The sequence below is a fragment of the Hydra vulgaris genome, chromosome 03, assembly GCF_038396675.1.
Source record: "Hydra vulgaris chromosome 03, alternate assembly HydraT2T_AEP".
Classification (NCBI taxonomy): domain Eukaryota; kingdom Metazoa; phylum Cnidaria; class Hydrozoa; order Anthoathecata; family Hydridae; genus Hydra; species Hydra vulgaris.
In genome coordinates, this window is record NC_088922.1 from 68,024,690 (window position 1) to 68,096,778 (window position 72,089).

At 26.9% G+C, this 72,089-nt stretch overlaps 4 protein-coding genes and 2 long non-coding RNA genes across 9 annotated transcripts in view; 1 reads left to right on the plus strand and 5 right to left on the minus strand.

Moving 5' to 3' along the window:
* Window positions 1-4,655: 4,655 nt before the first annotated feature.
* On the minus strand, window positions 4,656-5,408 carry LOC136078867 (jerky protein homolog-like). Its single transcript, XM_065794683.1, has one exon. It carries the CDS (start codon window positions 5,406-5,408, stop codon window positions 4,656-4,658), a length of 753 nt encoding a protein of 250 aa, XP_065650755.1.
* A 4,938-nt stretch (window positions 5,409-10,346) lies between these two features.
* LOC100202553 (uncharacterized) lies at window positions 10,347-27,296 on the minus strand. The gene is made up of 2 exons (XM_065794068.1): window positions 26,804-27,296; window positions 10,347-10,921 (listed from the first exon to the last, which is right to left on the minus strand). The coding sequence occupies exons 1-2, from the start codon at window positions 27,269-27,271 to the stop codon at window positions 10,751-10,753; spliced, it is 639 nt and encodes a 212-aa protein (XP_065650140.1). The 5' UTR covers window positions 27,272-27,296; the 3' UTR covers window positions 10,347-10,750.
* A 7,398-nt stretch (window positions 27,297-34,694) lies between these two features.
* LOC136078362 (uncharacterized) lies at window positions 34,695-35,903 on the minus strand. The gene is made up of 3 exons (XR_010637764.1): window positions 35,715-35,903; window positions 35,226-35,516; window positions 34,695-35,082 (listed from the first exon to the last, which is right to left on the minus strand). It is a non-coding gene; the product is annotated as an uncharacterized LOC136078362 (long non-coding RNA).
* A 188-nt stretch (window positions 35,904-36,091) lies between these two features.
* LOC136078361 (uncharacterized) lies at window positions 36,092-37,702 on the minus strand. 2 transcript variants are annotated; one of them, XR_010637763.1, is made up of 3 exons: window positions 37,602-37,702; window positions 37,322-37,386; window positions 36,092-37,158 (listed from the first exon to the last, which is right to left on the minus strand). XR_010637763.1 is itself a non-coding variant. In XM_065794069.1 (3 exons), exons 1-3 carry the CDS (start codon window positions 37,665-37,667, stop codon window positions 36,998-37,000), a joined length of 321 nt encoding a protein of 106 aa, XP_065650141.1. In that variant the 5' UTR covers window positions 37,668-37,702; the 3' UTR covers window positions 36,853-36,997. The 2 variants fall into 2 exon arrangements, 1 of the variants encoding a protein (XP_065650141.1); XM_065794069.1 differs by having other exon boundaries at window positions 36,853-37,158; window positions 37,322-37,415.
* A 12,915-nt stretch (window positions 37,703-50,617) lies between these two features.
* Window positions 50,618-56,308, minus strand: LOC136077816 (uncharacterized). The gene is made up of 3 exons (XR_010637304.1): window positions 56,209-56,308; window positions 55,777-55,854; window positions 50,618-50,811 (listed from the first exon to the last, which is right to left on the minus strand). It is a non-coding gene; the product is annotated as an uncharacterized LOC136077816 (long non-coding RNA).
* A 4,224-nt stretch (window positions 56,309-60,532) lies between these two features.
* LOC100205702 (cyclin-dependent kinase 8) overlaps window positions 60,533-72,089 on the plus strand; it is a 27,525-nt gene continuing 15,968 nt past the window's right edge. The window contains exons 1-3 of one of the 3 annotated variants that reach the window (XM_065794073.1): window positions 60,533-60,645; window positions 65,929-66,059; window positions 66,216-66,291. In XM_065794073.1, coding sequence (XP_065650145.1) covers window positions 65,932-66,059; window positions 66,216-66,291 — 204 coding nt within the window. In that variant the 5' untranslated portion in view covers window positions 60,533-60,645; window positions 65,929-65,931. The remainder of the gene's footprint in view (window positions 60,646-65,928; window positions 66,060-66,215; window positions 66,292-72,089) is intronic. The other 2 variants (XM_065794071.1, XM_065794074.1) reach the window with 2 other exon arrangements.

Here is a 72,089-nt window from a genome sequence, read left to right on the forward strand (position 1 = left end):
TAATTCTTCATAATCTTATAATAGCTGTCATAGTACAATACCTTATGCAATTGTACTGCACATCTTGTTCTCAATTGTTACAGCTTCCACTTATTATTATAAGCAGTAGTATTAGTTAATTTTATATTATAATACTAACTGTTGTTATAGTATTATAAATAATCTGCACTGTACCATTTTTTTAACTAAATAATAAAAATTAAGCAATTATTGAAAGCAAATAAAACCAAAAAAATAATTTATACATTTTTAGAGCAAAAACTTATACAAAACTAAAAATATTTTCAAAACAATCTTGATAAAATCATGATATCGTTATCTTCATCACCAATCAATCATTATCAATTTCATATGTATTTTTATCGCCTTCTGTCATCAGACTCATTTTGATTTAATGCACATTTTCCACGATCCAATCAATATTGTGCAAACTTCAGTCTAAATTATATCTTTGTGAATTGTATCTTTTTATTTTAGAACAACGGGTAACTGCATCTAAATATAAATATCTTTAAAGTAAGGTACATTTGTACATTTCACAAGTATTATTATACTTCATATTGTTCACAAGCGAATGTGAACATTAAGTGATCAATAGTGGGAAAACAACTCATTACTGATCCGTGCCTAATTTACTTCATTATTGACCAAAATTTCAACCTTTTTAGATAAAGACAGATCAACATCATACATCAACGCATATACACACACATAACACAAACCTTGGAGGCAGTTATACATCGCTTAAGTCAAATATTCATTTAGCCGATCTTTCCTTGGTCCCCTGGAGGGTCAAGATATCTGTAATTAACTGTATTTGTATATATATATACATGTATATAATTATATACATATATGTATATATATGTATATATACATACATATACATATATTTTCGGCTAGGTTTTGTGATGTAAATAAAATACTTCTGCAATTTGTTTTTGTTGATTAATGTTCAATGACCGTCTTAGATTTTAATAAAATAGTAAATAAAACACATTTTAGTAAAACGTTTTACAATGAAAGCCAAAAGAATCGAAGTTTAAAATTTGATTCACGCGGGTTTGTCTGCACGAGAAGTGATTCGTGTTTCTGGAGTATCTAAAACTGCACTTTACAAAGTTGTTAAACGTGGCAGTGCTAGAAGAGCCAAAATGCCTTCTCCAGTGAATAAAAAAGTTGATGAAAAGTTCATAGAAAAGCTTAAAAAGCATGTTGAAAAGAATCCTACTGTATCTATCAGAAAGACAGCAAAATTGTTCAATATTTATGAAAGGACAGTCAGAAAAACTCTTAAAACACTTGAAAAAGTCAGTGTGGCCAACCTTCATGTCAACTTTTAACAGAAAGACTAAAAACTTTACGATTGGAACGATCAAAGAAGCTTCTAAAATCAGCTAAAAAGCCATGCTTCATCAACAGTTTAAGTTTTCTCAGATGAAAAACATTTTAGTGTTGACTGTGTGATAAATAGGCGAAATGACAGATTCATTGTGCAGAAGGAATATATATATATATATATATATATATATATATATATATATATATATATATATATATATATATTGGTGGGAGCAGCACAAAGAAAGATAATATACATACCAATAACACCTTGTAAATATTTGAAATCAATTCTCTTTTGTTTATTTTGTTTTAGATCTGGTGAAGTTAAACTTTGTTTTTTATTTATTTGCCATTAACCAGTGAAATCAAAATAAATTTAATCAAAAAACAAAAAGGCAGTAAAAATGCAATCAAATCACAAATAAATTAATTTTTTTTAATTTTTTATTTATTTGAATTTTCATGCTTTAATTTTCTATACAATGTTCTTATATTCGAAGATATTGTTGGCTTCGCATAAGAACAGCCACAAATACTCATTAAGACTAATCCAAAGTAGCGTCCGTTATTGACCAACATTTTTGCGTACCGAAGTCTACTCAAGCGCTGTAGCAGGGTTTGAACTCGTATTGCTCAATAGTCTGGGTTTTAACTTTTTGTTTGACGCTCTAACCAACTGAGCTATCCCACCATTAATGAAATACTCAAATCACAAATTAACAAAAAATAATGAAATCATGCCAAAAAAATAAATAATGGTAATAAATAAAATCTTAATTAAGATCTGAAAAACCAGACCTCTATACAACAGAGAGGTTAGAGCTAGTAGACAAACCGATCTAGACTAGTCTATATAAATGTGAATTGATACTCAATGGATATATTGAAATATTAAAAAAAAGAAGAAAGAAAGTTAGGGAAAAAGCTGTTTATAATTCTTGCTTTTTTATATGTTTTTTGCTGTTTTGAAGTCTGTTTATACAGACTTCAAAACAGCAAAATACAGATATCTTAGCTCTAAATTGAGCATGCTGTTAGCAACTTTTAATAACTTTTTTATTTTTATAAATACTAAATTTTTATAAATACAAACTATTTATGAAATAAGAAATTTATTTAACAATTTGTCATCTTGATGAGCTTAAGATTATATTATGTGTAAAAAAAATTATTAGCAGAAAATTGTCATAAATGGTATAATCTTGACATATCCAAGACAATTATATATGATGGCAGAGTAATAAAAGTTAATTTAAAAAGTCATAATTTACATTCTTTGTTACTTTCATAAAGTTTATATAATGACATATGCATTTTATAACCAGAATGTGTTTTATCTATTTATTTTAATTTAAACGCCATTACAGTTGAACAGCCCGACATCAACAATATATTAAAAAAAAAAAATCTTTTTGTTCTTTAGAGATCTTCTTTGACTCTGGTTGAGCATTATATACGCATGACAAAACTCCTCTCTCTGGTTGAACATTATATGCACATGACAAAATAAAAAGAATATTTTAAAAATGACTTTATTGTATACTTTAGCTCCAATATTATCAAAGCTTACATTAACTAGTCTATTTTTTGCTTTTTTGACTAAAGTTTTTATTTTCGTTCTGTTCTATTTTGCATCTTTATTTTATTTTAATAATGCAGCAAAATATTAAAAGTAAAAAAAACGGTAAAACGAAAATGTCAACCTACTTTGGAGTTATGTTAATGCCTGCAATCCAGTTTATATATGTTCTTACTTTACCTGATGTTATTATACCAATCCCTAACAGAAAGAATACAATAAATACTTTACAAAAAATTTGCTAAAGATTTTAATAAAGTCTTTAATACTACTCTAAAATAATAACAAATCTAAGTATAGATATATTATAATCATTTATATATAATAGGTTATAGTACCTGTAGTTTTATCACATTTTAGTTTAAACTTTACCAACCAACTGTTATGTTATACTTTAGTTTTTTACTGAAAATTTCACATTTCGATTCGGAAAATGGACAAAACCATTCTTTATTCAACTTGATGAATTTTCATTTACTCAAACAAGATTGCCTTTTGACCAACCAAAACTATTAAAAAACTATACATATTTTCATAGCATAAAATCTTTTAATGTTTTTTTAAATTTACATGAAATATTAGGTTTTATTTCAATACCTTAACGTTAATTTTAAAATTTCAACGTTAATACAACGTTTATTTTCAACGTTTATTTTTAGTTAAAGATAAACGTTAAATTAACGTTGAAATTTCCAACGTTATTTTTTAACGTTGAACTAACATTGAAATAACGATGAAATTTAGATCGATATTTTTCAACCGTATATCAACCATTTCGCAACGTTGAAATAACGTTGAAATAACGTTATATGCTTGCTGGGCTTACACTCATTTATTGATTAAATAGTAATGCCAATTTGTTTAAAAAGAATTTGAGAGTTTAATCTACTTATCATTATAGAAATGAAGGATGGTCCACCGAATTACCAATTAACCATTAGAGCTAATATAGTTTTTTCAAGAGAAGTTGAGTCGTCGATTGCTTTTCCAAATACCACCATGGTATAACAACATTTTTTTAACATAAACCTCGTCATGCAATAAAAAACAAAGTTTCTGATTTTCTTCAACAGATTGAAAAATATAAGTCAAAAAATGCTTCTCATTTAATTTAGAAACTTTTGAAGTTATTCTTGTCAAAGTTCTTACAGAAGACAATTAGTAATATGTTCGCAACTGATTATACAAACTTCTGAATGTAGCAAATAACTGAAAATATCAAGTAAAAACTTTCTTTGGATAAATCTTACTACCAACATTCTGTGTATCCATAGAGCTCAGTGTTCCTGAATTACAATACCTTTTCTTCCAGGAATTAATCAAAGCATACTAATGGAACACCTAAATCTTATTCATTATTTAAAAATTCTTTCTTGTCATTACTTTCATTGGGATAACCACTTCTACCGACTTCAATGTCTTCTAATTAAACAAAGATTCAACATGCTTTAAAGCTATTTTTGATTTTTTGCCTTTAATTTGTTGGTTTTTGGATTTTTTCTGCTTTGATGTTTGTCTGTAATCAATATCATCTATTATGATCAATTTTCCTGGTGCAATTTTTTTCCCTCTTTTTCTATTGGTTTTTCCTACTGCATCATTGCCACAATACTTCGTGAGAATATCTATTACACCCTCATTTAATATTTTTTTTATGGCAAATAAATATTAAATGAGGGCTTATTTCTCTTGACAAAGTTGCAAAACACTCTCAGAGTATTTTGCGACTTTGTCAAGAGCGCTGGAAATGGTTTTTTGCAATTGAACTCTTGATTCGTGATTCTTTTCTCCACGTTTGTAAAATCTTCTTCCACTCAACTTTCAAGGATCTGAAAACAGCAATATCAAGCGGTTGTAGCAGATGTGGGGCATTTGGGATTAAACATGTAAACCGGATATTATTTTCCAAGCATGCTTTGATGATATCAGATGAGAAATGTGAAGTTAAATTATCCCTAATAACAACTTTAGTTCCTGTAAGAGATGCTGTTTCAGAAATAAAAATTTCCCTGAACCAATGTTCAAATGTTCTATAGTCGAACCAACCAGATTTTGAACTGTCGAATATAGATCCAGTTGAATCACCATTTTTCCATTCTATGTAGCAGTTTGCAGCTTTATAAACAACCATGGGAGAAAGAAACTGACCAGCTACACTCCCACAGTACATAATACTAATAGCTCCTTTAGAATGCTGCATTTTTCTTTCTATGCGTTTAAGGCCACGTTTACAAACTACCGTTTTAGAGCTTGGATTATCGCTCACATTTGTCTCATCATAGTTGAATATATTGGTTTTAGGAAAATCTTGAAGCGTAATGGATAACTCATCAAAATATGAACATACTGAATTTCGATCAATTTCAGCTCTTGCTGGTTTTATGTAGTCAGCAATTCGAGCAGTCAGATGATTGGAAACAATGAAGGATTTTATCCAATCAGGGCCAGGCAAGTTATTTTTAAATTTTAAATCAGTAACACCCATTAGGCCTTAAAAATCGATATTCTGTTAGTTGAGATATCTAAAGGCATTTTGCATGGCTTCTGCTGGATACAATACATAGGATCGATTATCTGGTTTACGTTTATAAGTTCTCATGAATTCTTCTGCAATTCTTCTTGTGATATTTTTTGTCTTAATGTCTTTTTTAACTAGAAATAATCGTTTGAAACATTAAATATTCACAATAAGATTGAAATATCAAATAATGAAAATTATTTGAAAAAGTGAAAAACAAAATTGTTTTGAATTTTCTGCAAATGTTATGTATCAAAGTCATCCCCGATTTACGGTAAATTTTTTAGCATAATATATTTCGATTTAACCCTAATCGATATTATACTAAAACGCTACTCTATTATAAATTTGAAATGATTATATATACCATATAATATTTCCCCAGAGAGATATTATAGGTATTTTTAAGAGTAAACTCTAACTGCAGACTATTCCCAATTTTTTCAGTTAAATATATTATGATAGAGAATTTCATGCTCATCAAAAATCGTATAAAAACATTGGTCTCAAAATCAACGTATAGTGTTCTAGTTTAGCATCGACGTAAAAAAAGCTAATAATCACAAAAACGCTAATATTCGCTGTTTTTTTTTCTATTTTTTTAATTACGTTAATTGCACAACAAAAAGGACTGGTTTCTATCAGCGTTTCAATAACTATTAAAAACAAAAATAAATTACTTTAATAAGGTAAAAATCTTTTTAAAAATTTAATAATGACAGCTCAGTCTTCTTACCATATCATTAACGCGCATATCGTTAACTGTCGGTCAATGTAACAACGTTTAACTATGTCTAGCCCCAACGGCCACTCATGCATGTTTATTACCCCTCTCTAACGGTCAATTAATGAATCTATAATTTTGAATATAGTTGATGAACAAAATAATATAATTTTAATTCGCTACATCATATACATTAGCAATATTAAAAAAATTGAACAACTTGTAATGAAATGTTTATTTGCAATGTTAAAAAGCAGGCTGTATTATAAATAAAAAAGATTTTTAAAATAATTTAAAAGACTTTTAAAAGTTCTGTTAAGTTGAATTAGTAATGTTGGAAATAAAAGTATTTTTTATGAGAGAAAGCAAAGTGTGATTAACTTGGCAGCATATTGAACAACAACCAATCAAACAATACTAAGCAATACCGGCAAATATTTTTCTTTTGCAAGATATTGGATATAGTAGCATAGTAAAAGCGACATGAGCAACTTTGTTTCTTGACTGTTGCGTTCCTCAAAATTGAAACAGTATAATATTAAATAGTGTGTTACATTTTTAAAAAGAGATTTCCAGTAGCTTAAACACTAAAAAACCCTTACTTTCTAGTCATTTATGTGTCCAGAAAATGGACCATGCGCATAATTAAAATTAAAATCTCACTTGTTTAACAACAAAGATATTTAACTACAAGTTAAATATAAAACTTCAGTCTCAGTGAAATAATATGGTAATTACCGTTTATTACTTCAGTTTCAGTGAAATAATATGGTAATTACCGTTTATTACTTCAGTTTCAGTGAGATAATATGGTAATTACCGTTTATTACTTCAGTTTCACTGAGATAATATGGTAGTTACCGTTTGTTATACTTCAGTTTCAGTGAGATAATATGGTAATTACCGTTTGTTCTACTATTGTTTCAGTTTCAAAACTTAAAATTAGTTAACTACTTCAATCACAAAATTTTAAAGCAAAATGTTTCTAACTACCGTTAAAACCGCAGTTAGAACCTGTTGTCATAGTGAGATTATCAATCTTATCATAGTGAAGTTATGACTATTTCACTAAGTCAAGGTTCTAAGTGCATCTTTCGAGTATTTATTTTTCAATGAAGATTGAAACATTTTTTGGTTACAAGTAGTGATACTTAAGGCAAATGCTTATGTTATCATGGGTGAAAAATGTTTGCAATTGATATTAGTAAATTTTTATGGTAAAAACATAACAATTTTTGATCTGCTCTAAACTACTCACGGATGTAATATTAACATATAAACTCGGAATCTGGAAGAAGATCATATTCGATCTTGTCGCCAGAACTATATAAAAATTGCAAAATAAATGTGATATAAAATAATACAGGTAGTTTGTAACAAAATAACAATCCAAAACATTTGTAATATACTATAACATAACATCTCAAAATTTTTCAATATATTATCCGTTGAAAAAATAATATTCTTTAACTTGTTTTTAAAAACAAAAAAAGCGATAGATGAATCTAAATTAGGCAGGATAATTTTATTCCAGAAGTAAAATGCTCGATTATCTATACAAAATTGATTAAACTTTGTTTGACAAAAGGGTTCTTTTAAATAGTTGATATTTCGCAAACTAAAGCGTGTACACGAAATAAATGTGAAATCATTTTTTTCAGTGGTTGTAATAAAATCTTTTTAATTGTTTTGTATTTTGTTTACAACGTGTTGTGGTTTCAAAAAAATATGTTAGTTTTTGGATTTAACTTGAAATTAGTTTTTAAAATGACAAAAGAAGAAGACGTAAGAAAAAATTATGCATAAATATTTCCAAAATCCTAATATTCAATAGCAAAATCGTTGCAAATACATCCATACACCGTTAGTCGTATTCAACGTTTTTCTCAAACAAAATCGATCAAACGCAAATCTGGTTGTGGAAGAAAGGAAAGTTTTAAAGATATAAAACTAGTTAGAAAACTGGTTAACTGTTTTAAGAATAACCCAATCCTTTCACTAAGGGAACGCGCAAAAATATATGGATTTTCTCATAGTTTTGTTGTAAACGTTAGAAACAAACATGGTTTTCATTCTTTCAAGAATGAAAACCATGTTTGTTTAAAATTTGTATTTGTATTTGTATTGTATAAAAGTGCCCAACCGTTCTAAAACTCAACAAAAAAGTGCATGAACCCGCGGCAGAAAGTTGTATGACAATTTTATTTCTAAAAATTTCTGTATTATTGAAGACGATGAAACTTATATCAAGTGCGATCATCAACAAATTCCTAGTGCTGTTTATTATATCGCCAAACATAGCAGATAAGAAATTTAAATACATAAAACATGACAAGTTCGCTAAAAAAGTTTTGATTTGGCAAGCTATTTGCAGTTATGGAAAAAAATCAGCACCTTATATTTCTCAGTCCACACTCTCTGGTCAAATATATGTTAAAGAATGTTTAAAAAAACGCCTTTTACCTCTCATTAAATCACGCAATAACAGGCCTGTGTTCTGGCCTGATTTAGTTTCAATTTATTATTATAAACTAGCTATGAAATAGTATAAAAAGAATAATGTGAAATTTGTGCCTAAAATAGAAAATCCTCCAAACTGCCCAGAATTGAGAGTTATTGAAAAGAACTGGGCTATTATTAAAAGAAAAGTAAAAAATAAAAAAAAAAGCTTTGCAGAAAAAAGCATCAAGTAGTTTTGATTCTTATTCTGTGCGCGAGCTTATTGGTACCACTAAAGCAAAAGCTCGAAATTTTATTAGATTCCTACAGGAATAATCAATTATTATTTTTTAATGTTTGATCTTCTTATATTATTGTATTAAAATTATTACTTGGTTCGAAATAAAAATTGAGGAGTACTTTTTTTTAGTTGTTTTTCTACTTTCACATTTATTTCGTGTACACGCTTTATCTTTATTCTTTACTTTAAAGGTAAATAAATTTTTAAAAATATTTAATAATGGGTTGTTCATACAACAAAACGTAAAGCATAAAGTATTATACAAGTTAAGTTCATAAACGTTTAATACATTCATATCTTTGAATAAAGGTTTTGTGTTTGAAAAACGATTTAAAAAATGCATTCGCATTGCATGTTTTGATGGCGGTTGAGACGTTGCAACTTACTTTCACCTGTGCTTCCCCAGGCAATATTCGCATAGTTTAAATAGCTGTGAATAAAGGAGTAGTATAGTTGTTTTAAATAATTTTTGGCCTTATAGGGGATTCAAATACTTTTTGGAATTTTTATTGAGATATAATCAATATGAGTTTTCCATGTCATATATCGTCAAGATAAATTTATAAACTATAAAAACGCTAAATTGACCGAGGAATTTTAAAACGGTATCTTATCTTATTTCTACTTTATCAATGTAAAGTTTAGGTAAATCATTAGGCAAAAAACGTTTTTTTTTTTTGAGGAATGGAAAAGGATCCACTTTGTTATTTCAATATTTAAGGTTAGTTTATAGCATTTAAACCAAGTAGAAATTTGTGTAAGTTCTTTGCTCATATTTAAAAAAAGTTTGTTTATGTCTTTGTTTGATAAAAAATAAATTGGTATCGCCTGCAAACATGATGCTTATAAAGTTCGATGCCTTATTTTGGATTGCTGATGTACACTAAAAAGAGAAGTGTATTAAAGATAGAATCCTGTGGAACATCACATTTTATTTCGATTGTTTTATTTTGAAGACCAATAGTATCAGTTAGAGCCTTGTCAAACCAACGCGACGAGATGTTGATTTAGCTTGTTTATTTTAAAATAGATCAATAAAATAAAATCATCCAGAAACACTATATCAACTAAAAACCCAGTAATAAATTAAAGTTTATTTTAAATTTAATTACCCTGTAATTGAGTGATTCTCATATTTATAATCTGTGAATTTAAATTATCAGTCTGATAATTTAAATTAACCGGCAGATTATAAATATGAGAATTCTCCACCCTCCCCAAATGAGATGATATTAAATTTTAGTCATAACTTTTGAACACTAAGAGAAATGAAAGCAATATATAATTTTAAATCCAAAAAATGAAAAAAAAACTAATAATTTTTTGACCTTAATAGTTTTATGTAGAATAATGTAGAAAAAAAAATTCCCAGTGTTCTTTTATCTCGATTTTTTGTTTCGGACTATTCTCAGTAGAAAAATTTGAAAAAAAATGAAGAGAAAGCAATATATAATTATAATTCCAAAAAAATGGATACATATATATATATACAACAAAGTATAAATTTCAGATCATTAAAATGAAAAAACCATTTTAATTTCCAATATAAATACGAAGACCAAATACAATGTTTCCGTACTTTTAAACAGTTAATTGTTTAAAAAGTTTAATTTCACTTTTAAGCTACATATAATACTTAAGAGTTGAGGATATTTTATATGGATTCGAACAAAATAATTCATTTTAAGTTTACTTCATTTAATTCAAGTTTAATTCATTTTAAGTTTTAAGATACAAAAATGCTTCTAAAGCAAAAAATCCTTTAAAAAATATAAATAAAAACTATACTTTTTTGTGAAATTAAATAGTTTGAAAATAAATATTGCTTTATTCTTGTTTTATAAATTAATAATTAGCGCAACTATTCGGTGGAGCGTCTATTTTGGTTTGATCTTCTGACGAAAGATCCTGATCTTGCGTCGATGGATACACACGATTTTTTATTTCTTTTGGGACAAATTCTTGTGCATTTGGATTCATAGTAAAAACAGCAGCATTGGGGTTAAGAGTAGATTTCTGAAACAAAAATTACTTAATCATATAAAACATATGCGTTGATTACTTTATTACATATATACTGCAGCCGCTTTTTAAAACACCTTAAGGTAAAAAAAAATGAAATTTAATATTTGATATTTACAAAATATATAAAATATTATTTATAAAAAACATTATACTAAGAGTTTCTCCTAATAATTTTTTTAATTGTGTCATTCTCGTAATACGTAATAAGCATATTGCACAGTGGGCCAGATGGTGGAAAAAAGTATTTAAAAAACACTCTCAAAAATGACATTATTATATACCATTTTATAGCTTAAACATCTGGCTTTTATAAAATGTATATATTTCTGCATAACTATCATGTCGTTTGCATTTTTAACTGTTTTTAAAAAAGGTATTTTTTAATTTTTTTAATTTTTTAATTTATTTAATAATATTTTTCGTGTTACTAATAAGCAAAAAAAATTTATTAATATTTAGAGCGTCATTATTTTATTGCATAATTTAATAAAACTAAGTATTATCTATCAAATGGTTTATTGCTAAGTTATTTTGCACGTTATTTATATCAAATAAATTGATTTCTAATGATTGCGTATTTAAAGTACTTTTCTTAGTGAAAACTTCACTTAAATAATAAAATACTTTTGCGCTCCAAGGTCCTCCAGAAATTTGAGACTTGAAATATCTTGTCTAATATGTACATAATCGATATATATTTTACCTATTGTCGACGGATGTCGACTGCGTCTCTATACATAATTTTTATGAGTTGCATGTTTGGGACAGGGGGCCAACATTCTGGTTTTTTTTGTGTTCCCAGGCTCCAATCATTGTAATTTTTCAGCAAAACATCTTTTTTATCACATTAAAATGAACATGTAAATATGTGGAGCTTGTTTCATGTCTGGTTGTCCAAATGTCTCATGAATAATATATTTTTTGTATTTGTAGGATGAAAATGAAATATTTTGATATCTATGAATTCTTAGTGCACAAGCGTAATAATCTACAAATATCTGACTGTGGTATTGAGGGAACACTTATTGAGGCAATGAATTTGGATTGTAACAAGAAGCAATTAGGAACTATACTAGCACATCTAAGAGATAGGTGGCGCAAGTCAGATAGCAACATGACTCAATTTGAAAAAAAGAATGAAAAATGGCTGCAAAGCCATGTTCCTGAAAATATAAATATAACACCAATACCTATTGGAATGCCAATTAAGGCAAACTTTGATGACTACTCTACTAAAACCAAAAAACATAAAGTTAGTCACTTAACTGAAATGTATTCTGCTTCTGCGTTGCAATTTGCTTCAGAAATTAAAAGGAGAAAAGAAAATCCAATTAAAAAAACCTCAAAAAAAGATTTTAGAATGTCTAAAGATGAAGCTCTTTGTCTTCTTTTAGATGCTAAATTAACAAAAACTTCCTACCAAATTATTAGAAATCAAGCAGTTGAAAAGGGATTTGATATATATCCGCCATTTAATGATGTTCGAGATGCAAAGTTGTTATGGTATCCTGCAGATATATCTGTCTCAGATTTTTCAGCTGAAATAAAACTGCAAGCTTTGGTGGATCATACATCAAATAGAATATGCCAGGCACAGTATGATGTCCTTAGCACTGAAGGCACTCCAGATAGTCTTTCTCTGAGATACAAAATAGGCTTTGATGATGCCACAGGACAGTCCATATATAAACAAATATCGCAAGAAACAGTAACAAGAAATTTAAACGATGAGCAGGCACTTTTTATTACTTGCCTAGTACCATTGGACTTGTGTGGCTTTTCAAATGGAAAACTTTACCCAGCTTGGCGAAACCCACGACCATCATCAACAATGTACTGTAGACCTCTGCGTTTTAAATTTGAAAAACGGCAAGGAGGATCTCATTAGGCTTGAGATTTCAAACTTGAAAGATACTGAAGTTGATATAAATAACAAAAAAATCAAAATACATCATATAATACAAATTACTATGATTGATGGAAAAGTTCACACTGCTCTTTCAGATGTTACAAATTCTAGTCAATGCTGTACTATATGTGGGGCAAGTCCCAAAGTACTGAATGATATTGAAAAAATGATTTTGAAAAACGATATGACAGGCAGTTTTTCATATGGTTTATCATCCTTACATGCTTGGATACATTTTTTTGAATGTTTATTACATATTGGATATAAAATAACTTTGAAAAAGTAGCAGGCAAGAACAGTAGAAGATAAATCTAAAGTAAAGGCTCTGAAACAACAAATTCAAAATAGATTTAAAGATGAAATGGGCTTGATAGTTGATGTTCCGAAATCTAGTGGTAGTGGAACATCAAATGATGGAAATACGGCTCGAAGAGCATTTCAAAATGCGGAAAAGTTTGCAGAAATTTTAAATATTGATGTTGAACTGGTTCTAAATTTGCATATTATATTGGCAACAATTTCATGTGGTTTAGACATTGACACTGAAAAAATTGAGGCTTTCTGTTTAAAAACAGCTCGTCTTTACGTTCATCATTTTCCTTGGTACTATATGCCACAATCTCTGCACAAAATTTTAATTCATGGTTCTGAAATTATTAAAACTTTAGCATTACCCATTGGTATGTATTCTGAAGAAGCTCAAGAAGTGCGCAATAAAGACTTTCAAAACTATCGTGAACATTTTGCAAGAAAATCATCTTGTGTGAAAACGAACCAAGATTTGTTAAATCGACTACTGTGTACATCCGATCTATTTATTGCATCTCTGAGAAAGACAGCAGGAAGTAACACCAAAACGAAAAACTTACCACCAGGAGTTATTGACTTATTGATGTCATCCACAGATTATATTAGTTTACAGATGTGTCTTTTGTATTTTTTGTATTTAATCTTAATAATTTTGGAAATGTGTGTACTAATATTAAAGTGTGACTGTAAATTAAAACAAATAGTTATGCTTAATTATATTAGAATCATCAAATTATTTTAATTTGCAAAACAAGTTTAGAAACATTTGGCTAAAAATAACACTTTGGAACTAAGCATAAATATGTATTTCTATACAATCGGGGTTGCTATGGCAATCATCAAAAAACCATGCTTACTTAAATTATAATCATCCAATTACTTTATATACAAATTTTTGAGGCCTATGGATGAAAGGAAAAAAAGTTGACTTTTTTCCAAAAAAAATGGGATTCTGGCCCACTGTGTATTGAGGCGATTTGAAAAACGGCTGCAGTATAGATTAACCAAAACATATTAATTACTTGATAATTGCAAATATGAATTGAATACTCGATTATAACAAGTGCGATGAATACTTGATTATAACATATGCATTGATTAATTGATAAAACACATATACATTAAAAAAAATCGTTTGGTTTAAGATTATAATTCAGACAAATTTTTGTGACAAATCAGAAGTTAAAAAGTTTAGATTGCTTTATAAAAACAAAAACAAAAAAATACTAAGTTATAAAATAACAGTCATAACCATGAATAAAATGGTACTCTTAGGCGCTTAATACATGGAAGGGGACGATTATTAATTTTCGGAAAATTTTTCCTACCCACCCCAATTTTATTAAGACCCCGTCGCCATTGTTATCAACAAATATGAAGCGATTTGGTTTATTTACAACAAAAAATTATGAAGCAATTTGGTTTAATTTGAAAATATAAAGATGGCAGAAAGTTCTAAAGTGCAAAGCAAAAAAACTAGATTAATAAAAGTTTTTAGAGAAAGAAGAAACAGATACAGTAAAGAATGAGACTTAGCTGAATGATTAGTCAAGCGAAAATGAGTTTTAGTTGATAGAACTAGAGATAATAGCTCTTTCGAGCAACGACCATGATAGTATTTGTAGAAAAGAGAAACAGATGCAACTTTATGATGATGGGAAGAGAGGCTCATAACTTGGCAGATAAACCAGATTCAACTACTATTACAATGCATTTTTGGACCTTGTCTAGAAGAGTACCATTATAGGAACCAGCCCAAATATGACAACAATATTCTATACTGGGACAAATAAAAGATTTCTAGAGTTAGAGAAAGGAATCAGAAATGGCAAGTAAGAAAAAGAGAAGCAACCTTAGTAGATGCTAACTTTGTAATTAACTGTGTATATGAGATGCCTATGCAAGAAATAATATAAAAATATTTTGTTAGCCAAAACTAGGAAATAATGAGAAGTAAAGAAAGTGACCTCGTTAAAAATCGAAAAATTCTATTTTTATTTTTATATAAACAATTACGTTATAAATAAGAATTGTAATTTTCTTTTTGTTTATGTGTAATAAAAGGAATTTTTTTAAGGTTAGGGGAAAAGTACAACGTCTTCATAATGAATAAAAGTTCTTCTTATTTGCAATTTTCGAGCCTCTAATGTTAAATTGTTATTATTTTTCAAAGTTTTGGACTTTTGGAAGTTTAAAAAATACTTGCTAAGTTTCAATACAATATGAATAATTTTTAATAAAATGCAGGCATAACAGGCATAAATGCAGGGATCGTTAACAAATTATGTAACACTAAGTTTAGCTAATAAACAAAACAGAAATATATAAAATATTACAGAAATATTACAAAAAAGGAAATAATTATCAACTATTTTAATTTTTTAATTAAAAGCTTATTTAAATTCAAGTTTTTTTTATTAAGAAAACTTTTTAATTAAAGTCTCTTTTTAATTAAAAAACTAAATTAAATTTAAAACAAATGCCATTAACATGTTTTTTTTACAGTAATTGATGATTAAAGTTTTTGTTTAAGGTAAATACGGAAAATAAAGAGATTTTTAACAAAAAAAACTATTTTTTGTAGTTGTAATTTTAGATGGAAATAATTAATATTTAAAAAATGAGAATAAAGTTCTGAATCTACACGAGTACCCGGAAAACTTCTGAAATAAAAAATTTTCACTAATATTAGGACCCATCAAAATTTTTGTGCCTGAGAGAAACCTCAAGAGCTTATTTAAATCCATCATAATTTTTTTTACTTTCCTGTTACAACTAATAGAAAACCATTTGCACCTCAGGAACATCCAAGTTTTTCTTTTGCTTTGAAAATCACTTTACCATTACTTCACTTACTTCCAACTGAGATATCTAAAAATACTTCTGCTCTTTTAATTTTATGTTTATAAAAATCCCTTAACTCTGTTTTCATCACTAAACTTAGTTGGCAACTGCTTGGGCTATTAAACAGTGTTCTGAGTACTATTTATGCTTGAGTCAAGTTCTTCAATCTAATGTAAAAATGAATAAAGTACCAAAAACTATAAAACACAAAAATCCATCATCATCACCAAGTTCTCTAAACCTATCATTCACTAATATTCGTGGTCTTCGAAGTAACTTTCTTCAGTTGAGTCTTATCTCTTGCAAAGCTCACCAGACCTACTTGCTCTTTGTGAGACTAATTTGAGTTCAGCTGTCTTATCTTGTGATCTCAGTGTTGATGGTTATCTTCCTTTAATTCGTCAAGACTCCAATAGTCACACACTTGGCCTGGGCATTTACATTCGTAAAAATTCACCCATTTGTCGAGAAACTAGGTTTGAATCCACAGACTATTCTTTCATGTGCTTTCGTTTAGCACCACTTCACTCTATTGCCTTTCTCTTTGTTCTATATTGCTCTCCTTTATCTCAAGACTGCACTCTTTTTGATGTTATTTCTGATCATATTGACCAAGCCCTCTCTCTTTATCCATCAGCTAATATAGTTATTGTTGGTGACTTTAATGCTCACCACTCTGAATGGCTCAAATAGTCAACTTTCCAACTCACTTTTCTAACAACCCAAATCATTTACTTTCTCTAATCGACTTATGACTTGTTTCTGATCCTAGTCAGTACTCAGTTTCTCCACATTCACCCTTAGGTGCTTCTGATCACAGTTTGATCTCTCTAAAACTAATATCTCATTCTCCTTCATCACCTGAATCCCCTTATTATCGAACCTCTTACAACTACAGTAAAGCTGACTGGGATTCTTTCCGTGATTTTCTTCGTGATGGCCCTTGGGTAGAAATCTTTTGTCTTCATGTCGACAAATGCGCATCTTACATAACTTCGTGGTTCAGGCTGGCATGAAATCTTTTGTTCTCTCTCGACGATTCAAGGTCAAGCCTCACTCTCCTCCATTTTTCTTTTCCTCACACTGTGCTGCTGCAATTGCCAATCGAAACCGTTATTTCCATATTTATCAGCAAAACAGTTCTCCAGAAAACAGACGTCTCTTTATTACTGCTAGAAACCATTGTAGAAAGGTTTTGTTTAACGCCAAAACCCGCTATTCTCAGGTCATGAAATCTTGTATCTCAAAAATTAGGCTCTCATGACTTCTTTGCTTAAAAATTTTATCAATATCATCTCTTGATTCCACTAATTGCGTTCTACCTGATATTGCCAACAAACAGGTTGATCCATTGCTTGAAATTTGTATCACTCCAGCTTCTGTACCTAAAGTGATTTCCTGCCTAGACTCTTCAACAGCTTGTGGCCCAGACAACATACCTGTTATTGTCTTGCAGAAGTGTTCTCCGGAGCTGTCATATATACTGTCAAAACTATTCAACAAGTGCTAATGAGAGTCTTGTTTTCCAGCCTGCTGGAAAGCGGCAACTGTTATCCCTATCTTCAAAATATCTGGAGAGCAATCTGATTCATCTAACTAGTCCCATTAGTCTTCTTCCTATCATAAAAAAGGTTTTTGAATCTTTAATTAACAAACACTTAATTGCTCATCTTGAATCTAATCACTTACTTTCTGACTATCAATATGGATTTCGATCTTCTTGCTCTACAGCTGATTTGCTGACAGTAATAACCAATAGGTTTTATTGTGCATTAGATAAAGGTGGAGAGGCTAAGGCCAACACTCTTGACGTTTCAAAAGCTTTTGGTAAAGTTTGGCATGCTGGTCTTCTCCATAAGATTTCTTCTTATGGTATATCTGGCAACATCTTTAAGATTATCGAATCCTTCCATTCCAATAGTAGTATCAAAGTTGTCCTTAATGAACAGCACTCTTCTTCCTATTCTATAACTTCATGGGTTCCTCAAGGTTCTATCCTTGGCCCTATACTTACATTTGCCTTGGCCCTATATTTACATTAACGATCTTCTAGATATTCTCACATTTAAGGTGGCATTATTTGTTGATGATACTACCATTTATTCTTGTCGTGATAAGAAACCAACTTGGAGGGCATTTGAGCTTGAAAAGAATCTCACTTCTGCTACAGCATGGGGCTCACAGTAGCTGGTGAACTTCAATACAGATAAAACTCAATTTTTTTTCAGCCAATCATTATCGCAATAATTTAGATTTTACTATATTTATGAACGGTGATGTAATCGATGAGTCATCTACTCTTCATCTTCTAGAATTAACTCTTACTTCCAATCTTTCTTGGAAACCATAAATCAAATCTGTTGCAAAATTAGCATCTGCTAAGGTTGCATCTCTTTATCGAGCTCAACACTTTCTTACTTTGGATTCTATTCTCTATCTCTATAAATCTCAAATCCGGCCTTGTATGGAATACTGTTGCCATATCTGGGGCAGATCTTCTAATGATGCTCTTTCTCTTTTAGACAAGGTGCAAAAACGCATTGTAAACATAGTTGGACCTGCTCTTGCAGCTAACCTCCAACCATTATCACATTGTTGTAATGTTGCTTCTCTTTCTTTTTTCTACAAATACTATAATGGGCACTGCTCTAAAGAGCTAGCCTCTCTTGTGCCATCTACTAAAATTCATTCTTGTTACTCGTCATTCAATTAAGTCTCACCCTTTTTCTGTGAATGCTCCTAAGTCAGGCCTTGTTAATAAGCGTTACGCAGCTCGCATTTTGCCTGCAAAAAGGCGATTTGCCTATGCGTTCAGCAGTTTTGCACTATGCAAAAACTTTTATCTTTTGAATACTTAAATTATCTTATGATGTTAACGTTTATTCAGAAGAAAGATAGTCGTAAGTAAAAGCAATTAACTGCAATTGCAAACTAATAGATTTTTTGTTAAAGAAACAGTTTGTTTAATAATTTTTTTATTGTTGTTAAAAATTAGTAAAAAAAAATAAACTGTTTCAAGTTTTATCTTAAGGAATTAAATATATAAATACCTTTTAAATATAAAAATTATTTTGTGATAATTGTTTTAAAAAAGCATGATTTATTTTGATGTAAATACTTTATTAATAAGATATTTTGTTTATTGTTAATTCAATAACGTAAAGTTTTAATGACGTTCTTTTAATTTTTGAAAATAAATTATGATCACGAATATGTTATCTGTAACTGATAAATAATAAAAAAAACTCTTTATTGTTTAAAAACATTAAAAAGAGTTCACAAAATAAATAAGAATTAAATTTATTAACAGTTAATAAAGTAACCAAAAACCAACTGAAAAATTATAAGAAAATAAACATATATTATTTTACGTTTTATGAAAAAACTTATTTTTTTCAAAATAAAATTTAGTTCATATTTGAAAAAAATAATAAAAATGATTTTTCAAATAGGAACTTAGATTTTGTTTGTAGCTTTTTTTATAGTGAGAAAAAAACAACTGTTTGTATGATTTTTAACGCGTTAATAAAATAACTTCAATTACAATTCGGTACTTGAAAAGACACTAGTGACACAATTTAACTTCTAACAATACAAAATATATTTGTATACAAAATTTTATTATAATTTTTATTATCATTAAAAATTTTGATTATAACTTTAATATTTCAATTCAATTAATAAATCAACAGAAAAAAATACAAAAATAAAGCATACAGTACGACGTATTATTAAAAAAAAAACAACCACAAATCACAACAGTCTGAAATTTAGCAGTGATCAAATATTTTAAATTAAAGGAATCACTATAAGATATAAAATACTTTTATATCTTATTAAAATCTTATTCAATATTTTCTTACAAATCAAATACAACTATCAATTAAATGCTAGTAAATCTCTAACGCAATTATGTATATAAAATTAAAGGCTAAGGAGTTTAAAAATATATAAAAACTAATTTATACTCCTTGTTAGTTATTTTACAACAAAACAAAAAAAAAACTCTAATAACTTGTTAACTTTAAATTAAAAAAAAAAATCTTTTTATTATTCTTTTTATTTTAAATTAATTAATTTTTAAAATTTAAAATTTTAAAATAAATAATTCCACAAAGATTCCCCCTAAACAATAATAGATTTTAATGTTTTATACCAATCTCAAATAGTTTTAGTATAATTTTTTAATTAGGAATTGTCTATATATTAAGCAGCACTTATTTAAAAAACAGAAGTAGGAGATGTTAAGCAATTTTCATTATACATAATGCGCTATTTTGATTTTTTATTTAACTTAAAGCTCTGCTTGGGAAACCTTATGATCTTTTTTATTTTGATTAGTGAAATTTAGCGTTGCGTAATTTATGAACAATCACTTAATTGATTTTTAAATTACTGCACAAATTTTTTTGACCTTTAGTAACTATCAATATTTTCCTATAACTTTTTAATATTATATATATACTTTTTATTTTAATTAAAAATGTGTTTAAACAATTTTAAAATTTTAGTTTTAAAATACTCAAGTATTTAAAAACTTAAATATTTAAAAACTTTTCCATATAATTAGGCTTGCTAAACGTCTGGCTTTTACAAAGAAGAATACAGCGCCAAACCTGTAAAAATAAATATTTTTTACTGTGTTCTCCTTCGTAAAAGCTGGACATTTGGTAACCTTACATATAATGATAGTGTTTTTATCGACAGTCATCAATTAAAAAGTTGTTTTTTGCTATTTGAAAAGTGGAAATCGTCAAAAATGTTTTGTTAAAAATTAAATACTACTTAGCATTATTTTTTTACATTTATAAATTAAATGAAAATAAAAAACAATATATCTAATAATTTATTTAAACCTTTGAAAACAGTGTTTAAAAGTGACATACAAAATTAAAATAGATCAAAGTTTCAATGAATAAATTTAATAATTTATTCATTAAAACCCTAATTCCAAACAATTGTCTTTTGTTCTTGTTTTCTCTCCACTATATCCAACAAAGAAGAGAAGCGATTTAAAAATAAAAACTTAAGAAGATTGCTCAGAATGAAACAAGTTGAATAATTAAATACTCCTGCTATGAACATAACTAAGCAAAAACAAAAAATTTATTTTGATTCAACTTTATTTGTATCTAAAAAATGTTAATTATATCTACTCTTTTAAAAGTCCGAATGCAATGACATTTTTTTTACTAAAGAGGCGACACAAAGAAAATCCCAATTTTGCAAAAACACTGTATAAACTTTTTTTCTGGCTAACACCCTGGTTATTGCAAATAGTGATTCACTAATAAAACGCAATGACTTATATAAGGTATTGAAAAAATCAAAAAAATAATAATAGAAATAAATTAACCACATAATAAAAGTAGAATTTCACAAAATTTCATATAGCAGCACCCATGAAAGACATAAAACAGAGGTAAGATACAGGTAAAATAATTAATATAATGTGCTCACATGCACAAATAAAAACTATAAGATGTACATATATACAAAAAAAGGTTTTAAAGGTAAAGAAGTTAAGTGTAACATTTTAGGTAGAAAGATCATTAATGCATGATTTGTTTACTTAATACAGGGTTCGAATTAAGTGATTGCAAATTGCAATATCTGGAAATGCTTCAGTTCTTTTAATTTTTAGCTTTTTAAAAACTGTAAAACTCTGTTTTGATCACTTAACTTGATAGCTATTTTTCAATAAATAAATATTTATATTAATCTTGTATAAAATATGCAAGATTAATATAAAATACAAGGTATAAAATCTTATTTTAAAACCATATTATTACTATTATTTTTATTATTATTTAAGACTATAATTTAAACTTTATTATTTTAACTCATCAGATTAAACTAGAAAAAAGCACAAGAAAGTACGATATAATTATTAAAATACAACCAATCACAACAATCTACAGGAATTAAGTGGTGATCAAGTATTTAAAATAAAATTGTTAAACAAAATATAAAATACTTTTATATTTTCTTATAAACTATATCATAATTCGTAAGCTCACAACTCTTTCACAGATATGTATACAAAATCAGGCTTGGTCGGGAACTGGGAGCAACCGCTGATTTGATGATTGATTACTGACCACGGAAATAATATTTAGTTGCAAAAAACTGGCCAGGTTTTGTAGTCCTTTTGACAACATTTAAGTTTATGTATGTTTGTAAAACAAAAAATTTTTGTTTTCGGACATACATGGAAACATACATAAACTTGAATGTTCTTAAAACATCTGGTGCGAATAAAAAGAATATTCGCGAACACTAAAAACTCGCCAAATCCATGAACAAACTAATTCTATTGGTTCAAAAAATACACTGACTAAGCGAAATAAATATCTAGAGTTTTCTGTTGATTTGTTTTAAAAATCGTATTATTCGAAATTTGCTGAGTTTCGATACCTCTAGCATAAATTGTTTTAAGAATATACTATCGAACGAACTATTACTTTAATACTATGGCTCATACTCAGAGCCACATTTGCAAAGTCAAAAATTTTTTAAACTAATATTATTTGTTTACAAAAATAAATGTTTTAATTAAATATATATTTTATAAATTGTCAAAATTTTGAAAGTTTGTTATGTATTATTGATTTTTATTAGTATATTCTAATTTTTTATTTAAAAAGTATGTATTTTTTATGTAAATGTAATTTTGTGTATCTTTTTTATTCTTATGTAATCTTTTAAAGCGATTTTTTACAATTTATTTTGTAAACAAAAAGACTTTCAACAATAATTGCGTTTTCAATGAAATAGTTATTAATCATCGAAGTTAATAAAACTAATTATCAAATAATGAAGTTTCTGGTTACTAAACACAAACATGCATACAAAGTAACTCGCGCTATATATATATTTAGAAAGTTATTAAATATAAAGAAAAAATTTTAAGTTCTTAGATATTGGTTTACTAGCTCTAAATATTTTCGCTTTAATTGCTATCTTTTTTTTCTGTTTTAAATACTAATTAAAATTAAAAAGCCCACTCACTAAACATCAGCGATATTGTAAATCAGTTTCGCTCCCTCTTTATAAAGTATTTTTAACCTTTTTAGTTGATCTCTATCTAATTAATTTAATTTCTACAGTAACTCAATGATTTAATTATTTGATTTGTTTATCTTAGTAAGAAAAATTGTTTCAAATATGTTAAAATTTTCACGCGAAACAAAATTGCCAAATAAAAAATTAACTTTTTATTTATAAAATAATTTAACTTAAAACTAAAGCTAGCGTTAGTTTTATTAGAATCTTGTTAGACATTTTGGGGCCAGCGGCTATTTTTATATTGGAGGCCTTTTCATGTGCCACAGCGTAAAAATTATTAAAAAAATTTTTCTTGACTATTTTGAGGCCCCAAACATTGCGGGGAAATGAGAGTATATAAATAAAATCTGTATTAAACTCTTTAATAAATAAAAGAACATTTGTTTCCTTATTAAGCAATCGTAAGATGTTACTTTGTATAAAAAATGTCGCTTAATTTTATAAAAAATTTTTAAATTTTTAAAAGAGCAATGTTTCGAAAATATTTGTTTTAATCGTAGTTTATTTTGCTCTAAGCTTTTTCCCGTTAGATATTTTCTTTTTCTAGTTTATTTTTTTTTGTAATAGTCTCTCATCGGTCCAATAAATCCTTTTTGCGTTTTTTTTTCTTTGTTTTTTGAAATGTTTTTAAAATGACTAAAAAATCTGGCCAGTTTTTCGCAACTAAATATTATTTCCGTGGTCAGTTATCGAGAAAGATTGCTCCCGCTTCCCGACCAAGCCTGCAAAATTAAAGATAGAGGAGTTTTAAAATATGTAAAAAAAAATTTAAACTTTTTATAGTTATATTACAACAAAACGAAAAAACTCTAATTAATTATTTTAAAATATATCTTTATTATTATTATTTTGTTATCAAAATTAGTTTTAATTTAAAACATTTAAATTTTTAAATTAATAATTCCTGAAAACTTCCCTCTAAACAAAAATCGATTTAATGTTTCATACAATACCCAAATAGCTTTAGCATAATTTTGTATTAGTTGATTTTGAAATAACTGCTCCAATTTTTCAGACCTTTAGTAATAATTATCTTTTCATTTTAATTCTTTTTTTTTTTAATTTATAAATTAACAGGGGTAAAAAAAAAATAATTAAAAATGTATGTGAATGTGTGTAAGCTTTGACTGTTATTATTTTTGCTGTAGTAAATTTATTGTTTTGTTTTTTCATTGTTTTTTGCAATATAATGAATAGACCATTTTATTAAAACAGTCTTCACGGTTTTTAATAAATCAAGAATTTAATGACCAGAAATATTTCCAGATACTGCTTTTTACAATCACTTAATTCAAGCCTCGTAATACTAAATTAAAGTGCCAAAATATATAAAGACATACAATTTTATTTGTTATATATATAAATAATATATTATAAACATTAAATCTTATTTTTATCAAACAATTTAACTTTAAACAAAAGATTAAATCTTTTTATTTTAAGTTCTTTATATTTTGAATAATATTAATTTATAAAGATGAGAAAATATAAGATATTTAAATAGTATTAATTTATATTATGTAATAATTATTCCAATCATTAACAATACATTATGTAACAGTGAAACTATTTGTGTTTTACTGCTGAATTTTTTCATTAAAAAAAAAGTTTTTTATGCAACTATTTGTACTTTTTTTTACTAGCAATCATTTTTACTAGCAATCATTTTTACTAGCAATCATTTTTACTCAATTTGTATGTCTCTAATTTTATAGATACTCTAGAAAAAAAAAATTAACCCTTTGCAGAAAATGCAATGATGAAGCTGCATAGCTGGAGCTTATGCAGCAGTTTTCTGAAAACCATACCATTTATTTAATTTAATAACAGTATTGTACACCATCTATTTATGCAAGATCAGTTAACTACAATCAAACATTATGATTCTGAACTCTTGAAAAGAGATGTAGTTTTAGTTTAGTTTTTAACAGTATTTATTTACTGATATTTAATATCTATTGCAACAAATCCACAAGAGATACACTTATTTTCAGCTTGAATTTAGTTTAAATGTAACACACTAGACAGCTAGAACACAAGATACTAACATCAGCATACAACCACACCCATTTCTTGGAATTAAAAAAAAAACAGAACAAGATCAAGCCAACATACATAAAAACTAATGATAATAAAATACAATAGGTATATCAATCAGCATAATCTCAAATAAAATTGTGTAAACTATCTTCAGGAAAAAAACCTTATCCACACAGTATTTATTCTTGACCAAAGCATTACTTTTTACAAATAGTAAAAATAAGGACATTCAAACAAAATATTCAAAACCAAGCTAGGGTCCAAATTATGGTCACTAATGTTGATTTCAATTAAATTATAAGCATATCTAAACAGAGGTATGTATATAATTTAAATCACTCAAGTTCAAAATATCTACTCAGTCCCAGGGCCAACGATAAGGATTTTGAGGTGGGAGGGGGAAGCACAATTGTTAATTTTTAAAAAAAAAGTTTTCTATATTCTATAATAGATAAAAAATAAAAAGCGAGGAGGTGGAGGAAAGCATGCACCCTAGCCCCCTGTGGCATCGACCAAGAGTCCTTAGAACGATCATAAACTTATATATAATAATAAATTAAATAAACTAACTCAATATGGTTTAAATAAATTTAAATATAATAAATTAAATAAACTTACTCAATACGGTTTAAATTACTAAAAAAAATAACATAGCCTATAGCAAAAATAGTTCAAAATAAACCCTGTTTATCAATAACCTATTTGAAATCAATTCATTAGATTAGTGACCAAATGGTGTAAACCAGTGGTATAAACCAGTGGTGTGAACAAAAACTCTGATTCTGCAAACAATTCAATTTTTAATTATTTTATTCAAAAAATTAAAGCTACCAAACAATTCAATTTAATTAATTGTTAGTGATGAAAGTCCTTTTATCTTTATCTTAATATATCTTAAACCCCATCCCCCCCCCCATACCTTATCTTGATCCCCATCACCAACTATCTACAACTGTAATCCTCTTGTAAAGAGAAAAAAAATCTTTAGTTTTTAGCACTAACAAATACATTACAAAATATACATTAGAAAAAAGTTTTAATTTAATCACACTTGAATTAAAACTTTGCAAGATTCAAAAATAACAGTTTTTCATTCTGACAGAATTTTATCATATAAGATAAAAAGTAGGATTTATATATATACCTACAAGATAAGATGTAAAAAGTGGATTTAATAGATGAACCAAATTACTTTTATTGACATTCACCATTTTTCATCCAAACAAACTTTTAAGTTTAATTATATAAAAAATATATACATAGTTAAATATTATATATGAAAATTACAATCTATTCCTTTGATATTGTACAAACATTCTCATATTAATAATAATATAAATAATAATAACAACAATAATAATAATAACAATAATAATATAAATTACAATAAAAGTAATGATAATATTAATATAAATAACAATAATAATTACAATTTTAATTATAAGAATATGATGATGATGATGATGATGATGATGATGATGATGATGATGATGATGATGATGATGATGATGATGATGATAATGATCTAAATGCTCTTTCAACATTAGAAAAAGTATATGATCTAGATTTTAAATCATATATTAGGTAACTTTTAAAGTTTTTAAGGTTTTAAAGTTTTTAGATAATTTGTATCTTTTAAAAAAACCACTAAGTTAATAATACAAAATAATACTACATTATATAACATATATTAAATTCAATACCTTTAATATAGTAGTAGGAGTTTCTTGAACATAATGGCTATGATATAAAAGTTCTGGTTCGTAAGGTGACGGCGTAATATACATGTTATTTATTTCTGGTATAAGTTGTTGGTCATTATAATAATAATGAGGCGAGTTTTGAAGTTGATAACCGTGCTCAGTAAAGTTATTTATATAAGGAGGATACACTTCAGTATAAGTTTCGCCATGATTCTGATTATGTTGATAGTAAACGGTTTGTTCTTCTTCTTCGTCTAAAAGTTGCTCTATACACGACATAATAAACTGCTCTTCGTGAAACTCTTCTTCTATTTCTGCTTCGATTTCTCGATCAAACTCTTCCATTTCTCCCATCCATAAATATTCAGCAAAAGGGTCAGATTCCTTGTGTTCATCATCAGCCATTGTTAGAGTTACCATCCTTTGATTAAGTACAGATTTTTTCGTCGGATTTTTCGAGAAAAGCATGAGCCAGTGATATTATGAACAAATCGGTACGGAATCGAAATAACCAATAAAACAGTAAGCAATTTCGTACCCAATTCTAAAATTAAAAGGCAGTGTGATAGCTCAAGTACATAAATAAACATTTTCAAGACATTTTGCATATCTTGCCATTGACTTCTTTTTTGCATCATTTTTTCTTAACCTCGAGCATTTTTTCACATATATTATGGTAGGTCGATTTTAATTCCGTTTATTGCGTAATATTGCAGTAGTTGGAGACAGTTAAAATATGTTAGCTTCAAAATTTGAGAGGTTTTGGATGAAGAATCGTTTGTGGGTTTAATTTTGAGGAATTGTAGGCAGGGCCGCCCCGAATGGGGGGTGTAGGGTTGTTTCCCCCCCCCCCCACCCCTAAAGCTCTCATGTAAGCATTTGAGTTGACACATGGAGCAAAAAATACATATAACACCTCCCCCCCTTCCCCCACACATACACCTCCATCACGGAAAACCTCTTAGGGACGGCCCTGTTTATAGGATTTTTCGAAACAAAAAAAAAATCTTAAAAAGCGTTTTACGCGAAAATTGAAGTTTTAAATATATTCATATTTAAATGTTTTTAATATTATTAGCAATAATATTAAAAACATTTGAATATGAATATATTTAAATATTCATATTAGAATGATTTAAATCTACAATTCTTTATAACAATTAAGCCAAGTTTATAACCACTTGTAATACTGTTTAAAGACTTAAATAGTGAAACTTTTACTCTTATATTTATATAAGAATATCAAAAAAAGCATTAATTTCAAAATTTGAAACATTTTAAACAGAGATATATATTTTTAGAAAAACATTTTCAATTGAAAAATATCATCATAAGAATGGGAATAATGTCCTTTTGAAATATATGTTCTGCGCATCTGCCTAGTAATTTGTAGCTATGTCGATTCTCGATACCATAAACATATTGGGATGCTTTCGACTTTCTCAACACTCTGGGAGTAAGATGAAAAGTCAGGAATTTCATGTTTAACATCATTGTCAATCATATATTGGATTTGCTCAATTGAAAATTTTGTGTTGTAGGGGGCTCCGTAACTTTTGTAATGCTGATGTCAACCAACTCAAACCAAAGATTATCATTAAAATTAATTTTCGGAATTTTTTTTAAATTAACTTTTAAATTTTCGTTGTTTACTCTGTAAATATAAACCAAAGCCAATTACCACATAATGTAATTTTCTTTTCAAAACTTTATTTAGAGTTAACTATAAAAAAATACCTTAGCCTGAGAACCAGTAGGATTTAAAAACCAAAGTTTCGTATCTTGTTGTCATTATCTTTAAGTATGTCATATGGTATATTCTCAGGTTTTAGACACAATGCATTGTTTTTAGTGTGTTTAATTTTAATAATAAGTTTAACATCGTCAAAGGGGAGATTATTTATTCTCGTAATAGAAGAAAAAAAAGGCGTGGGGTTCGTGGAATTTTGAAGATTTTTTTATTACGAACCATGCTGGAGCGTAAACCTACACAATAAAATACACCAGTTTTTTTAAAGAAATGGTTGGTAGATTGTCTCTAGTATATAAACAGAGAAGGCGAATGGCTAGAGTTAACCACCTTGCATGGTTAAGTGGTCTAAGTTATTAGGCGGCCCTTTTGCAATGTTCAATTAAAAGTCTTTGATCGCAACTAAGGTCTATTAGTATTTATTCTGGAATATATCCATCTACTATTGGGTTTTCATGCTCAAACAAAACTTGATTTCTAACCTGAATATTTTTAGCGCATCTTTTGCCAAGTAGACCACTAAAGCTTCTTGGCCCAGTTGTGTCCCCATCAAGTTTTATAAAAAGACCTCGTAACGGATATTCGTTTTGATGTAATTCGCATCCAATTAGCTATAGTCATCTTTTTAAAAATTCTTCTAGCTTTACCACTAAACCACTTATTGGTCCAGTATTGGTAGCAGTATTATCAAGAATCCAATAGGATTATTTATTGGTTTCCATTCATCTTCATCCTAAAAAAAGTAATGAAATAAAATGCTTTTTATTTCATCTACTACAAATATTTAATGTAGTTATAAAACATTTACTTCCGTATTGGACAAAACACTTGTTTCGTCAATTAAGTTTACATGTGGTATGAGAGATTCATCTTTATCAAATAACTTATGAGATATTTTTATCGTTTTTTATCAAGTCTTTGAACCTTTTTGATAGATAATCTATCAATGGAAGAAAGTTGATATGCACCTTTTGGATCAATTTTTTACCTCTGATCACGAAGATAAGCTCTGTATTCAAGAAGTATTTTATTACTTTGAGAGCAAAGACATACAATATGTTCTTCAATACAATATTCTTTATAACAAAAAACTTTTCTGTCACTACAGGGAAACACATATAATAAACAGGAACACGCAAAAATATCAAAGAGTTTGTCCAAGTTTGCATCGAGATTTCTTTTAGCGCTTGCTTTTCCGTGCTTGCGATTAATGTTCTTAACAAATACAAGAAGATCTTTAACTTTCCAAATAATAGATTTGTCTGTTATAAGAGGTAAACTTGGGTTTACTGTAGACCAAATTGATTTTATATTATTGCTAATTTGCTGAGTCACAAATGCGATATCTGTATTTAAATTTACATGAATAAGATAGTAATAAATAACCTGTCTAAAAGTGCTTGGATCTGTCATTGATTTATTCATATGGGCTACCACAATATTTTTTTCGCTTTTTATCCGTGTAATTGCAGCCTTAAATTTCGGCATTTTTGTAGACTAATAATATATGTAAACTGTATTAAAGTATAACACTTAGAGTCGTGGGCCAGGGTGTTTTAGTGAAGAGGAGGAGGGGGGACAAAGTTTCGAAAATCCGACCCATGAAAAAAACCGAGGCCCATGATAGTTTAAGTTATGAATTAATAAGTTCCATTAGTTCCTTCGAAAAGTTTTGTATTTTAATCTACGTTGCAAAGCAAAAGTTGCAAAACAAAATATATATATATATATATATACATATATATATATATATATATATATATATATATATATATATATATATATATATATATATATATATATATATATATATATATATATATATATATATATATATATATATATATATATATATATATATATATACATATATATATTTAAATAAATATATTGCAAATAAGTTTTGAAGCGAACAGGTGCGTTTTAAAGTTATCATAATGGCAAAAAATTTTACATCAGCACAATTAAAAGAAATAATTGAAATTCACGAAAATACCATTATAAAAATTTGTAATGATCGAATTGAGATTTGTTGGAATCGAAGTGAGCGAAAATGAAACTTGGGAGGAAAGCGAGGAAAAAGTTAGAGAAATACTCAGAAATTAACTTAAAATTCAAGAACACTTTGTAATTGATAGAGCTCATCGAGTAGGGAAAAAGTATAAAGACCATAGATATATAAATTACCAAATTTCCATAGATATAGATAGATATATAAATTACCATAGATATATAAATTACCAATTTCAAAGCCATAATTTTGAACAAATATAACAAACTTAAGCTTTGGAACGAGCGATTGTACTTAAATGAGGACTATAGTGAATATACCACCGAGTTACGAAAAAAACCTTTTAAAGACGCAAAAGAATTGAGAAGCTAAGGTAAGTACGCCAAAGTGATTTATAATAAATTAATCACGCGTGACGAAATAAAAAAATAAAAAAATGAAATAAGAAATTGTTATGTTTTGCGCATTATAACAAACAAAAATGTATTCTAATCAAACTAAAAGTTTTGAATCAATTTTTTGCTATTTTTTTCAAACTGATGATTTTTTAATTGATGATGAAAAATCAGATCCAGATCAGATCCAGATATTTTAACGGAGCTGGAGCTCTAAAAAGTAATTTCAATTACTTTTATACTAACGAAATAAAAGAATTTCTTGAACCTGATAATTTAAACGCTTTGCACTTAAACATTAAAAAAAAAAGCTTAAAAAAAATTTTTTGATAATTTTTGTAATTTAATAATTGAGGAAACTTTTAAAATTTTTAACGTAATTTGCTTAACCGAAACGTGGTGTAATGATAATGATGTTTGTACTAATTTTAATTTGCAAGGTTTTTATTTGATACCATAACCGCGAAAAATTAAAAAACGCGGGGTTTGCTTATTTACATAAAAGAAAATTAACAATTTTTTATCAGGCATAACATAAGTATTTCTGACAACAATATAGAGGTATTAACCAAAAGACCAAAACATTTTACTTAGCTGTTGCTATCGGCCACCATCTGACGTAATTGAAAATTTTAGTACATTTCTATTTCACAATATAATAAAAAAATGCAAGAAAATCTACATATAAGGAGACTTAAATCTCTTAATCTTAAAAATTGCTTCGAATATCACGTCATAAAAAAAATTAAAATGTTTTGTAATGCTTTATTTGAAATCGGATCCATTCCCTTAATTAATAAACCAACTAGAATCTCTTAATCAACAACATTTCTTATAGATAATATAATAACCAATGATTTATTTAATGAAACTATTCAAAAGGGCGTAATTAAAAACGATATCTCACTAATACTAACAAAATATTGTCACATACAAACCAATATCACATTAAACGTATTTTTAATAAAACAAATATAACATCATTTAAGGAACAATTATCTTTACTACATTAGGAACATATTAATATTCTAAGTTATCTAAACTTAGTCCACAACAATTTTTTTAAATATTCTTTGAAATATACGAATCAAATTTTCCACAAATAAAAATTAATCTTAAACCAAAAAACAACAAATCACCATGGATTACCAAGGAACTAAGAAACACTTCAAAAAATAAACAAAAACTATGTATTAAATATTTAAAATCAAAATCAGTTGAAAGTAATACTATTTATAAAAATTACGCAAAAAATCTTTGAGTGACAAAAAAAAATCTTAAATATAAATACTATTCTAATTTTCTAGAAAAATATAAACTAAATTCTAACCGCACTTAAGAAATCATTCGAGAAATTACAGTCAGTAACAAAACAAAAATATCTTTTCCCAAAACGATTAAAATAAACAAAGAGTTCTTGATTAATCAAGAAAAGATAGCTGCTGAGCTAAATAAATATTTTGTATCTGTTGGCCAAAACATAGCCAAATTCAACCAACTAATACTTTTGAAAAATATCTTACTTTCTCCCTAACATCGCATCTTAACTCCTTTGAGCTAACTTTTGATGAATTTGAATGTGCTTTTAAAATGCTCAAACCTAACAACGCTGTTGGCCATGATATCAATGGAAACATTGTTATTAATTCATGTGATGTCTTAAAAAATATTCTTTCTAGGATATTTTCATGTTCCAACAGACAAGGAATTTTTCCAAATCAATTAAAAATAGCAAAGGTTAAATTAATATTTAAAGGAGGAGATTTAGCTAATATTAGCAATTACCGTCCTAAATCCATTCTTTCCATTTTCTCAAAAGTTTTAGAAAGAAATTTTTATAATAGAATATATAAGCACCAATTAAATAATGTCATATATATCAACCAATATGGTTTTAAAAAAAATAATTTTATGGAACATGCAGTTATCCAGTTTTCAAGAAGTATAACTGAATCTTTTGAAAATTCTTAATATACTTTGGAAGTTTTCATAGATTTAGCAAAGGCATTTGATACCATAGATCATGAAATTCTTATAAAAAAAGTTAAATATTATGTAATAACTGGTAATGTTCTTAATTGGATTACAAACTATTTAAGTAATTGCAAGCAATATGTCTATGTTGATTCAAATTGGCATAGAAATTTGCTTGATATAACATGTGGAGTACCCGAGGGATCAATATTAGGACCCTTACTATTTCTTATTTACATCAATGATCTCTATAAAGCCTCAAACTTAATGACCATTATGTTCGCAGATGACACTAATCTGTTTTTATATCACAACAACATAAATTATCTATTTGAAAGCATGAACAACAAACTAATTAAAATCTCTGATTGATTTAAGACAAATAAATTATCTCTCAATATTGATAAAACCAAATGGATTTTCTTCCACCCTCATTTTAAAAAACACTTACTGCCAAATGACATGCCTTTGCTTTTTATTGACAATACTCTAATAAAACAAGTAAGCTTTACCAAATTTTTAGGCGTTTATACTGATGAAAATCTCTCATGGAAAAAACACATAGAAAATTTGGGCAATAAAATATCCAAAAGTTTTGGAATATTATATAAAACAAGAAATATCCTGAATAAGCACACCTTAACTTAACTATATCATTCATTTATCATTGCCACCTAAACTATGCAAATGTTGCGTGGGGTAGTACAAATAAAAGTAAACTTAACCTCTATATCATCAACAAAAACATGTTGCACGCCTTATTAATTTTAGGGATTGTAAAACAGTTTGTAAAAACATCTCCTGAACCCTTTCAAAGTTTATTTACTTTGAAAGAAAAGAACAGATATATCTTAAGAAATGGTAAAGCTATTCGACAACCTTCTTACCGTACAAATTTTGGAAAGTTTTGTATCTCGTTTCGTGGAGCTTTTCTGTGGAATAAGATAATTTCAAAAAATTTTGATATTTTTAAGAAATATAGTAATCCCTCCTTTAAACTAAAACTAAAAAATTTTATATTTTTAATTGACAAAATATTTATGTTTTTTTAAAATTTTGATTTTAAGTTTTCTTATTTTGTGTTTTCCAGAAAAATACTTTATTGTTAAAGTTATTATATATTGTAAATATATATTGTTCTTATGTACTAATTCTGTAAATTTTTTTTTGAATAATGTTGTATAGATTAGTGAAAAATACTTTGTAAAATATATTGAGTATGAGCGTGTATATTTATGTGTATATATGTATGTGTGTATGCACCTGTGTGTGCGTATACGTGTATATGTAAATATGTGTGTGTGCGTATGTATGTCTATGTGAATATGTATGTGTGTATGTGTGTATATGTACACAGTAAATAAAAAAACCGTTATATTTTTAAAAAACATAACGGGAGTTTTCCTCGCACAAAACGGTTAATTGCCGTTATGTTTAATACTTAATGTATGAAAATAACATAACGGTTTTAGCGTTATGTTTTTTCATAGCAAAATTACCTTGAACATAACGGTTACATAACGCTAATTAGCCGTTATGTGAGAGGAAAACTCCCGTTATATAACGCGTATTTTACCGTTATGTTTAAAACCTGATATAACGGGTATTTATCCGTTATGTTACCCGTTATGTCAAATTATAATTATTTATTTTAAAGTAGGTTTTTTGAAACGCATGATTAATAGCAGAAACTGCTAAATAAACAAACTAACCTTGAACATTTTTTATGTTTATAAAAGTTAAATTAAAAAATAAAACAAATTTATGCAGTTTAATTTCCTTATATATTCATTTTAAATTATGTTTCATTATCGTGAAAATTATTTACAAAATAATTGAAGAAATTAACTTATTAACATTTATTAATTCAAAAATACTTCACATTGCTGTGAAAAGATTGCGAAAGAAAAATGCATTTTTTAGATGTATCTTGAAAAAAACCCAGAAGCTGCCCAAAACAAGATAGATATGTCAAATCTAGCAAATAATAAACGGCCATCAAAACAACCACCATTTCACATGTACTGATTAAGGGCTAAACATCCATCTCGACACCTCTACGACTCCTTACTCCATATTCCGTTTTATTATAGATAACTTGTGGACCATACAAGCTTGGCACTCTTAAGTATTCGTGTATTGAATCACACTAAAATATTATAAATGCAAAATAAGTATTGCAACCATTAAAAAAAAACTATTATTAATACATTAAATGGATTTGAATCAATGTTAAGTTTGTATTTTATAGAATTGGCTTAATACCAAATAAAAAAAATTAATAAAACTTACATCAACTTTCATAAACAACTTATCAGTTGTCTTCTTAGAAATAAGTGATTTCTGGAGCAGCATTAAACTTTCAGTATGGGTTTGCAAATCAGGAGAAATCCAAACCAACATCTTTTGAATCTTAAGAGACGAGTCTTTCAAAATAGGGTACAAACGAATCCCTTCTTCCAGCATCAATTCAGGAGCATATGTAACTCTTTTTGGAAATACACTATACGTCTCGTTATTAAAAAGATGTCTGTTTAGAATAGACAGTGTTGAAAGTGATGGCTTTTTCTTATTAAATTCATTCTAGGTGAAAGAAAGAGTTATTTAGATTCTTTATTTTATAGCTATTTAATAAAATAAAGTAACGAGTTGACACTTAATATTAATTATAATATTTTTAAATTTTTTGCATCTAAGTTTACTTAATTAGACTATAATTTCTGATATTAGAATTAGAAATCATTTTTATACAAAAATTAATAAACACAGAAAAAATCTTACTACAACATCTTGTAATAGCTGTTCTTTATCTACAATTGTTCGGACAAAATTGGATTTACTGCTCGGCTGCTATTATTGATGGAACTATTTACAACAGAAAAATGAGGAAATCACTTTTCCTTTAAACTATGACATTTACTAAATTGTCTTTGGTTGATAATTATTAGGCAACTTTTTGAACAAGAAATCCTAACAGAAAATTAGAAAATTAAATAAATTGAATCAAACAATTTATGTATGCAGCAACAAATTTGAAAATCTGAAGTAAAATATAAAAACAATGGAAAAGGAAGGAGATCAAAAAAGTATATTAAAATAATAAATATTACAAATTTTAATAAAAAAAAATATTATAGTATCAAAGACATGATTCTTACCCATTTATGGCTTTAAGAAGGATATAAAGAAATGCAAGTAGACTTTAACTTATTTAAAAAATATTTTTCATAACAATATTCTATTTTTGATATTACTATGATTAGGTACATGCAAACAACAAAAAGCTAATAAACAAGACATTAGCTCTCTAGATATCACCTTATCTTCGATAGAAAATTTGCTGCTCAGAAATAGTTTTATGTGAGGTGGAAAAAAATCAATGAGAGTTTGTTTAATTTCACCATCAAAAGGGATTCTTTTAATCTAAAAATTTATTATCAATGTCAATATTAAAAACATAAAAGGAATAATAAAAAACATTTAGTTTCATCTTGTGAAAATTGACAAAATAAAACATTTACAACTACTAAAGTCAGTGGTGTACACTGGATTTTTAGATGTTTGAGTCTTGACACTTACAGGCATTGTGTGAACTCCAAACTTTTGTATGTTTATGCTTATATCAAAAAAGAATGTTTTGCAAAGAATTGGGGTGATTGGAGCTTGGGAACAAAAAAACCTTAATTTTTGGGTGCACCCAGCCCTTAATATGGGAGCAACAAGTTTTTAAAATATTATAGTAGTAAAGAACATTGTTAAGCAACATACAAATACAGCGAACTCCCAATATCTTGAGCCTCCAAGGGACCAAGAAAATAGTTGAATTAGCAGCATCATTATATATATTTAATAATTGAAATGTAATATCTATATACCTTAAACACTTTTAAATTTTGAAAAACAGTTTTCACATACAACTAAACCTTCATGACCATGTAATTTAAGATGTGATATCATTACATATTGTTTACTTGTTTGAAAACTACAATTAGAACAAGATAAAAAACAGAATCAGAGTGACTATCTACATCAGAAAAAACAGCTTTACCAGGAGAAAATCTCCTTCAACTTTGAACAAAAATGCTGAGCTCATTATTTTTTGCTAAGGATGCAACTTCCACTTCCAGATTTTGTTCATTTAAAATGGCAACAAATGTTTCAGAATCAACTTCACATCCATTCCACATGATGCCACTTATATCACTGTCACCAAACTTCTTAGAAGCTGAATAAGTATAATTTTAAATTAAATAGCTCAATCATTGTTTTTATCATATGTAATTTTTTAAATATTATGAAGACAAAAATGAACTGTGAAGAACTTGAAGATTGATTTTAAAAATTTGAAGGTTGAATAAACAAGAATGTGCATTAAAAAATAAGCTTACCATTATTTAAAAAGTCTGCAATATTGCTATTACTAGCAAGAACAATTTTTATTTCACCAAGATACCTGACAACAATAGCCTTTATCATTTTGAACTATTAATTATTGTAGAAATCAGTAATGCAGTTATTATTACTTAGAAAACTTAAATTATACAAATGGTATATTTAACATTAATTAACACTTGCAATATAAAATAAAATAAATTTTAAGCACAGTAATATGTAAAAAATAGTAAGTATTAAATAAATAGTAGTAAAGAACATTGTTAAGCAACATACAAATACAGTGAACTCCCAATATCTTGAGCCTCCAAGGGACCAAGGAAATAGTTGAATCAGCAGCATTGTTATATATATTTAATAATTCAAATGTAATATCTATATATATATATATATATATATATATATATATATATATATATATATATATATATATATATATATATATATATATATATATATATATATATATATATATATATATATATATGTATATATATATATATATTATTATTATTATTATTATTATTATTATTATTATCACTAATTACTAAATAATAATAATAATAATACAAATAAATATAAATACTAATCATTAGCAACCCAAATGTCGTTTAAATGCTTGAGAAAATATGAGCGTTATGTTTTTTGCTGTGTATGTATGTATGTATGTATGTATGTATGTATGTATGTATGTATGTATGTATGTATGTATGTATGTATGTATGTATGTTTGTATGTATGTATGTATGTATGTATGTATGTATGTATGTATGTATGTATGTATGTATGTATGTATGTATGTATGTATGTATGTATGTATGTATGTATGTAGGTATGTATGTGTATATATGTATATATGAGTGTGTGTATGTATGTGTGTGCATGTATGTATTTATGTATGTATTTATGTATGTATTAATGTATGTATGTAATATGTATCTATGTGTTTTATTTGTATATGTCTATGTGTTTACTTGTTTCATACAAATGTTCTATATGCACATATGATGTTATGTATGTACATACACGTAAGTGACTAGTATGACTTTCAAAGCTAACCAGCTAAAACAGCTGAAATTATTCGAAATTGCTGCACGTGGGTCAAAGAAGAGCTTTTACGAATTACCAAGTGGAAAATATTCATCATATGACAATAAAAATCTTGTAATTAAAAATTCAACAAGACAATCGTGATATACTAAACAATATTCAACAAAGACAATCAATGATACACTTAAAAAAAATAAAAAAATAGGAATTAATCAATTCAATAATGTATTTGCAGAGGTGTTTTACAACGGTTAAAGAAAATAATAATTTCGAAGAAAAATGAAAATTCGTCAAGAAAATTGTGCTATACTGAAAAGAAGATGCAGAATTAACTAAAATAAAAAATAAAAAAATCCAAAGAATGATCCAAGTAAAGCCTACCATATTTCAAGTTAATTTAAGGAAAACTTCAAATACTATATTTATTACCAATAAATTATGCGATAGTCGCATTGTATAAATTTACATTAACTTTTATTGACGCGTCAAACTTTAGCGGTTTTCATGACAAGACCTTTAAGTTCTTTATTTTTATTTAATTTTCAATCAATATTTTAACATAATATTCAATCGTAAACTTTTTAACTTTATATATTTGCATAAAAATTTTCATGTAAAAAAAGAACAAAAAAAAAATTAAAAAAATATATACATATATATATATATATATATATATATATATATATATATATATATATATATATATATATATATATATATATATATATATATATATATATATATATATATATATTTATAAATATGATTATCATAAGTATTTACCTTTGATATTAAACGATTTCTTTAATTGGCAATTTTATTTTGGAATTAACTTCTAAATAACTAATATTTTATTTTAAAACCAGCAAACGATTTGCAAAATTTAAATTTAAAAGTGTGTAACATTTAGTGAAAATTTATTTGCTTCTTAAAACGATCGCGCTTTTTGAAAAATCGTTTATTGGTTGGCGTAGTTTAGGCCATTAAAATATTATAGCGTCTGTATGATATTTTGTGGACAACGACATATTTCCGTTAAACAATCAGGTCTATGAATTATAAAAAGACGAAAAAAATTAAAATGACAAGATTTGCGGTTTCATAAAATATAAACGCTTGTAGTAAAAAAAACCCAGACCATTTTTTTTTTTAATCTTCTTAAAATCACAATCGCTTGTCCAAATTTGAATAAAATTTTAAATAAATACGTTTTTTAGGTGAAATATACATCATGTTTAATAATATGATCTGTTCTGATTGTTTATTAGCAATTTTTCTTAATTAAAAGCTTTTCTTGGTCTGAGTTCTAGTCTTTTTTTTTTGTTAAATTGATGGAAATACTGTATATATATAGTTAATATACGTCAGAACCGATTAGAATTAGGATCTATAGTGGGTTAAGGCACTTTTTCAAAAGATTTTAACTAAGTTAATGTTAACGCCGATGAGCGAAAGTGATCTAAAGATTCCAAAGCGGTGTTTTTTAGATTCACCATTAGGGGTAGTGAAAAGGTTTTAAAAATTATATTAAAAAAAATAAAAGTTTCTTTTAATGTTAAAAAAACCTGAAGCAAAAAAAGATATACCATCTAAAGCTCTTGTGTGGGCATAATACGCTGACAAAATCATGCTAATTTCAAATAAAAGAATTTGAAGAATTTGTAAATCGTCTTAACTACACCGAGTGGTTACTTTATAAATTCGAAACGCGATATTTTAAAATGAGGCTACAAGACTTGGAATAAAACACGTTTGTAATTAACAACCTAGTCAAAAATTAAGACTTGAAATGTAATTTCGCAAGCCATTTTTAAACCAGAATACTTAAGATTTGGCAAAACATTATTTCTAACCTAGACGCTGTAACTGCAACATTACGCAACTCAAAATTCAAAAAAAAGCTAAAATTAACCTACCCTAATATATATATATATATATATATATATATATATATATATATATATATATATTATATATATATATATATATATATATATATATATATATATTGTACAGTACTGGATAATGAATTAGAAATTTTTAATTTTTGAACAAAATTACGTTTTGAATAGTAAATTTATTGCAAAATAACAGCAATACTTGCACAAAAGTATGTAGGGTATATAACTACATGTACATATATGATAATTAGTTAGTATATGATAAGTGTTTATCATCAAACAGTTTTTAATTCTGATTTAATCCCCCTTTGTTCTTGATGACCTGAGCAACGCGTCTAGGCATACCTCGAATAAATTCGGCAGCAAGTCGTTTGAGACGTTTGTCATGGTGCCATACTCGTATCAAACGTTCTATCAGATCACCTTTATTAGTGGAGGGCATCTTTAAAACTTCACGCTTTAGTTTGTTCCACAATTCCTCTATTGGGTTAAGGTCGGGACTGTTCCCCGACCAGTCCAAAACAGTTATGGCCATCACTGATTTTGCAGTATGGCATGGAGCGCCATCCTGCATAAATATTCCTGTCCTTTGTCCAAACCATTCCCTCATTTGTGTATAAAGTCGATCTTGGATGATGTTTCTGTATTGGTCTTGTCTCATTGTACCTTCGACAATATGAAATCGTCCTGTACCGAACACGGATGTGCAACTCCACACCTTAACTTTGTCAGCATGTTTCACTTTTGAAACTGCACAGGCCTGTAAATCATGTTCAGTGCAACGTCTGCGAACAAAGAGCACTCTTTCCAGCATGGTTTCGATCGACGAATCGTCCGAAAAGCAGACCTTAACAAACAAAACAAAAAATTTATTTGATCATTTTGCTATTCAGCTTTTATTTAACCCTAACCAATAAATATTAATACTTAATACATGGCATTGTTCAGAAAAGGCTTAACAGTTGGTCTGTAGGCCAAGTATCCTTGTTCCACAAGCCTCCTCCTTGTTGTTCTACTACTGATGTTGACATCATAGTGTTTCCATTGCCTTATCAGCTCGGCAGATGGTGATTTGCGACTTATTTTACATAAAGATATGAGTTGATAATCATCTCGAGCCGTCGTCTTCCTCATTCGTTCACAGTTTTTCCTATTCGAACTCAGAATATCATCATCAAATTCAAACCTTTGTTTAATTCTACTGACAGAAGCTGGTAAAATGCTTAGTTTTGTTGCAATATCTTTACTTTTGATTGAAAAACACTGGAAATACCAGGGCCGAGATTGGAAACTTTTCCTATTGTATCAATTAACTTACAGCTATTACAATAAAACTAGTCTAATTACAATAATCTAAAGGAACAATAAAACTGTAACATTTACACAAATAAAGATTGTATACCACTAACATCACACTCATCAAACACATTTCGTACAATTCTTATATTGACAAAATTCATGAAATTATATATAATATTCAAACCGTCACTAAGTAATCAAAACCTCACGTTAACAAACAAAATGGCGTGTTGCATAGATATTTATTTGAATTTCAAAACCTATTCACTTGGTTTTGTCATTTTTAACGTATTTAATATATTTTAGGGGCTATTTGGTATATACTTGCTGAAATAGACAGAAATTGTACAAATTTCTAATTCATTGTCCAGCACTGTATACATATCAGGTGTGGATCCAGCATTTTTTGATGTTTAAGATTACTTCCTGAAACAAAATCCAAAAATTTATATGTTTATATTTATGTCAAATAAGGATGCTTTTCAAAAAAATTGCGATGACTAAAGTCTGGGAACAAAAAAGCTTTAAACTTTTGGCCACAACTGCCCTAAACAAGAGAGCAACAAGTTAATAAAATACTTTTTGTACTATTTTTAAATAAATTCATATGCATACATAAACTTTAAATTTCAGACAATAAGTTTTTATAGTTCTAAAGTTATGGGTATATAAAGCTTGAACCCCACTCAATTTAAGGGGGTTATATATATTTATATATATATATATATATATATATATATATATATATATATATATATATATATATATATATATATATATATATATATATATATATATATATATATATATAGTCTACTTGCTCTTTGTTAGACTAATTTAAGTTCAGCTGTCTCATCTTGTGATCTTAGTGCTAATTTGTAAGTTACCTTCCTTTAATTTGTAAAGAATCTAATAGTCACATGCTTGGCCTTGACCTTTAGCACCTCTTCACACTATCATCATTCTCTTTGTTCTACATTTTTTGTACCAGTGAGCTTAAATATCTTTTTTTTTGACATAAGGTGAAAAGGTTTGAAAAATTTTAAAAAATAATCTTTGAAGTGGTTTTTTAGCGTGTGAAGTTACGCAACTTAATGTTAAAGTAAGCGCAATTTAAATTTTGATTGAACGAGTTTGAATTAAAATCCGAAACATAATGTTATATATATGTTATATATTAGCAAATATATAACATATCATGTATTTTAATTACATGAAGAATTCTCTATGTTAACTATAATTTAATACAGTATTTTTTTTTTTTAAAAAATACTCTTTAAACCTGAATCAAGTTGTTAATATCAAGGAGAAGATTTTTACATAATACGTTTATGTTTTGCGTGTATTGGTAACTTAATGTAAAAACGTGGTCTTTTAAAACATAAGCAAATTTGTTATAACTACTGAAAAAAACAATTATGTGCTCATTTTTGCGGTCGGTGTTGTATTATAAGGAATGATAATGACTTGAGATAATAGTTTTGCGCTTTTTTGTTAAGAGGACTTTGAAATATTAGAGATTTCTGCTTTACAATCTATTTTAGAAAATGTTCGTCCTTTATACATAAAGCTAAATTATATTGTTTCCTGTCATTATAATGGAGGAAACAACTATAGTTTAGCTTTTGGAAAACCTATTTTCAAAGAAAGAAAAAAAGAAAGTGCTACCATGTACTCAATTGACTCGTGTAAGTCGATTTTATTTCAAATAATCAAACATTTTAATAAAGTCAATCCTTTAGAAACAAAACATAAGGGCGGAAGACCACGCAAAAAATGATGTTTAACTAACAGAAAAATTATGTCACATCAAAAAGAATCCTTTTGACAGCGTTAATAATACCATTCAAAAACTGAAACTTCCAATGTCCAAAAATACAATTTGCAGACGGTTACAACTTTCAGGACTTCTAAGTTTTAGAGCAGCGAAAAAATTAATTTATTTCAATGAAAACTTTTTTTGAGATTTTTTGCTTTAATCTAGAACACTGTGAAATATTTTTTAGTATTTCAATGAATATCGAAAGCAACACGCGTTTCTAGGCAACATGCATGCAGACAGAAATTTTTACATATCAAAACGTTGATAAATCTTTCCATCAAAAAACTATTTATGACAAAAAGAAGTGAAACTGCAGTTTATGAGACAATGCACTTTGTTTAAAATGAAAGCGAGTTAAGCGAATTTGCAGGTAAAGCCTTTACCTGAAAATTCGTAAAGCCTTTACCTGCAAACTCCCTTTCTCTTTCAAAAATAAATCTTATTTACTAAAGGTAATTTTTTTAAAAAAGAACCGGAAGTAATGCAGATAAATTCTTTAAAAAAGGCACAGAACCAATTAAAAAAAGAGAGTTACATTTGTTAATGCAAGTGAAGCATACTCCCATACGTGAGATTTATAATGTTTATTAATGTATTTTTTGCCGGTGACTTCAAAAAACACATTTCTTTTTGAGGTAACATTAATAGTTTTTTATTTATCCCTAATTTTATGTTTTTTTGATTCAGGCGCAAATTTTCTCTCAGTTAGTATCCAAACGAAATTTAAAATACTTTTCTTCAAGTTATTAAATTTTTTGACTTTTTAATATTGAATTGGACCACAACATTTATGACTTGTGCAAGTTGATTTTAAATTGATTCAACTAATTTCTTTTTCGTATCTAGATTAATTTAAATCCAAGAGTCCAAGTTCTTGGAGCATAATCTTTAGCTCTTATTTTCTTTGTAGACATTGTAAGCCACTATTTTAATCCAGAATGGCCCACAGGTATTCAGTTGTATAAAATATGGACTTTGAGCATGCTATTTAAGACACTAATTCTGCTTCTGGTTAAAAAACTTTTTTGCTTTCTTTGACGTAAGCGTAAAGTCGTTGTCTTGTTGGAGTATAAAATGTTTTCCCAATCACATTTTTTTAGTTCAGAAAATTGTTATTGAGAATTTTGACATTTACCTCAGAGTTCATAATTCCATCAATAAACTCCAGTTTCCTTGCTCCTGTTTAAGTCATCGATCCCCGTACAGTAGCATTGCCTCCACCAAATTTAATTGTTTACCGAATGCATCTAAATGTGTATGCTTCACATTTTTTCTCCGTACCTTTTGAGCTCCATCTGACTTCACAAAGTTAAACTTTGTTTCGTTATTCCACAAAGTTTTCTTCCAGAATGATACCGGCATATTTACATACTTTTTAGCAAATGCAAGTCTTCGGTCTTAATGGATTTTTGAAAGGAATAGTTTATTGCATAAAATTCTGGCGTTAAAACCTCCCTCTTTTAATTGATTTTGAATATTACATACACTCACTTGTATTCCAAACGTTTTTAAAAAGGCTTTTGGTGCTGATTAAAATCGTTGTTTTTTTTCACCATCTTTTGCATCTTGACAATTTGCTGATTATTTCTATTCTTTTTACGGTTAGAAATGGATCTTGGCTGGTTTTTCGTCCAAATGTTTACTTTTTAATCAGATTCTTGATGGCTCATAATGCCATTCCAGTTGCTTTTTTTGTATCAACCTAAATTACTTTGCTTAAACGAGTCAATGCTCGAGCTTAATAGAAGTAAACGAACCAGTCACAACTTTACAATATCATGGTTCATTACACAAGTTATAGTAAACACCAAATTTTTTGTGTCGTTTCCGGTTTACACATATCCTGCAGTCTTTGCCTAGTAGATTCTATTCCATCAGTCTTGATAAAAGAAGTTTAGCTTCTGATTTAGTAAGACCTAAATCTCTGATTAAATCATCAAGATCACTCTGATTTAGAAAGTGTGACTAAAAAGTTGATGATCATTCTTTGCAATTTTCTTCGTAAAAGAGTAAAATAACAACATGTACCAACTTCAACGTAGACATAATAACAGCAGTGTTTAAAACTTCATTAGTAAATAAATGCATAGTGAATAATTCATGTTTAATAAGCAATGATACAAAAGTAACAGTCATTGTTTTTTTTATTGGCTCTCTTCTTTCTTTAGGAAGCGACTAAGGCCTTCTTTTATCTTGTAAACATCCTGCTAAAATAGTTCAGCATGCTCCACTTATCACTTGAGGAAACCATTATTTTTCCTGATCACCCATAGGCATTCCAAATTATTTTGAATACGTTATCCACGATATTTAAAGTAGGTTATAAAATATAGAGTTATTTAGACGTTTTTAAAACAAGATGCCTATTATCAAATTCACATTTAAGGTCTAGAGCGAACCTTAAATGTGCATTTGATAACAGACATGCAAAACGTTTTTTATGCGTTTTATAAAAGATTGTATGACGTTAAAACGGACAACCTTGTATTTAAAGTACATATTAATGACGTATTTTTCCGTCTTCAATATATATGTTATTATATGTCCAGCAATCCACCACTTTTTCTCGTAATCGATGACTAGGGTGTGAGAAAAACACACTAACAACCTTCCATGAAACGTTTTGCGAAACACTATGACAGAGGGCAGATTTATAGTAAATGAGCAGAATATAGAATAACTGGTGCTGCAAAATTAATTTGAGCTTGAACTTATGAATAGGCACCAGATATATCGGTAGCATTATCATATGATTGATTTTTTTTATAAATTTAGAATTATTATTCTGCAGCCGTTTTTCAGAACGCCTTAAGATGTTTTTTGCGTTGGATCTATAGTTGGCAGACAGCAAATGTCCGCCAACGAGGACCATTTTTTTTTTAGATTACTTGGCGAACTATTTTTTTTTTTTTTGCTTTATTCGATAAAAAATAGATACGTCACACACACACACCGGCTCACTTAAATCTCTTTGGAACGGCCCTGCGTGACCTTTTTCATAATTCTTCAAAAACATTTATTCAGCAACCTTTGTAAGGGCCTAAATTAAGTTATTTTGTAAAAAAGTCAATTTTGATTTTTTTTTTACCTTAAGGCGTTTTGAAAAACGACTGTAGTATTATGCTTATTAAATGTAAAAAAGTATAAGGGTAGCACTTTGTCCAATATTTTCTATAAACCCTTATAAAGTTTTCAACAGGTTCTTCTACTAAAACTGTTGAACAGGTTCGCGAATACTATTTAAGTATCTTATGACAAATGACAACATGTTTGTATTTGACATACCTGGTGTCTAATCAATGTTAATCAAATAATATATTGAAGATTTTAATTCAACAACGGTACTTATCACCTTCCTCCACAAAGTTTTCATAAATTGTTCCTTAGTTTCTTCTGTGCATTCAACACTTTTCACGCTTTTAGAAATTATCAACTACATTTGAGGCGACGACACCGGGGGGCCTGAGAGCACATACCCCCCCCCCCACACACACACACACCCTTTTTTTCTAAAGGACCTTTTTTTTCTAAATAAAAACCTAGATATGGAGGACTTTTTTTTACAAATTGATGATCTTCCCCTCTTCCTCCCCATTTCGAAACCCGTGTCGTCGGCCCTGTACACATGATTCTTTTAAGAGATGCAAGTAAAACAGAACCAAAAACGAAGTCAAATATAAAAAACAAAAACAAATCAGCATTTTTATAATAATTTTCTTAACACAATTAAGAAAGCAGAAATATTGCAAAGCAATGATTACAAGCGCCAATGGTTTTGCAGCTTTAAAATTGCATTACAATTTATAAGCTGATCTTAAAAAATAATTTTTAAACAAAGAAGTTTTTCCTCTATAAAATATTTTTCAGGATGAAAAATTACATTTTATATAGATTTAGATAAGTTATAAAACATCAAAACAGCATCGTACTAACTAACTTTTCTTTTTTATGATATTTCGGTCTAATTTGTTGACCATCATCAGACGTAAAATAACAATTTAAAAACCGTTACAATATAAAATTTTAAAACTAAAAGAAGCCATTTCATAGACGACGTCAATAAAAATTGTTTTGTTTTTTTATGATTTTTTTAAATAGTGATCTCCAACTATTTGAAGCAACTTTTACCCCGTTTTCTCTGTTAAGCAATACCGGGTATTGTTTAACCTCCTGAGATGTTTGCGCGTAGTTAATTTCAAGCGATTCCCTTATTTTCCTTTCATGGCAGTTGTTATTTATAGATGAAGTTTTTGGATGCAGCCAGTCGAATATCCCATGGCATTCTTTGCAATGTTCAATTACTCCAGAAGCATGCCAATTGCCATTCATGCTATTAGTTTGGTGTTCTATGCTTCTTTGCAAAATTCTTTTTTTTTGTTTCCCCTATATAAATTCCCCCACAGGAACACGTAAGCTTGTACACCCCAGGGTTGCTGTTTGGCATTAAACTAGATTTGTAGTTACAGAGAATTGTTTTTAAATTAGGTGATGTTGTAAAAATAACTTTGACATTATATGTTTTTAGTGCTTTTCGTATATTCGGTCCAAGTATTGGTAGCCAAGGTAGCTTTATTATTGCAATATTATTTTCTAGTTTTTTTTGCAACTTTGTTGTTAGGATTGCTTTTACTTGAAAGATAATACGCGGCAATTGTTTTTAGATTTGATCTCTTGTGACCGTTTTCAACAAACATATCTATTATAAACTGAATCTCGTTATTAATGTAATTTTCGGAGCAGATTTTGGTGGCTCGAGACATGAAACCTTTAAAAACTCCAGTAATAATTGCAGGTTTGATATTTGAGTCAGGTTTTATTTGTATGTTTGTTATTGCTTCTTTACGGTGGACTCTGAAATTATAATGGTAATTATTTGTGTTAGTTATTTTTATATCTAAAAAATTTAGTTCTCTTTGATCATTTTCAACCTCTGACGTGTACTGAATACTGGAGTCTTGTTGATTTAATAAAATAAGAAATTTGTTATGCTTTTCAACTGATTCAAATCTGGCATGGTTATCATCAACATACCTCCTATAAGATTTTGGTGAAAAATTGTCGATTTCTGCAATTTGTAGAGCTCTTGTTTCTAATTTTTGTAAAAATGTCTCTGCAATAACAACCATCAGTGAAAATCCAATCGGACCTGAGTAAGGTATGGTTCTAATTTCATTTTTATACAAAAAATAGCATTGACTAAGACATAATTCTACTAATTGGTGGATGTCAGTAAGTGTTAATTTAGTTCTTATTTTAAGATCAGTTATATTATTGTTAAGATGATCAGTTATAAAAGGTATGGCTTTATCAATTGGTATTGATGTATACAAAGCTATTACATCATTTGATACTTGAATTTCATCTGGACTAAAATTGAAGTATCAAATGATGTAATCAGACGGATATAATTGGAAATACGTTTTTTTAACAAATTTGTTTTCTTTTCTTATTTTGCATAACAGTTTCTGGAACTTTATCATAAGTTTCTGGGTAGGATCATAGTTTAATATTATTGAGTTATTAACTTCTTTATCAAGTTTCTGAAAAGCATCAAACTCATTTATATTAACAAATCTTTATCAAGAACCTTTATCAAATGGATAAATATTTAACACATGTCTATTCTTTTTTTTTAAACTATTTAACGCTAATCCTTGTTCTTTTGTTAGGTTGTCTGATAGTCTATGTTTTAGTGATTTTGTCAAAATTTTACTAACATTTTGGCGTATATTTTCTGCGTCAGCTTTTTTGTTTTGTTTCTCTAAATTCAAGGCAAATGACTCAATCGGTGTTAATATCTCCATGAGCGGTAAGTTTTTATAAGAAGGTGCAAAATTAGGACCCAAATTTAAAAGTTCATTAGTGGGAACGTCTACTTGAATTTGAGTGAGGTTTAAAACTCCTGGTTTAATTATTTTTAAAGACTTTTTTATACAGATTTTACTTTTATTTGTTTTTTGAAAAAAGTTTTCGTATTTTTCTTTTAAATGATTCTTTTTAATTTCGAAATGATGGTCTTTTGATTTTTCAGTTACATTGTCAATTATTTTGTAATGATTAGGTGTTAATATACTTTTTAAATCTAAAATAATGTTTTTAATAAACTCCTTACTTGCAAAAAGATACTTTGCTTCGTTTCGTGCACATATTAATAACTTTCTTTGATATTCTAGAGTGATATTTTTAGCTTTTATTGATTTAAAAGATGATGGAATCGTATTATTAGAAATGCATCTCTGGAGAAATATAAACTGTTTTTTCGAAATTGCATATTTAATTATTTAAATATTTAGATAAAATTAAATTTTAAATAAATTAAGATGACATTACAATTTAAATAGATTTAAATTACTTTACAGTTTAAAATAGATTTAAATATCATTATACTTTAAAATAGATTTAGACAACATATTCTAAATAGATTTAGATAACATTACATTTAAATACATTTGGATTACATAACAGTTTAAATAGATTTAGATAACATTATATTCTAAATAGATTTAGATAACATTACGGTTTAAAATAGATTTAGATAAAATTACATTTTAAATAGATTAAGATTACATTACATTTTAAATAGGTTTAGATTACATTACGGTTTTAATAGATTTAGATAACATCACATTTTAAATCCACATTTTGTAAACAACATTTCTTAAATTTTCTAAAACTTTCAAATACTAAAAGTTCTTCAGAAAGTTATATTTCGAACGTTTTTTATTTGATAATTGTGATTAGAATACAGAGTCTTACCCCGCCCCGTTTTTACCGATTTCCAGCAAAGGCAGCCACTGCGAGGCCAGGGCGTTTGGAGAGGCCAGTCAGCAAAAAACCAATTTTTTTTAATTAGGGAAAAGTTGGGCAACATGGCAAATGGGGCAAGATGAGTTTTCATATAACAACTCAACAAAAAATCTTAAAAATGGGTAAAAACGAAGCTGTATTTGCATCTTGAATTATAAAACATTAACTGGTTTTTTCAAATACTATTATCGCAATTTTATACGGATAAGTTTACTATTTGCGCTTTAAAAAAAGTATCTCGGTTTCGGTTTCTCATAATGGATGATTTCCTTCAGGTTTAACTTCTTTAGAAGTCGTTTTTTGCAACATATGTTTATTCTGTGTTACTTTAGTTAGAGTTGTTGGTAGTTTTTAAAATTTTATAAAATTTGAGACAGAAGTTGCGTAATAAGTCATCTTGCCTCAGTCACGTGACTAGATGATAAATTTATGAACTTTTTATTTTAATATTTATTTCAAATTGTTATATTTACAAATTGAAAACTTATGCAGACAATGAATCATTTTAATAACATAAACATACTGAGAATGTAACATTGCTTCATGACTGATAGTTTTGCAATAAATCAGGGCTTTCAAAACGTTCGCCATGTTGCTCCGCCTTTCCCTAATTAAAAAAAAACTTTTTTTAAATGAATCATAAAGATTAAAAAAAAAGTCACATTTTCTATTTATATTCTATTTTTAAATCTTGAACTTTTTTTTAAATCACATTAGTCTTTTTTAAACACACACACAAAAATAATTAAATTATTTTGAATAAATTGATAATTTATATAATAAATTGAAATAAATTGAAAAAAAAAAGTTAATCTTTTTGTATACATATCAAAGAAAGAAAATTTGTCTGCTACATTGTTTACAAGGGATGATGAAACGAGTTTAATAAAAAAAATACTTTCTTCTAAATTCTTTTTTTAAAAGTAAAGTAATTCAAATTTTTAAAAGTGAAAATAATAGTAAAAATGATCAAAACTTTCAGAATAAAGTCAAGTGGTCAAGTTTGAAGTGATCAATGAATAAAAGGAAGAGTGAAGGCAAATTAAAGAGACAAGTTTAAAACAAATTAGAAACCTATATGTGTTGCGTCCTTGCCAAAGTTGACAGTATTTTTTGCAAAAAAACAATCGGATGCATTATAAAAAAAGGCGGTGGATGCAACCTTGGACTCCATTAGTGTACGTAGCAAAAAATTAGCTCAGAACGTCGAAGATTTTCTACCAACACTGCCGACCACATACGTCAAAATAACAGCCTGATTATAACAAATCAGCAAACAGAGACGTTAACGCCACAGATTCTTCTGTCTGAAATCCGAAACATTGCTGGAGCTTAAAGGTTATTTTTTCAAAAACTAGTAAATGGGGAAAAGAAAGAACGCTATTGGCTAGTATATACGGCCAAAAGGAGGTAGTGTTTACTGCAAACCTTAATTCTTTTTCAGGGAAACTAGTTCTTTAGAGAGTGAAGATGTATTTTGCAACTTGAAAGTTGCTCATAAGACAATCAGTGAGCATGAGCAATCTGCTGAACATGATAATGCTATTCATATCTTTGTAAATCGAGTGAATGGAGGATTGATATTATTATTATCAGTATAGTTGCAGCTGTAAAAATGCGTAGAATATATATATATATATATATATATATATATATATATATATATATATATATATATATATATATATATATATATATATTCTACGTATTTTTACAGCTGCAACTATACTGATAATAATAATACCAATCCTGCATTCACTCGATTTACAAAGATATGAATAGCATTATCGTGTTCAGCAGATTGCTCATTCTCACTGATTGTCTTATGGGCAACTTTCAAGTTGCAAAATACATCTTTACTCTCTAAAGAACTAGTTTCCCTGAAAAAGAATTAGGGTATATGTATATATATATATTTATATATACATATATAACGGGTGATGGGGAAGTTATCGGACAAAATAAAAACGTCAATAACTTATTTATAAACAAAAAAACAAACAACTATTATATTTTTTTTAAATAAAGTATTTATCTTTTATAAAAATATATTATTTTTTATATGAAAAAACACCACCATCTGCAATTGATCTCAATTTTGCTCTGACGCCTTTCATATGCGACAGTAAAAAGTTTAAATCAATTTCTTGTAGTTTTAGTTTAATGCGATCAATCAAAACTTGCTCTGTTTAAGCTTGCCAATCTCCCTCGTAAACCTTCTGTGCCAAATGTCCCCAAAAATTTTCAATTGGTCGTGCTTGAGACACATTTGGGGGATTGGATTCTTTATCAACGTAATAGACATATTGGTCCATCCAATTTAGAGAATCTTTAGAATAATGAGAACTTGCTAAATCTGGCCAAAATAAATAGTTAAAGTCTCCATGATACTTGTGAATAAATGGAAGAAGTCGTTTTTCTAAACATTCATTAATATAGATTGATGAATTGATCGCTACAGCCTTGGAAGTGCGAAACAATGGCTCGGACATACCACGGTCAGATATGGCTATCCACATTAATAATTTGTTTGGAAATTTCTCTTTTCCTATAAAACGAACACTCTCTAGACATGTCTTTTTGTTGTTTGTTTAGTATACAGAATTTCCAGGCATGTTGTCCCCTGCAAAACAAAAGTATTTTTCGTCATCGATGACTAGAAGCGATTTTGTGTTATAGAGTTGGTTAACTAGTTTCCTGCTTTTTTCTTTGCCTTTATTTGTTGTTCTATAGTGTATTTTGGAGTCTTTTCACGTTTTATGTATTTAATATTCATTTTTTTTAACTGACGACCAATTGTCGATTGATTTACACCGAATTTAATACCTATTTTTCTCTAACTGACCCCTTTTCGATTGTTGACAAGTCTCGTTAATTCGGCTTTCTTTTCTCTAGTCCAGGATGTCGGACGACCAGGGTGCTTTCTATCAGAAAACGATTGAACAGTTTCAAGTCTTTTTAGGTTATCATATATTGTACTTCGAGCAAATCCTTTCTTTTCAAAATGATTTACGATTATTTTTTTTTTTATATTAGGTTTATTTACAAAAAACATTTTTAGTCGCTTTCGAAAAGATTCTCGTTCAGCTGCATTTAACCTCATTTTACCACAAAAACTGATTATTATGTTCAAATAATAATCAGTTTTTGTGATAAAATCAAAGATAAGCCACAAAAACTAATTATTATGCTCAAATAATGAAATTAGGATTTGTCCGATAAATTCCGCATCACCCGTTATTATATGTATATATATATATATATATATATATATATATATATATATATATATATATATATATATATATATATATATATATATATATATACATATATATATATATATATACATATATATATATATATATATATATATATATATATATATATATACATATGTATATATATATATATATATATATATACATATGTATATATATATATATATACATATGTATATATATATATATATATATATATATATATATATATATATATATATATATATATATATACAGCGAGTAGGGAAAACAATCTACTATATACAACCAGTTTTATAAATATTCGTTGCGAATTTTATCCCAAACCAGTGATCTAGTCTAACTTTAAACGAAAGTACAGTTGAGTAGAAAGTTACTTGCTCGGGTAGTTCGTTTTAGTGTTTTGCTTATCTATTATATATAGTTCTATTATAGATAGTTAGTTGTGATTGGAAAACAGTTTGGAACATATTCACGTCTTATTTTGAAATTGGTGACCACATGACAAGGAGTTAATAAACTTTGGTTGTTGTATATCATTAACATTAAGTTTAAAGATTTTTATAAGATCGCATTGTAGGCGCAGGAACTCAAGTGATTGTAGTTTTAGTCTTTATAAAGACAAAAACTATACAACAATACTTCAAAATACTAAAGTCTTTTGTAGTAATGAAGATGTCTCAAGCTTGAAGCCCATTTTGTTGCTTAACGTTGAACAGATTCAACCAAAGCTACGTTAGTTTTTAATACGGGGCCCAAAACCGATTGCAAATTTGTTAAACAGTTTCAGAGTGAAAAAGAATATTGGGAAAATGTGCCAAATTTTTATCTTCCAGGTAAAGTTTAACTATACTTATACTTTTGGATTACTTATCTTTTTAACCTATTGGTCTATTATTATGTACGTGTTTATGCAAGCCTAGTTACAAAAATCTAATGAGTTAACTTTTTACGCATAACGCATAAGAGTGCCAGTATTTTGTAGATAAGACCAGAAAATTAGATTGTCATAATGGAAATTTTCTCGACTCATTAAAGTTACGAGCTGAATACAACCAGTTTTTAGCTAAACATAATAACACTCGAGCAAACCAAGGTAAAGGCAGCACTTCCTATTTATAAGCCAATATTTGTGAAGAGTTCATTAAGCATTTTGACAATTCACTTTTATAAATAACTGGCAGTTAAACCGCTTTTATATTTTTATTTAAATTTGCTTTAATAAGAGCAATTGACAAGTTTGAAACTGTAGGAAAGAAACTTGATATTATAAAAAAAGTTTTGAAAAAAACTTTTTTATAATATCAAGTTTCTTTCCTACAGTTATTAAACTTAAAGCTGCTAAATGTTATTAAATTATGATTGATTCTACCACAGACGTTTTGCACGTTGATTGAAAAACTTTTGTTGTTCGGTATGTAATGCCTGACGGAAAACCAGCTGAATTTTTTTTATCATTCATTAGCGATTGCCGTGGGTAGTCGTATAAGAGCAATTGACAAGTTTGAAACTGTAGGAAAGAAACTTGATATTATAAAAAAAGTTTTGAAAAAAACTTTTTTATAATATCAAGTTTCTTTCCTACAGTTATTAAACTTAAAGCTGCTAAATGTTATTAAATTATGATTGATTCTACCACAGACGTTTTGCACGTTGATTGAAAAACTGAAGAGGCGCACAGATCTTAAGAGGCGCACAGATCTTAGGAGGCGCACAGATCTTAAGAGGCGCACAGATCGGGGATCTGGGTTGGTTTCTGGCTGCTAATAAGGAAATCTTTTCGATGAAGAAATGTACAAATTATGCGAAAAAAGTAAGTATTAAGTTGGCTAGATATGATTATCATGCGGTTGTGTCAATGAACAATTTGACAGGGATAATGCAACTGCAAAGACAATCTGAAAAAGTTACGATGATTCTGGCAATTATCTTTTGACTACTGTAAATATATATTCTAAGTTATGCACTATAGTTTTGACTGCTGTAGGTATACGCTAATTTACGCATTATAGGTGCTAATGATGCAAAAGTAGGACTTGCTCAAATTATTAACAAAACTTACAAAGATTAAGAACAATAGCAACTATTGAATTTGATATTATTCAACTATTATTCATTTGAATTAGATAAGAAAGGTATGAGGTTGTGGCGTTGCTTCAATATCAGTAAAGGATTGAATTGTATGTTAACTTATTTTTACCACAAAACAAGAAAGAAAAATAATTTAATTAAGCAAAATAAGTCGCAAAAAAAAACAAAAGTTGTGACAGGCAATTATGGTTATTAAGGTTTTGCACTCAAATAAACTATACCTTTTCATTTGAAGAACATATGCAATCCGATCTTCATACATTTTTAATACCACAAACATCATTGAATAGAGTTCGCAGCTTGTTTGTTTATAAGATAAAAATTACATCTCAACAAAATATTAAATAATAACTATAATAAAATAAATAATTAACAAACAAAAACAAAACAAAATATTAAATAATAATTATAATAAAATAAAAAATATAATTAAATAAAAATTACATCTCAACAAAAAGTTCTTTATTCTCTAACAATGTTTCTGTAAAAGTCAAATAAACATTTTTGTGTTGTAAAGATGTATATTACCCAGTTTGAAGTTGCTTTAAATTTTCAAATCAATTGAAACCATTGTTGTAGAGAAACTATTTATTCGTCTAGTAATAAAATGAAATGTGAGCAGGCTGTCATACAACTTAAAAACAAATTTTCACCTGATCAATATGTAACTAGCCAACAGAAAATATCTTTATTTTTCTGATTTTTATTAAACATTTTTACAACTAAGTTCAACTAAGTTCTGCTCTTTCTTTTGCAAATATTTAACTAAATAAAATTTACACTAAAAACTGTAACTTTTTTTGTTTACATAGGTATGTTTACATTTAGTTAAAAAAGTTGTACATTTAATATTTTGTAGATTATTTTTGTTGGTTTATTAACCTGGAAAAAAAAAATGCTAGTGAAACCGACAGCACAAAACGATGAAAACATAAAAGCTCACTATAACAAAGTATTTACTAACAATGGCTTTAATCAGACGACCTTGAAGATAGAGATTAATATGAGAAAGCCGTGGCCAACCATGCAAAAGAAATTTATCTTGCATGGAAAGTGATTGGGTTGCTGTTGTGTATGAAAATAGAATAGTGGATATACTGTAAAAGTAATTTTATTCTAACCATATATTAATTTTCAAGTTTTTTTTGACAGAGGTCTAAAATAAAAAGTTTAAAATTAATAAATAAAATAGAAAAGTTATTAGAAAAAAACATATTTTAAACTTTTACAAAATTACACAAATCATAAATCTTAGCTTGTGTTATTAAAAAAAGTTGCGCTAATACTTACTATCTTGGTATCTGGTACCAAATTTAATTGTATGAATTACGAGCAAAAGAAACTTTTCTGTTCAATGATCTGTTTAGCAGATGCTCTCTTTCTAATCAATAATTGTGGGAAATATGCATTATCCTTAGAAGACAGTCATTTCATTATTTCTTGAGAAACTTATTGCAACAGAGTAAAATATATGTATGATAGGATGGATAATTTATTTTATATGTAAATATTTCTCAATGAATCACTAGTTTCTAAACGGAAATCGTTTAAATATTTATGTTTAATTTACAATATTGTTTTCTTGCTGCCTAATTTTTTTGTTTTTGTTTGTTGATTTTTAATTTATGTTATATTATGTGTGTCATCACATGATTTTTTTTTGATGATGTTAGAAGCGTGTTATTCAGATATTACGGCGTGTTCATTATTTTAAAAAACTTAGCGCTACAGCCGTAACGGGTTTTCAATAATACTATAACATTTTTTACACTCTCAAGACGAATTCCAAGAATTCAACTGTATCTTAGACAATTGAATTCTTGGAATTCGAACTCAAATTCAAAAGATCGATTAAATCCAACAAATTTTTTGGTTTAATATTTATGATTAAATCCCTGTAATTCGAAAACTCTTATTTTTCAAAGACATTATGAGACCTTTGATAGTTCGAATTACACAAGTTCAACTATTGGAATAATTTATCACGTGACTTTCGTAGCATTTTTAGATGCAATATTTTAGATTTTCACAAAGCCCATATATTTATATTAACTTATTTAAATAAACTTAAAATTCTATAAACTTATTTATATAACCTATTTATATAAACATGTATTTAGCTTATATTTATATAAACTTATTTACATAAATTTAAACTCATTAAGTTATTATTAGTAGTAAAAGTTAAAAATATATTTTGGTCTACTTTTTTATTTCTACTTATTATTATTTTTTTTTTGTAGTTATTTTAGGTGCTCCCAGAAGTCCTCACGGTCTTATCACAGCGCAGGAGTACCGCGGGAGAGCATTTAACAAGAAGTTCACGCCTCCTTCCGGACCAATGTCGCTTGTTGGAGCTGGCGTCGAACCTCGGACCTCTGGGTCTTCAGCCAGAACTCTAACCACTGCGCCACGGCTGCTCATTTTATTTATTATTCTTATACTTTTAACTTTTTAATTTGTATGTTTACACCATTTTTTTTTTTTTTTACGCATAAAATTCTTATGAGAAGATTCTCTTGATCTTTTCTAAGATACATAAATTATTTACCTCGCAATTTTGTAAAAGTTTATTAATTTTTTGTTTATCTTATCCTTGTTAAATGCTTATTTAAGGTTATGACAACAAGATCTTTGCGATCTTCTTTCAGATACATTGTTTATATATTGTTATAGTTTCTATTGTAAGTTTATATTTTTATTTTTGTTATTGGTTATATCAAGTTGTACAACGACCAACAAATGTTAACCAGAAGAAAAAAAAATGCCTGCTCAAAAATCGTGTGTAATGGGAAAATTTTAAACGTTGAATCTTCATCGTTGACAAAATTAAAAACTTTTTGTACCTTTAAGCTGTGATAATTTAGCAACCGCCCAGTGTTAAGGAGTTTTATTTATTTTTTTTTTTTTTTAAGAAAGAGCTTAAGTGTAGTTTCTTTAACTTTTGCAGTTAAAGAAATTACACTTTATTTAACTGCAAAAGTTATGAGCAACTTCTTGCCTTGCTAATAAAAAGGATTCAAATGTGTAAAAGTCGAATATCTTAAAGTTTAAAAAAAAAACTCAAAATTAAAACCGAAAAGTAAACAAAACGTTTTCGGAAGTTTTATTTTTAACCAAAAAGTGAACCTTGCTAGCATTGCTAGTCGAAGCTATATTCATTTGAATTTTATCATTAAAAGCATATTTTATTAAATTGCTTCAATAAAATAATAAAATTTTTGTTATAAAAATATCATTACATATGACTATCTAAATTACAACATTTTATTATATCACAATCAATTCAGCTTAAGAAAAAAATAAATCTACAGAACATGCCTTCATTTAGTTTGTAATAGAAAAATTTCAAATTCTTTTATATTCTCAATTTACGTTAGGTATTTTTTTGACTTTTCTAAGTCATTCAACACTGATCACAGATCACATCATTTAAAAGCTATTTATCAAACAGAAAACAACTTGGTACTTGCAGTGATTTTTGTCGAAATTCTTTTTTTAAATATATCTTGCGGTGTACGCAGGGTTCAATTTTGGGTCCTCTGCTTTTTTTACGTCAACATAAACAACTTAAATAAATCATCTAGTCTATTAAGTATTATGTGCGCTGATGATACCAACTTATTCCTTTCTAATAATGAAATTTTCAAACTTTTTTCTAATGCAAATGAAGAATTAAAAGACATACCTAATTGGTTTAAATGTGATAAATTATCTTTAAATACTAATTAAACAAAATAGGTTCTTTTCATTTTCTCTTATAAAAACGGTATCTACCTACAAACTAACTGGGTATCTTCAACAAAATTGAAATCAAAAGAGATTCAGTTACAAATTTTTTGGAGGTTTTTCTTGATGAAAACATTACATGGAAACGCCATACTGATTACATCTGCACTAAACTTCAAAAAACTTTGGAGTTCTGTATGAGAACATAACTTACCTAAATAAAAAGACCTTGACCAAATACTATTCCCTTTTTATTGATTTGCAATGTAAATTTTACAAATATTGTCTGGGGAAGAACTAAAAAAAAAAAGCTACAACTTCTTTATCGACTGTAAACTGAAATAAAAAAAATACATGTTATATCTAAATATATTTGTGCAGTTTTTAAGGTTCTGATGATAAGATCGTTGTGATCTTTTTTCGGAAACCTAGTTTATATTGTTATATCTTGTTATATCTTTATTTTATTTATTTTGTATCACGAATAGTACTGTATCACGAATAACATTGTAAACTGGAAGCTTACAATGTTATTCGTGATACTATCTTAAAAAAAAAAAAAAAACACCATAAACGAAAATAAATTAAAATTATACCAAAAAAAAACTGTTAGTTTTAGATTTTCTGTACTTGGCCTTTTTTTTATTTTTTTCTCAATGTCAATGATTTAACGAGCTAATCTAAGATAATCTGAGTTATTAAGACATCAGAAGATGCTTATCGAAAAAGATATCAGATCTAAAGATTCTATGGTGTAAAAAATGGCATCTGAAATTAAATTAAAAAAAAATGCGAAGACATGAAATACATTTGTAGTAAAACAAAGTCTGACACAAAATATTATATCTGGGTATGGTTATCCTTGGACGCCAGGATTTCCACAGCGACATAACCTTTTTATATTTCGAGTTGTTAAAATGTGGAATAACCTACCTCAGAATGCGTTAAACGATAAAACGATGAAAGAAGTCAGCAGTTGAACTAATTTTGCATAAAAATAACATAATTATTTGAATTAATTTCATGTAAAATTTTATTTTTAGACAAATAAAAAAATAAAAATGTAAATCCAAAAAAAAAAGAAAAAAAGAAAGGTTAATAATAATTCTTTTGGATTAAGTCATAAAGTGGATAAAATTTTTATTCTTAATTACATAGATGTAATTTCTAGTAATTCTATGTAGTTAAAATGTATTTAAGAATAGCACATTATTACACCGAAAAACTAGTTGCACGGAATTAATTTCCAGTAATTCTATGTAGTAACGTGAGTTAACAATGTAACAATTTACATCAAAATACTATGCACGCTGCTTAAGTAACAACGACGCAACGGTAGCATCTAAACATAGAGGTCGTAGGTATCAATATATTTTATGATTGCATTATATAACTAATATAAAGTAGCATACAGCTATTATGATTGTTTATATTAGTCAAATTCAAGTTGTCATTAAATTTATAACAGTATTAAATGTTTTCACTATTAAAGTTGTTAAGTTACATCATTCTTACTCATTAAGTATGATGTAACTTAAAATTAATGCTTAGTTATTGGAAAATTAAAGCTCCCTTCTTGTTTTCCCGATTTATATAATTTGCAATCTTTCAAGTCGTCTGTTAATCAATATCTTGCTTTATAAACTTCATCTTTTCTCTTCCTGTAATTTCCAACTGTAGTTTGCCTCGTTGGAAGTGAAGATTAAAAAAAAAAAAAAAAAAAAAAAGTAAAAACGTAGAAAATGTACCAGCTTAACTTAAATTTTTTAAAAACTTAAAAAAAATGTTGTAATTTTTACAAGCCAAATGTGCAGTTAAAAATTAGGTTACAATTTTCAAGAAGTCTTTGTTATAATATTTCTTTGCTCAATACTTTTGAACAAAGAAGTTTGACTAAATAGTATTGATACTAATTATTACAATAGTATTAATACTAATTATTACAATTGATACTATTGACTTAATAGTATTTTCATAGCTCAATACTATTGACTTAATAATTGAGTAATGAAATTTTGAAAAACTTTAATACTTTGAAAACAAGTAAAAAGTATATACCATTTCAGTTTGTTTCTTTTACTGTTAACTCTTCCAGATATATAGCAACTGTAAGTTATGTGTTATCTACATCTGTATATTATATAACAATTTTCATAGGTGTAATTTAAACCTAATGTAAACTAATTTAGATTTAATTTTAGTAAGCTTCAAAACTTTTAAAATATGGTACTGCACTATTGATTATCTTAGTGGATGACTTAAGTTAAAAATTAGAAATGTTTTTATTGTCTGGAAGCTTACTGAACTTGAAAATCACATCAAGTTACTGTGATTGATAAATGTATAATATCTGCAATGTTGAACATAAACAACGTTGATATCCGGATATCATTATTGCTATTCCCAAGTCATAAAAACTTTTTAATTGTGTTTCTTAGTAGCTTTTTTTTTTTACAAAGTTATTTATTTAATTTGGTTTTAAACCATTATGATATTAAGTTTTTGATTTTACGCTATATTTAAATTGATTTAAATAGATATATACTGTTATTGATATATACTGTTAAATATCTGATGGAGTATTGATATTATAGAAATTATACTTGAGTTTTGATATCTTCTTAACTTCAAAAAGAGCCTTAATATTTCTTTAAAATATAAAGGTATTGATAATTTTGTTTGTTATGTCATGCTTATATTACTCCTTATGTCATATGTGGGGTTCAAGCCAGTATTTAAGTTCGAAATATAATTTCTATTTCAGTTTCTATTCAGTTCTTGTGGCGTTGATTTAATTTCTAATTCTAATTTTACTTATAAAATTATTCTTATTTCAGTTTTAAATCAGTTCTCTTCAAATTAATTTTAGTTCAGTTTTTAGATTTCAACAGTTCTACTTCTTATTTCAGTTTCTAATTCAGTTAATATTTTATTTCTATCAAGTTTTTTTGGAAATTTTTAACAGGATATTAACTTATTAAGTATCATTATCAAAGTCTCAAGACAACAGTATTAAAGCAATTTCTTGATTAATATAATACAATATAAATAATCAAGTAATAATTGTAAAACAGTCATTTAACAATTATTATTTGATTATTTATATGGTATTATATTACATAAAGAAATTGCTTTAATATTGTTGTCTTGAAACTTTGATAATGATACTTAATAAGTTAAAATCCTGTTAAAATTTCCAAAAAACTCGATAGAAATGAAACATTAACTGAATTAGGACTTAATAAGTTAAAATCCTGTTAAAAGTTTCCAAAAAACTCAAGGAAACAAATCTCATCTAGATGAGATTTTTTTTGAAACTGTGAGAAAATATATACGCTTGAATTTCAATCATATATTCTTGTTTAGTTTCATAAAAACCCTCATCTCTTATGATGTTTCCATCATCTTATTTATTTCATCAAATCTTTTGTAAATATTTATATATTTTTGTAACTAAAGATTAAATATATCGTTGACCTAAGAGTTGGACTCTTACATCAATGATACATTTAATCTTTTGTTATAAAAGCATGGCAAACAAGTCAAGAGCACATGACCAGGTTGGTGGTCAGACATGTGTAACAACAATAAAGGAAGTGTAAATAAATTGTCATAGATTTTTTTTGTTAAGTTTTTATTTTGAATTCAATAATTTTTATTTAGTAATAATAAATAAATTAACTTCTATTTTCGTTTCTGATGTTGATATTCAATTCTATTTCAGTTTTCATTCTTCAAATAATTCCTAATTTCAGTTTTTGTTCACATTAATGAAATCGATGATTTTTACTTCTAATTTTACTTAACGTTAACTTAAATAACACTGGTTCAAGCTCAATTCCTAAAATCTATCTCCAATCTATTTGTCTAGTTTGCTAATGTATTGAACGTATTATTGTGATTTATCTGTAGTTTTTCATTATCAAACTAATTTTTATGATATTTATTTGTTCTTGTCAGCAAATAGCTCAAGTGTACACTTTTCAACATTTTATGTACATACATTGACTGACCTAGAGAGGTAAAACATGCGAGGAGTGTATATACAATGACTGATTTAAGTAGAACAGGTACTTTAATCATCATTATATATACAATAGAACAGGAACAAGGAGTGCCACTACATTTAATCAGAATTTTGGCATAAAAAGGCAATCCTTTAAAAAAAAAAAGTTCTCTGCTCTTTTCTGCATCAGACATACATTATCCAGCACTTGTCCAGTAAAAAACATTATCTAATAGTCATGACCCATATTTGGTATGCATTAATTTTATAACTACTTTATATCAAAATTATTAGTAAATTCAGTATAGTATAAAAAGTTCACTTTTTGAACTATGTTTTTTTATATATAAAAGATTATTGCATAACGGACATTTTATTTCAATTCTAAATAAAACTGTTAAAAAAAAAAAAAGAAAAAAAAAACGCTTTGTTTAATTAAAATAAAAAAAGAAAGCGAAATGAACATTGCATATTCTTAGTTAAAATAATTAAAATACAAACAATTTTAATAAAATTCATGACTAACCAAAAATTATCGCAAACTCTAAATCCCATTTCTGATGATAATTATAATGTATCATTTAATTCTAATGTATTGATTAATGATTTGAATTCTGATAAATTTCAACCAAAAGTTTTCGTAAAAAAAAAACATTACATGCTTTGAAAAAGATGAAATATTTAATAAATGTATTAATGTAAAAAATCCATTAAACAATCAATTAGCGGATATTCACAACCAACAAAAATCAAGATATTATTTAATTTTAATTAAAAAATATAAAATATAAAAAATAGTTAATAAAATATCCAGGAAATTTTTTTTAAATTTTTTTAAAATGAAAATAATTAAATTCTAAACGAAAATATTTAAAATAAAATGGCAAAACGAATGTTCTATTTAACTTCTAAATAACTTTTAAACATAATGATTAAAATTAAAAGACTAAAAACAAGTTATTAATTCTATATAAAATAATTAGTTCTAAATAAAATAGTTCAAATAAAATCAACCTAATGTTTTATTTAAATTCCTAATAAAATGGTAAATTTGTTTCGTTCATTTTATAAGTTTTTAAGCAAGTTTCTACATTTTAAAACAAAGTCGCTGATCTCAGCATTTGATTTTTTGTCAAGTTCTAAATGTTCGAACATTCGTTGATTTATTGGACACTGTTTCTACATTTTGTGATGACCTGATGCCGACCTAAAATAGTTTAAAGTTGGCATATACAGAGTGTTAGCCAGCCCAATGGCTCCGCCTATATCGCAGAATTCCAAATTTAATGACCTCATATCAATAAAAATTCCCAATATTTTGTAGAACAATAACAGTAAATATTCCTAATATTGCAAAAATGCTGTAAAAAATGTATTCCTAGCTAACACCCTGATATATATATATATATTTTTTTTGTTATTTCACCTCCCCAAGGCCCAGAAGGCCACTACAGATGAGGAGGCTACTTAATTGTGGTTATAACCCTCTCTCAACTCTATAACTCCGAAACACAAACCTTGACGAACAAGGCCGCTGCGCAGAGAAACAAGTTAAGCGCGGTACTACCAGGGACGTGGTGGGGATCGAACTCGGAACCTCTCGCTTATGAAGCGAGCGCACTACCACTACACCACTACCGCAATATATATATATATATATATATATATATATATATATATATATATATATATATATTTCATACCTCTTTTTCAGAAAAAAACAATAACAAAAAAAATAATGAAAAAAAAGATTGCTGCCCTAGCCCAAACCCTTTTGTCAATGTAGTGGCATTCCTTGCATGAGATTATTTGGGCTTTCAATTCTATAATCTTCTTTAGCCAAATCTTTTGATCAGTTTAATTCATCATTTATCTTTTTTGTTTAAGACTTTTTTTTCCAGCAAGTTTTAACTGTCCTAACTTTCAAATCTGCTTAACTAATAGCAAACACATGTTTGCTATTAGTTAGCACATGCCCGCTTAATTAAAAAAAATACTCGTGATTTGTCTGCGACTCTTTCAGTCTTGAAAACAAAAATAACATGAATTCTTTTACAAGCTTGATAAATATAAAAATATTTATCAAGCTTGTAAAAGAATTCATCAAGGTTTATTGCTAATATACTGTCAAGGAAAAAGACTTTAATGAGTAGAAGGTTGATTGGTAATATATTGTTAAGGAACAAATTTACTAAGTTTGTTCCTTGACAATATATTAGCAATCAACTTTAATTGTTTATTAAACCAAGTCTTAGCTCAAAGAGTTTTATGTTCATTAAACTATGTCTTGGCTCATAGAGTTTAATGTTCAGGTTAGATAAAATTTATTTATAGTTTGCCTTCCCACATACAAAATTAGATTATCCAAATTAAAAATTTGTACAATAATAAATTATAATAAAAATTAAAATCAAATTTAAATTTAAATCCATAAATACAATAAATAAATATTTATAATATTTATGAATTTAATATACATAAATTTTTATTTATATTAAAAAATATAAATAAAAATTTATGTATGATAAATTAACATATTTTCTTCTTTTTATTTTTGTTTTTTGTTTATTTAATTCTTAAGAATTTTAAAGGTATTAAATCATAGCTTTTTAATTTTTTTTAAATAAACATGTAACAGAAAATGGATTATGACTTTAAAAGTATGATGAATGAAAAAAGACAGAAAGTTGAAGATTTATTTGACTTTGAAGGGTCAAAAGTTGGTAGGGGTACTTATGGCCATGTCTACAAAGCAAAAGCCAAAGATTTGTAAGTTTTAGTGCTTTAATAAATTTTTATATAAGTTTTATAAGCCAAAGATGTGTAAGTTTTAGTGCTCTGAGAAATTTTTATAAAGGTTTTAATAAAGTCTTTAATTGATTTTTTTAATTCAATTGTTTACTAAAATCTTTAAATTTTGTTTAGAAAAGATACAAAAGAATACGCTCTTAAAGAAATAGAAGGAGCAGGTATATCTATGTCAGCTTGCAGAGAAATAGCAGTAAGTTTTATGTCTGCCATTAAATTGTTAAATTAAAGATTATGATTGTTAATGATAATAAAAATTTTTATTATGAAATACTAATAAATCAAAAGCAGATTGAAGAAAATGCTTATTGAAAGACCAACATTGTGAATAAAAAATAGTTTACTGTTGCATGGAATTTAAAATTTAAATTAAAAAATGATATTAGGATGTTGGTTAAAATGATATGGTAAAGATATTAACAATAAAGATGGTTTCAAGTTTCATGATTCATTTATTTATGCAATAAATAAATGAATCATGAAATAATTTGTGAAATTTTGTTTTTTGAAATTTACACCTCGTGTTGGTTTTATAAAAAAAGAAGAGTTCTCAAAATTTCAATTCTATTTTATTCCAGCTTTTTTTTTTTTTTTTAAATACTTTGTTTTATGAGCCATATAAATAAAATTATTAAATATATTTTTAAATTATTAATACCGCAAAATTAATATATAGTTGCAATCACATTATTTATTAGTGCACTACAGGATTTGAATTAACTCAAAAAAAATCTAATCGCAAAATTTTTTTTGCCCCCCCCCCCCCCCCACCTTAGTATTAGTATAAAACTGTATCTTTTGTATGTAATTGTTATTTTTTTAACATTATATCCCTCGTATTTAAATATTATCTTATAATTTTCTTGTTCGGCAGAGTTTAAAATAGCATAAGTTATTGTTATAATTTACAGCTTAAATTATAATTTAAAGTTTAAGTTGCAGCTATAGTGTAATGAGCAAGTAACATATTTAATACTATTAAGATATTACTTTTAGTTTTTACTTCATGATACTTAAAAAAGTAAAAGTAAAAAAGTAAGAGTAAAAAGCAACATTAAAATATTTAACCGGTTTTATAAAAAAAGAAGATTAAATAGTCATAAGAAACTATTTGATACGTTCATGCTGACGATAAAAAATGTGTTATTTCTAAAGAGTATTTAATTGTTATTGTAAAAAGCTATAAAACAACAAATAAAAAAGCTGCAGAGTTGTTTTAAAAATATAAAGAGCTTGTGTTAATGTAAAACAACTTCATGACACTGTTTTGTTCTGTTTTATACAGTTTATAACCTTGATAACATAAAACGCGTTTAAAATAAAACGAAGCAAATAAATAAAATTGTTCTAATAAATTAAAACATTGTCATAAAACTTTATATTTACACAAGAACATGCCTATAGACCATACGAGTCTATAATTTTTAGACCAAACGAGTAAGATCAAAGCAAAAAACATTAGATACCACGTTTTTTATAATTTATTGTTTCTTGATCTAGCGTACTATTAATAATTTAAGTATAATTAAGTTTTTCATTTAAATGGTTTTTAAATTGATGCTTTCACTAAATTTTTTTGTTCAAATTGTTTTCCAATAAAAAGTGAAACAAAAGTTTGGTTTAATAAATCAAATTATATTTCCTTAAGTTTAAGAATATGCTTTAATTAATTTTTTAGAAAAAATTTCTATGACCAGAAGTAAAATAATTTATTAATTTTAATTTAAATTTTTTATAATTTAATTTTTATTTTAACTTTTGCAATCACTGGGTTAATGTTTGCAATAGAATGTTTCTACTTTTAAAACTATTTTCAAGAAACAAAATATAAATATATCAAAATGTTTACGAAATTTATGATTTATGAAATAAAAACTTTCTTCTCGTTCTTTCTTGTTTCTTCAAATTCTTTTAATTTTTTTTAATTTTAAGTTTAAGCAAAATTTTCAAAAAATTAAATTCACTCGACCTGTCGAAGACCTGCAAGCTGATGTTGTGTCAATATTTAAAGAAATGTTCCATTTTTGGAGTTTGAAAGAAAAGAGGGAGTCATTTAAAATTTTGATGGGGGAGAATGTTCCGAGAAGTCTGACCCAATAATTTGTGGAAAACACACTGGCTGGTTATTATCATTTAATGCTAACAGCTGCGAGAGCCGTGTTGTTTTAGTTGATTTGAATTTAATTGGTGACTATTTTATTATAATTTATTCTACCTGTAATTTATTGCCATAAAAAGAAAGTATAAGTATAAAAATTATTTGAATAAAAGAATTTTAAAAGACTCAAATACTTTTGTTTAAATAACTAAAAACAACTTGCGTATTTATAGAAAATGTTTAATCGTGATATTGCTTTTAATAAAATGAAAATATAATAAAATGGTGTCGCGTTTTTCATATTCTATTCAACAATTTTTGTTAAAATATAATACAACATATAAGATATAAATAGAAACATTTGTATGGCTAACTTTTGCGAGTCTTTGAGTATATTAAGTAAATTAATATAATTGATAAGTTAATATCTTAGTAACTGTAAGTTACTGTAGTAACTTAACTGGTTATTTTAAGTAGTTTTACAAGTAAATTTACTGTGATATACTTAATCCATTCAGTAAATCAAAGTAAATATAACTGTAAAAGATTCAAGGTTGTTAAAGTGAAAAACGTTAAAGCAAAAAAGTTGCTGGTTTCTATAAGCATTAATTAGCTAATTAAAAAAAAAATTAAAAAAAAAAGATTTAATATATGTTTTAATATACTTAAAGCAGTAAAATTAAGAATATAAAATTGTTGATAAAATAATAATAATTTAAATTAATAATAATAAGTTACTTTTGTGCATTGTTTCAAAAACAAAGATAAAAACTAGGCTGTTTTGTTAAATAAAAAAAAATGAGGAAAAAATTCTCTTTCACTTCTTTTCCCTTTTTCAACTTTTCATTTTATCGATCTTTTAAAATATTATTGGCTTCCATGCAGAGATTTAAAGTAATTTGAATTGCTTTACATTAAATGAAAATCTCCGCAAGAAAGAGCAAATTCTATTTATTCTATATCTCAAGATCATTCTATTCAAACTGTAAATTTAGCGTGATGTACTTTATGATAAAAACATTACAATCACTTTGACATATGACATGAACATTACTTTTAAGAATTGCCAAAAAAAATGCTTAATTAGAAAAAAAGTAAATAAACACCAAAAAAAAAAAATCGCAAAAATATTTTTTTAAAGAAAAAACTAATCGTGAAGGTGTGAAAAGCAATTGCAATTCATGATTACGATATGCTTAATTCGACCCCAGCACTACCTGTACATTATTCCAGAACCAGAATGAATAATCCGAAATTTTTTTAATCTTGAAATCCTCGTCCCACTGAATAGAACCTTCTGAAGAAAAGAAGATTTCTTTTATTCAGGAGGTTCCATTCAGTGTTACATGGGAAAAAATATCCAAAGCAGTGCATGAAAATTTTAACAAGGCATTAAAAAGACTTGCTGTGTCAGTGAAAAATATCTATCTGAATCGAGAACTTTTAATTTAAGTTTTATGAATGTTATGTATATTTTAATATACATAAGAAAAATCAAAACTATTCATAATATGTTTAAAATAAAAATACCACAAATGTTGAAGTTACAAAGAGTGCACTGTTGTTTTTGGAATTTGAATTAAATTGAAATAAATTGAATTTTTAAGTTGATGCTCTATTGGATTTACATTTATGTATAAAAAACACTTGAAAAAGTTTAAAAAATAAGTTGTCTAATTGTCATTTAATTATACATCCTAATTATATAACAAATCACTTTTTTGATTTAACAAAGTGCTATTTGTATTTAAGCATTTATATTATTAAAACATTTATATTACTATAGCATATTTATGTAACAAATTGTTACCATATATTTGTTACATTAATTAAATATAAATTTTCAGAAAAAGAAGAAAAAAACGAAGAATAATGAAAGAAAAGATTGCTGCCTCATGCCAAACCCTCAGTCGATGTACGAACACTCCGCTGCGTGTCAGTCGATGTATGTACTGAAGCCCGCAGCAGCAGGCTATTCCAGTATGACATCAGACTGCTCACTTAAATCAGCAGTATAAGATGTATATACTTATATTATATTTTTTGCTTATATATATTTATATATTTTTAATTTATATATTAAATATATATATATATATATATATATATATATATATATATATATATATATATATATATATATATATATATATATATATATATATATATATTTAATTGGATATGTATATATATTTATATACAAAAATGTATATATATAAAATATATTAAATATATATATATATATATATATTTAATTGCATATATATTTATATATATATTTCCCATTTCCCTTATATATATATATATTGCATATATATATATTGCATATATATATTGCATATATATATGTATATATATATATATATGTATATATATATATATATATGTATATATATATATATATATATATATATATATATATATATATATATATATATATATATATATATATATATATATCAGTCATGGACAGGAAAAGTGTGCTATCGCACTCTATTCCTGACCACGCATTTATTATTTTTTTGTGACAACTTAAACATGGCTAAAATTTTGAAAATGTTTGAAAAATGTGCTAAATAAAGTATAAGGTAATAAAGCAAGAAATTGCTTTATAAGATTATTTATATAAAAACATTTATTTAAGTTTGAAAACAAAATTTAAATTTTTAAAAAGTGTAATTTTTATGACGAATATAAATGTTTTCAAAAAAGTTTGTACAATTAATTTTATAAACAACAACGAAAATAATTTTTTTAATAAACTTTTTGATGAATTTAACAGTCGAAAACATAACAAAGTTATTATTAGTTTTTATTTTTTATTTTTTTGTTATGCAATGTAAACTTACTAATAAAATTTGTTTATACTAAGCTAAACACTTTCATATAAAGTTTTAAAACGCCATTAAATAAATTATCATAGAATTTTTTAAAAAAGTTTTTATTTAAAAAGTATTTTTCAATGATGAATGTAATATTTTTAAAACAATTTGTATTCTTAATTTATTAAACAATGACGACAATGAATGCGTTTCAATAAACTTTTTTAATAAATACTTTTTGATCATTTAAATAAAGTTAGTTTTTTATTAAACAATAATTAGATTTTTTTATTTAAAAGATTTCGCCTAATATTGTAAAAACATTAGAAAAGATCTAAGTTTTATAATTTGTGGCTTTAAAAGGTTAATAACTGTATTAGGAGAATTTAAAAAAAATCTTGTAATTTTTTTTAATGTTTAATTATAATTACTTATATTATTATTGTTTTTATTTGTTTATGTATTATTTTTTTAATTGATATATAAAAATATAAGTATATAGAAAATAATCATTTTTATGTAAATATTAAAAAAATAAAAACTTTAATTGCAATTTTCCTTATATAAACAAAATTGTTTGGAAACTCGTTAAACCAATGACGAGTTATTAAACTTTAATGTAATTGCAAAACATAGATAAAAATAATTTTCTAGTAAAGATTTAGTTTTTCAGATTTATATTAGTTTTTTTTTTTTTTAGAGCTCTAGGTTTTAATTTTTTTCTAATTTCTCTTTTGTCAAATCTCTTTCTTTTTTATATAGTTTAGCCTGTTTAAGTTTTTTTTCCTTTGTCGGTTTTTTTCAGCGCTTTTTTAATTATCTAAAAAGCTGTGGTATATATATAAGTGCATATAATAGCAAAACTTCCAATACTTCAATAAAAATTCCAAACTTTAAACATTTGAAAATAAAGTACTTTTGTGACAAATATAATTAAACATAGCTAAACATTTTTACGGAGATCTTTCGATTTAGTTAAGCTTCATTGTTTAAAACAATATCAGGTATTTTATCATTTTATTTTTTCATTGGTATTTACATTTTTTTTAGTCATTTGTCAAAAAAGTAATA

Bases quoted from the DNA above. Each gene is read 5' to 3' on its own strand.
- LOC136078361 (XM_065794069.1), bottom strand. From the start codon at position 37,667: ATGCTGCTGATTCAACTATTTCCTTGGTCCCTTGGAGGCTCAAGATAT. The intron at 37,416-37,601 runs GTATGTTGCTTA...AATAATTAATAG, and splicing joins ATTGGGAGTTCACTGTATTT to TTCAAAATGATAAAGGCTAT. The intron at 37,159-37,321 runs GTAAGCTTATTT...ATACTTATTCAG, and splicing joins TGCAGACTTTTTAAATAATG to CTTCTAAGAAGTTTGGTGAC.
- LOC100202553 (XM_065794068.1), bottom strand. From the start codon at position 27,271: ATGCTTTTCTCGAAAAATCCGACGAAAAAATCTGTACTTAATCAAAGG. The intron at 10,922-26,803 runs GTATTGAATTTA...TTTTTGTTTCAG, and splicing joins CTCCTACTACTATATTAAAG to AAATCTACTCTTAACCCCAA.
- LOC136078867 (XM_065794683.1), bottom strand. From the start codon at position 5,408: ATGGGTGTTACTGATTTAAAATTTAAAAATAACTTGCCTGGCCCTGAT.